The 68,352-nt window shown below is 53.9% G+C and overlaps 4 protein-coding genes across 7 annotated transcripts in view; 2 read left to right on the forward strand and 2 right to left on the reverse strand.

The window, feature by feature from the left end:
• Positions 1–4,423: 4,423 nt before the first annotated feature.
• On the forward strand, positions 4,424–18,832 carry LOC136145829 (SEC14-like protein 4). 3 transcript variants are annotated; one of them, XM_065904512.1, is made up of 12 exons: positions 4,424–4,620; positions 6,705–6,780; positions 10,415–10,458; positions 10,766–10,825; positions 10,952–11,140; positions 12,667–12,762; positions 13,063–13,123; positions 14,024–14,107; positions 14,409–14,515; positions 14,590–14,729; positions 14,825–14,994; positions 16,666–18,831. In XM_065904512.1, exons 1-12 carry the CDS (start codon positions 4,603–4,605, stop codon positions 16,803–16,805), a joined length of 1,185 nt encoding a protein of 394 aa, XP_065760584.1. In that variant the 5' UTR covers positions 4,424–4,602; the 3' UTR covers positions 16,806–18,831. The 3 variants fall into 3 exon arrangements, with proteins under 3 accessions (XP_065760584.1, XP_065760583.1, XP_065760585.1); XM_065904511.1 differs by lacking the exon at positions 4,424–4,620 and adding an exon at positions 4,983–5,089 and having other exon boundaries at positions 16,666–18,830; XM_065904513.1 differs by lacking the exons at positions 4,424–4,620; positions 10,766–10,825 and adding an exon at positions 4,983–5,089 and having other exon boundaries at positions 16,666–18,832.
• An 8,644-nt stretch (positions 18,833–27,476) lies between these two features.
• On the forward strand, positions 27,477–41,878 carry SEC14L3 (SEC14 like lipid binding 3). Its single transcript, XM_065904686.1, has 13 exons — positions 27,477–27,580; positions 28,451–28,526; positions 28,791–28,834; positions 28,941–29,000; positions 30,217–30,405; positions 31,283–31,378; positions 32,224–32,284; positions 33,433–33,516; positions 34,337–34,443; positions 34,833–34,972; positions 35,075–35,244; positions 36,095–36,178; positions 41,721–41,878. Exons 1-13 carry the CDS (start codon positions 27,527–27,529, stop codon positions 41,876–41,878), a joined length of 1,323 nt encoding a protein of 440 aa, XP_065760758.1. The 5' UTR covers positions 27,477–27,526.
• MTFP1 (mitochondrial fission process 1) lies at positions 41,674–44,918 on the reverse strand. 2 transcript variants are annotated; one of them, XM_065904688.1, is made up of 4 exons: positions 44,728–44,918; positions 43,837–43,964; positions 43,249–43,412; positions 41,674–42,288 (listed from the first exon to the last, which is right to left on the reverse strand). In XM_065904688.1, the coding sequence occupies exons 1-4, from the start codon at positions 44,792–44,794 to the stop codon at positions 42,216–42,218; spliced, it is 432 nt and encodes a 143-aa protein (XP_065760760.1). In that variant the 5' UTR covers positions 44,795–44,918; the 3' UTR covers positions 41,674–42,215. The 2 variants fall into 2 exon arrangements, with proteins under 2 accessions (XP_065760760.1, XP_065760759.1); XM_065904687.1 differs by having other exon boundaries at positions 43,249–43,481; positions 44,728–44,917.
• Positions 44,919–46,761: 1,843 nt separating this feature from the next.
• The window catches only part of SEC14L2 (SEC14 like lipid binding 2), a 22,038-nt gene continuing 447 nt past the window's right edge, over positions 46,762–68,352 (reverse strand). Inside the window, exons 2-12 of the mRNA XM_065904036.1 lie at positions 66,452–66,527; positions 61,452–61,495; positions 61,040–61,099; positions 60,314–60,502; positions 58,531–58,626; positions 58,333–58,393; positions 57,871–57,954; positions 54,238–54,344; positions 54,012–54,151; positions 53,697–53,866; positions 46,762–48,314 (exon numbers count right to left, since the gene is read on the reverse strand). Coding sequence (XP_065760108.1) covers positions 48,184–48,314; positions 53,697–53,866; positions 54,012–54,151; positions 54,238–54,344; positions 57,871–57,954; positions 58,333–58,393; positions 58,531–58,626; positions 60,314–60,502; positions 61,040–61,099; positions 61,452–61,495; positions 66,452–66,527 — 1,158 coding nt within the window. The 3' untranslated portion in view covers positions 46,762–48,183. The remainder of the gene's footprint in view (positions 48,315–53,696; positions 53,867–54,011; positions 54,152–54,237; positions 54,345–57,870; positions 57,955–58,332; positions 58,394–58,530; positions 58,627–60,313; positions 60,503–61,039; positions 61,100–61,451; positions 61,496–66,451; positions 66,528–68,352) is intronic.

A 68,352-nucleotide genomic window follows, 5' to 3' on the forward strand; every position in this document is an offset into this window, starting at 1 on the left:
TTTGGTGTTCTACGGCTCATATATAGAAGCATTGCCCTGATCCCCACCTTCATCTTCACGTGGCCTCTTCCCTGTCGGCATGCGTGTATACAAATTTCCCCTTTTCATAAGGACAATAGTCATATTGGATTAGGGGCCCACCCCACTCCACTTTGACCTCATTTTAACTAATTACATCTGTAAGGACCCTGTTTCCAAATAGGCCACGTTCTTAGATGCTGGGAATTAGGATCTCAATGTGTAAATTGGGGGGCAGACACAATACAGTCCATAACACCACAAGTGGGGAGTTCCCTGGCAGTCCAGTGGTTAGGACTTCTCGCTTTCACTGCCATGGGCCCGGGTTCAATCTCTGGCTGGGGGACAAAGACCCTGCAAACCGGGGGACGTGGTCAATAAAACCAAATCAAAACAGACAGGGGCTTGCTTCCCTGGTGGCTCAGTGGTAAAGAATCTGGCTGCCAATGCAGGAGACATGGGTTTGGTCCCCCATCCAGGAAGATCCCATATGCCTCTGAGCAACGAAGCCTGTGTTCTAGAGTCTGGGAACAGCAACAACCGAGCCCACACGCCACAGGCACTGAAGCCTGCACCCTAGAGTCTGCACTCAGCAACCAGAGAAGCCGTCGCAAAGAGAAACCCACGCACTGCAACGAAGAGTAGCCCCACTCGTCGCAACTAGAGAAAAGTCCGCGCAGCAAGGAAGACCTAGCACAGCCAAAAATTAAGAAATAAATAAAAATGTAAAACCAAGCAAACAGAAGAACCCCGAATGTGGCTGGTCCAGCATTTGAAATGAGGCTGGTTGGACTTGAAATGTGCTATCCAAAATGAATGCTGGATTTCAAAGGCTTGATACAAGAAAAAAAAGAAAAGAATGCACGATCAGTTCAGTTCAGTTGCTCAGTCGTGTCTGACTCTTTGCGACCCCATGGACTGCAGCACACCAGGCTTCCCTGTCCATCACCAACTCCCAGAGTTTACTCAAACTCAAGTCCATCGCACCGGTGATGCCATCCAACCATCTCATCCTCTGTCCTCCCCTTCTCCTCCTGTCTTCCATCTTCCCCATCATCAGGGTCTTTTCCAATGAGTCAGTTCTGCACATCAGGTGACCAAAGTATTGGAGTTTCAGCATCAGTCCTTCCAGTGAATAGTCAGGACTGATTTCCTTTAGGATGGACTGGTTGGATCTCCTTGCAGTCCACGGGACTCTCAAGAGTCTTCTCCAACACCACAGTTCAAAGCATCAATTCTTTGGCACTCAGCTTTCTTTATAGTCCAACTCTCACATCCATACATGACTACTGGAAAAACCATAACTTTGACTAGATGGACTTTTGTTGGTAAAGTAATGTCTCTGCCTTTTAATATGCTGTCTAGGTTGGTCATAGTTTTTCTTCCAAGGAGCAAGTGTCTTTAATTTTGTGGCTGCAGTCATCATCTGCAGTGACTTTGGAGCCCCCAAAAATAAAGTCTCTCATTGTTTCCTTTGTTTCCCCATCTATTTGCCATGAAGTGAAGTGATGAGACCCAATGCCATGATGTTAGTTTTCTGAATGTTGAGCATTAAGCCAACTTTTTCACTCTCCTCTTTCACTTTCATCAAGAAGCTCTTTAGTTCTTCTCTGATTTCTCTCACTATTGACTTATTGATGAAATAATGATTTCATTTATTAATCATATTGATTATACACCAAAATGATAATACTTCAGAGGCATTATGTTAAATAAACTATATTATTATAATTAAAATTTTCATGTGTCTAAATTTTAATTTAATGTGTTTAAAATTTAAGTCTTTAAATTTTAAAGAGTTTGAAATTACCAGTGTGGCTCCCATTACCCATTAAACAGCCTGAACTAATATTTACAAAGCCCTTAGAACAGGGCCTGGCCCATAGAAAGCGCTGGGAAAGTGTTAGTTAAATAAAGACGTCTCTTTAGAGGTGACTTGTTACCTGTGGTATTTAAAAAATATGACTTCCCAAGGAGTGAGAAAAGTTGGGGACAAATCTCTTTTCTTGTCTGCCTTTTCTTTGATTTAGAGGATTTTGTTTTACATTCTGGAAGCATAGGGCATAGGGCTTCCCAAATGGCACAGTGGTAAATGATCCGCTGCAATGGAGGAGACGCGGGTTCGATTCCTGGGCTGGGAAGATGCCCTGGAGGAGGAGATGGCAACCTACTCCACTATTCTTGCCTGGAAAATCCCTGGGACAGAGGAGTCTTGTGGGCATCACGACCGAGCACCGAGCACACACAGCACATGGCATGTGTCATATGGCCCTACGTTTTCCAAATTGCTTCATGGTATCTTCTCCATGTTGTTATAAAGTCTTCACCCATCATATTAAGCACAGCAGTTTTCTGAAAAGTTGTTTCCAATTTTCCTATTAACCACAAACAACTTTAAGCTGGAAATATTTTGTTAGTTAGGATTATTATTGGGTAATGTGGTAAACGATTGAAGGATTGTAATAATAGGTATTGTGAGTAGTTTTTAGAAGAGCTGAAATGGATTTGCAGTCCTGCCAGAAACATATGAATGTCTCCGTTTCACCAACTTATGACGAAATTTGTTATCGTTTTTAAAACGATTTTGTGTATGTGTATTTGTGTGTGTTTATTTTGTTTTCTTGCTGATTTATCAGAGGAAAAAGCATGTCTTTGCTTGTATACATATTCCTTTGGTGACCTGGAGGTTGAGTATTGACCACTTGATTATTGCCTCTGTACATTCTCTCTTCTGATAATTGGTGTCTTGCATCCTTTGACCATTCTTATCAATTTGCACGCCTTCTTTATAATGGCGTTTCCCAACCTTTTTTGGAACCAGGGACCAGTTTCGTGGAAGACAGTTTTTCCACGACCCCCAAGGGTGTGGGGGTTGATTTCAGGATGATTCAAGCACATTACATTTATTGTGCACTTGATTTCTACTATTATTACATCAGTTTTACCTCAGATCATCAGGCATTAGATCCCAGAGGTTGGGGACCCCTGCTTTATAAGGATATCAATTTCTGTCCCATTTTATTTTTTCCCAAATTCACATTAGCCAATATTGACTTAATACCTTAATTCCATTTCTTGTTTCATGGATTTTTGTATGTTTATATAGTCAAACCAATTGATTGCCCTTTGCGATTTCTGTCATTGCTTTTAAGTGCAGATCATCCCCTTCTAGAAGCATGGTAAGCGTCACTTTTAGTTTCTTTTAGCCTTTGGTAATTTCTTTCATTCTTTTTCCCTTAAGATTTAAAATCCCTCCAGGACAGTACTGCCTAAATGAAATATAATGCAAGTCACAAATGTGAGCCACACATGTAATCTTAAATTTTCTGGTCATCACATTCTTAAAAAGTAAAAACAGAAAAGGTAGAGAGCTCAGAGGACTTTTAGGGTAGTGAGCTTGTGAACTTACTCTCTATGATACGACAATGGTGACTATGTCATTCCACATTTGACCAACCCATGGCATGCACAACACCAAGAGTGAATCCTAACGTACACTATGGGTGACAGCGTTGTAGATTCATTGATTGTAATAAATGTCCCATCTGGTGGGGGGTGTCCACAGATGGGAGGCTGTGGCGTGAGGGGACAGCGGGTATATGAGAGCTCTCTATACTACTTTCTGCTCAATTTTGCTGTGAATCCAAAACTGCCCTTAAAAATAAGCTTATTAATTTAAAAAATTATAGATTATTAAAAAGTGAAAAAATGGTGCAATTAATGTTAACAATATATTAACCCAATATATCAAAAAATATCATTTCAACATGTAATCTGTACAACAATTAATGAATGAACTATTTCATTTCATTTTGGGGACTGCTGTCTTCAAAATCTGGTGTGCATTTCATAGTGACAGCTCATCTCCATTTGCACTAGTGACAAGCCACGTTCCCAATGCTGGACCACACATGGCTGGTGGTCACCAGCTTGGCTAGCAAAGCGCAGAACGTGGTTTGACCCCAAGTGAGGACAGAGCGTAAAGGTTCCAGTGAACAGACTAACCACCCTCTTCACCTTCACCTCTCACCTGCTCCTCTCCCTCGAAAATTCCTGCCCAGGCAACCTGGCTCACCGTCCCTGGTGACCTCTGCCTGGCTCTCGGATGCTGCCCTGGACACCTGTGTCAGCTGCCCAGCACCTTGGGCTTCCCAACCCCTCCGCCACCCGCCTGGGACTGCCATCTGTCCACTGCCGCCTCCCACTCCCAGCCTTTGGGCTGAGGAGCTCACCCTGGGGAGGGAGGGTGTATTTTTAGCTCTCTATCCCAGCAGGTCATTGCCCTGGTGACAGTCTCAACAGTAATAACTATGATTAGGAACACATCCTGGGTTGCCTTATGTAATCCTTCAGACTATCTCTTTTTTTTTTTTTTTTTTTGGCCAGACCTCAGGGCATGTGGGATCCTAGTTCCCCAACCAGGGATGGAAACTTCAGCTCTGCTGAAGACTTCCCTCTGGGAAGTCTCAACCACTGGACCACCAGGGAAGTCCCTCCTCCAGGCTATCTTGAAGGCTGAAACCATTCTGCATCCCGGCAGTGCCCAGCCTGTGGTCAAGACCAGGCGAAGGTTGGCAGGAAGGCATGGGACCACCTGGAGAGGTGAACTAAATTTATTAAGTTTGTTGGGAAGGAGATCTGGTGTGATCCCTGAAAGCTGCCCACGTGTCTTTGATGCCCCCCTGTCTTGCCTGTCCCTGGGACCCTGTGGGAGCCCCTGGGATGAGGTCGCCAGGAGGTGGGAGAAGCCTGGTGGCCCTCCCCATCCCCTGACCCCCGCCTGGAGTCTGTGCTCTGGGATCCCTCTGGGGCAGGTCACCTCCCTGCCCTGGGTAGGGTGTGCCTTAGCGACTTGGGAAAACTCCCCGAGCCGGGGCGCAAAGCTGGCGGGATGGGGCGGGGAAGGAGGGGTGCTCTCCAGGGCGTGGGGGCGGGACTGACATCCGATGCGCCCGGCAAAAACAGGCCAGGCGGCGGGGCGGGCAGACTAGTCCTGGACACTGGCGCTCAGGGCACCATGAGCGGCCGAGTTGGGGACCTGAGCCCCCAGCAGCAGGAGGCTCTGACCCGGGTGAGGAGCTCCGAGGGCGTCGGGGAGGCTTGGGGAGGGGCCGAGCAGCCCCCGGGGCACAGCCGGGAAAGGGGACCCTGGAGAGCGCGCGTCCAGCCGGTGGCTCCAGCGCTCAGGTTGTCCAGGGAGCTGGGCGTCCACCTGGGCCAGGAGCCCCCATCTCTGGGCCTCTCTGCGACTCAGCCCAGCCCTGCCGGCGCCCGGCCACCGAGCCCTGTCCCTTGAGGAAGGTGGAGGAGGATGGCCCTGCCTTTTGCACTGAGGCAGCCTTGGGCAGACAGCCGCCCAGGTCTCCTGCCCGGATTGCAACCTTCGTTCGGTTTCTCTGTGTGGCTTTCTGAATCCGCAGGCCCCAAGCCTTCTCCCTGTTGTTAATGTTTTCATTTAAGGGAAATGGTGGGGGGAGGGAATTGGTGCCATCCAGACAATCCGATGGGACTCACCTGAAACTGAAAGTGAAAGTGAAGACGCTCAGTCGCCTCCGACTCTGCGACCCCAGGGACTGACTATAGCCTCCCAGCCTCCTCCGTCCATGGGATTTTCCAGGCAAGAATACTGGAGTGGGTTGCCATTTCCTTTTCCAAGAGATCATCCCAACCCTGGTCTCCCGCATTGTAGGCAGACACTTTTATCGTCTGAACCACCAGGGAAGTCTGGGACTCACCTGGTGGTGTCTTAACCATGAGGAGGTCTTAGGTGCTGCAGCATTAATTCTGTTTGCCAGGAATTCCTCAGCAATCCAGTGGCAGGACCCATTGCTGTGGCCGGGGTTCAATCCCTAGTCAGGGAACTAAGATCCCACATCCCCGTGGCATGGCCAAAAAAAAAAATTGGGTTGCAAATGGCCAGAGACTAGAAACTCTGAATTCGGGGTGACAGGGCGGGGAGCATAAGGGTTTCACGACCGTTGTTGTTCAGTCGATCAGTCATGTCTGACCCTTTGTGACCCTATGGACTGCAACCCACCAGGCTCCTCTGTCCATGGGATTCTCCAGGCAAGAATACTGGAGTGGGTTGCCATTTCCTTCTCCAGTCACAACCGTGGCTCCCAACTGCAGCCTATGAAAGGGCAGTTTCAGACTCTGGAGAAGGGTTTCTTTTGAGGCTCCTAGTTTGTGAACCTCACGTGTATCTGGCACCTGCCACAAGCCAGGCCTGAAGCTAAAGGCTTTACCTTCACAAACTCCTTTGACTGGCACATATGTATCATTATCCCCACTTCACAGATGAGGAAACTGAGGCTCAGAGAAGTTAAGCTACTTGCTTCCAAGTCCAGACCCTCATGATGCAATATCCAGGCAACATCTTCAGAATGTTCTGGTGGGCCTGCATCAGATTCACCAGGGATGTTTGTAAAAACAGAGATGGCACAACCCTCCCTCGAACCTACAGAACAAGGGTCTTGTGGGGCAGAGAACCCCTCAGGTTTGAGAAGGATCCAACTCTTCCTGCCTTGGTGGGCTGAGGGCTGGCCCCTTCCCAGGTTGCAACCTGGGCATGTGCTGCTGGCTCTGCAGGGTCCCTGGGCAGGACTGACCAGCAGACTGAGGCTGGGAAGGTCTGGACAGGGTGGGGATTGCGGGAGTGCCTCTGACCATTCTATCCCCTCCCTCAGTTCCGGGACAACCTTCAGGACCTGCTCCCCACACTGCCCAAGGCTGATGACCACTACGTCCTGCGCTGGCTCCGAGGTGAGGCCAGCTGCCGTCAGTGGAGGCTGACAGGGGGCGGGGCTGGGGTGGGAGTGGCTTCAGGAAAGCGGGTGGGAGACTGGGGGACAGCCCTGAAGAGTGAGCTGGAATCTCAGTTCCCACCCAAATCAGCACAGCACAGAAGTCCTACGGAGCCTCAGTTTCTTCATCCATAAAGTGGGCATGAGGCTACCTCCCCAAGGGTTGTTATGAATTAAACATAATTCATAGCATTATGAATTATGACGTAGTGCCTGGGTGTACACTGTAGAGGGTGTACACCCTCTGTAGGGGGTGTAGTGCCTGGCATGGGTGGGCAACAGGGTGAGGTGAGGTTGGAGGTAACACCTGGGAAGTTCTCAGGATGACAGGCCTGGCCAAGGCTTGAGTAAATACCACTGAACTGTCTTCAGGCCTTGCCCTTGGGTCTAATTCCAGTTTCTTGACGACAGGGCTTCAAGTGTCGTTCATTTAGAGATCTGACACCACGTGCCCAATGAACTTTCAGAGAGTGGGTGTAATTAAAGGCAGAGGAGGAATTTCCTCTAGGAATTGCCAAAGTAGTGCAGAATAGTTAGAACGACAGAAACCACCCTAGAACTTAGCGGAAAAAATTCATGTCATCTCAGCCTACCCCATGGCATGGCTTTTGAGCTTGAGCCAAGAGAGAGGTCAGAAGCCAGGCTGGAATCAGACAGAACAGTGATTGCTAGCAGGGTGCCCATACGAGTTGCCTCACTTTCCTGGTCTGTGTAATACTGGCCTCTACCTTCAAGATGCCGTGAGTCAGACCTGAGGTCATGGGCGTACACAGCGCCTGCACAGAGGAAGGCCTCCCTTCTGTTCTATTTTATTTGACTGTGTTTTTTCAAATTATTGGTTTTTTACAAACTTTATTTTTAGAACCATTCTAAAAAGATTTACAGAAAAATTGTGACGATAGTACAGAAAGTTCCCATAGATGCTGCATATTAACACTTCACTTTCATATGATTGTTTATGACGATTAATGGACCATTATTGCTATGTAATTAGTGACTGAAATCTGTGTTTTATTTAGATTTGCTTAGTTTTTTTCCATTCCGGGATCCCATCCAGGACACTACATTCCATTTTCTTGTCTTGTCTCTTTGGGCCCTCTTGGCTGAGGCAGTTTCTATTTCATTTTTAATGTCATTTTAATGTCTTTTCCCCCACCCAAGCTAAAAAAAGGACTTGGAACAGTAGATTTCTTTTCTTTTTTTTTTTTTTTAACTTGGAATATAATTGCTTTACAATGCTGTGTTAGTTTCTGCCGTACAACAAGTGAATCGCTTCTGTGTTACATATGTCCCCTCCCTCCTGACCTTCCCTCCCCCCACCCCCATCCCACCCCTCTAGGTCATCACAGGGCACCGAGCGCCCCACTCGCTGTCTGTTTCAGTGTCTATATGTCAGTGCTGCCCTCTCTCCCCTGTGTCCACACATCCATTCTCTACACCGCTATTCCTGCTCCGCCAATAGGTTCATCTGGATCATTCTGGGGACGGTAGATTTCTTAAAGCCACGTGATAGAGCCTCAGACCCTCCTCCTCCTTTGAATCTTTTTGGGTTTAAAAATCAGCTTTTCAGGTACCTCTTGGGTCTTAGATAAAAGAGTGAAATGTATGCACTGTAGGCGACTGGGTCAGGGGAAGGAAAAGGACCTAAGATAGGAAGAGGGTGCCAGGCATCCGGCGCCTCCCCTTCACAATGCAGATCTGCTGATGCAGCTCTGCCCCCTTCAGCTCAGCTCTCCTCCCAGCATCACAGGCTCCAGACAGGACCAAAGGCCGGGGCTGAGCTCAGTTGGATGCAGAGGAGCCTTCCTGACCCTCTCAGGCCGATTCCTTTGTTTTCCTTTCTCCCCATCCCTCGTCTGGGTCCTTCTCTCCCTCTGGGATGCCAGCTCCTCAAAGGCAGGGACTGTGCCTGCCCCGTACTCCCAGCCTGACATAGAGTAAAAAAGTTCTGAAGACCCAGCAGCAGTGTTCAAACCACTGTCTATAGGACCAGAAGCCATTCTCAGGTTCTCAGTAGAAAAATCTCCTAGAGACATCTCACAGAGATTTTTTTTAAACCAATAAAAGAATATCAGGTATGATTATGCACTAACAAATTTGAAAATCTAAATTAAATGGATACATTCCTGGAAGAAGAAAAAGAAAGCCCTCAGTAGATCAGTAAACATGAAAGACATTTAAATGTTAATAAAAACGTCCCCTCCCCTCCAAACTCAGACCACAAATGGCTTTGCAGGTGAATTTCTCCAGTTTTAAGACCAGCTAATTTCTCAGTATACAAATTGTTTGAGTTGTTTTCAAATATATGAAAGAGTGAGATTTATTGGGTACGTTTGATTCCCAAGCTAGCTAAGGACAATAAAAGGAAATTCTAGGCTCATTTCACTTACTAATGTAGATGTAAAGAAGTCTAAATAAAATATCACATAACAGAATCCAAAAAGGTATTAAAATTATGCAACAGTACCAAGGAAAGTTTATCTTGGGTATGCAAGAAGAGTTCAACATCAGAAAACCCAGGGAATTCCCTGGTGGTCCAGTGGTTAGACTTAGAGATTCCACTTCAAGGGGCGCTGGTTTGATCCCTAATCAGGACGATCCCACAAGTCACACAGCCAAAAAAAAGAAAAGAAAGGAGAACCTATCAGTGTCAACAAACACATTAATGGAGTTAAGGATAGGAAGTTGTATGGCTATCTCAGTGTAGAAAAGGGCATCAGAAAAGGTTCAAACTTTATTTATAAGACAAAAGTCCCTCATGACATCCTTTGAATAACTCTTAAAATGATAGTCCCAGATAAACTAAGGCTCAGAGAATGGAAGTGACTTACTAATGGTTGCAGAGCAAATAAAAGGACAAAACTGGAGTTTAAGCTCAAATCTGACTCCAAAGCCCATGCTCTTACCACTCCTAATACCAGGAGCATCTCTGCTCCCTGGGGGATGTTAAATATTGCAGGCTAGATCAGCTCTAGAGTGAACAAGTTTAAAAGGCCTGGAGGAATTTCTCTGGTGATTCAGTGGCTAAGTCTCTGAGCTCTTTCTTAATGCAGGGGGCCCTGGTCCGATCCCTGATCAGGGAACTAGATCCTACATGCCGCAACTAAGAGTTCGCATGCCACAACTAAATATCCCACGTGCTGCAACAAAGACTGCTACTAAGCCCCGGCACAGCCAAATAAATAAATATCTTCAAAATAAAGGCCTGGGTACTGTATAGCACAGGGAACTATATTCAGTATCCTGTAATAAACCATAATGGAAAAGAATATGAAAAAGAATATATATGTATATATAACTGGATCACTTTGCTGTAGAGCAGAAATTAATACATTACAAATCAACTATACTTCAATCAAGTTTTTTTTTTTTTTTAAGGCCTGGAAAATGAAATCAGGAGCCTTCCACAGTCTTCGAGAGGATTAAAGATCCATGCTTTTTTAAAAAAAAACTTTCCAGACCCCCCAATGTATTCCTGGAGCACTAGGAAAGCTCCTCACCCCCGGAGCTTGTCTCTTTATGAGCTGTCAGAGAATGGCTTATGCTGCATTCTGCCTCCAGCCTCCTCTTACCACACCGCCTTCTTCTTGCAGCCCGGGACTTTGACCTGCAGAAATCAGAGGACATGCTCCGTAAGGTGAGACCCTGTGCTCACGAGCATCCTGTCTCCTGCACGTTGCACCCCAGGAATTATCCCCAGGGATTATCGACAAAGGCCAGGGCCTCTCGCCCAGTCCTGTTCTGTGTTTCTTCTTCCTTCCCCCTCCATCCCTTTCTGCCTCAGACCCGGGTCCCCCACAGCCCTCGTCCTGGCGTTCCCACCCCCAGTCCTGTGTTGGTGGCGCCTGGGGTGGCTCTGGCAGGATGCTGGTGTCCGTGGGCGGAGGGGCGTGGCCTGTGACCCCTGGGGCAGGCGGGCTTCAAGCCCAGCTGTGCCTCCGCAGCACGTGGAGTTCCGCAAGCAGCAAGACCTGGACAACATCCTTGAGTGGAAGCCCTCAGAGGTGAGCCCACGCGGGGTCCCCCAGGCCACTGCCGCCCCCTCAGTTCACCCACCGCGTCCAGCTGCCCGAGGGAGCGGGACCCGGCCTGATGGGCTGCTTCGGGCCGGGCGCTCACCCCACGTCCAGGTGGTCCAGCGGTATGACGCCGGTGGCCTGTGCGGCTACGACTACGAGGGCTGCCCCGTGTGGTTCGACATCATCGGGACCATGGACCCCAAAGGCCTCCTCCTGTCAGCCTCCAAGCAGGAGCTGATCCGGAAGCGCATCAGAGTCTGCGAGTTGCTTTTGCACGAGTGTGAACAGCAGAGTCAGAAGGTATGCGAGCGGGTAGAGGGCACGTGGTGGGGCCAGTCTGTCTAAGGGGTGGTACCAGGACCCACTAGAGAGGCACGCGCTCCTCCCTAGCCTTCAGCACCACTGGGCTCTGCTTCTCTTGCAGTCACCCTTGCACGCGCATCTACCACGCGCGTGCCATTCTCTGCTGGTGTGCACCAAGGCTGGCCAAAGCCCTTGCTGACCTTGGTGCTACGAATCCTCTCGCGCTGTTCCCCCGGATCCCTGGGAACAGTGGGTGATCAGCTTTGCTTACAGAAAGGATGTCCCTTGATTGTGTAACTATGAAACCTGATGGGGGAGCCATTGCCTTGGACATCCCCAAAAGCTGGTGACCCTTGAATCTGGGCACATCCCTGGTGCCCCTATGGAGTTACCGCCAAAAACTGTGGGGCATGGGGCTTCTAAGCCAAGAAGGACCACACCCACCTTTGCAGGTCTTCTCCTGGCCCCTGACTCTGCGTTTCCTGGTCACTAGCCTTCAGAGGGAATCTAATGCCAAGTGTAGCCGGGTTGGTTTTGCGAGTCTCAAGTGTCTAAAGCTGTTATGGCACTGTGGGATATTATGGCTAATACATATGTGTCCTTATGGGACTCCACACGAGGACAGGCCCTGCGTCCCCAGCGTCTGGCACAGAGCAGGATGCAAAATGGAACCCCATCGAGATGTGTGGCAGGCAGGAGAGAATTACCTAATGCTGTGTGTCGTGCCTGGTTTGAACACGTGTGTGTTCAAACACATGTGTGTTCTCTTGTAAGATGGCTCACTTATAGTCTCAAGGCAGTGTCTTCCACTTCACAGATGTTCCCAATCGGAGCCAGCAGTTAAGGTGATGACACTGGTATCTGTTAAGATTTAACAGGCACTGGCCAAGTGCCAGACACTGGCTTTGTTGAATCCTCACAGCAGATCTCTCAGGGCCTGGAATTATCCCCATCTTACAGAGGAAAAAAGTAAGGCTCAGAGGGATTAAAAATCCACCCAAGGCCTGGTGACTCAAATGGTTAAGAATCTGCCTGCAATGCAGGGAGACCCAGGTTCGATCCCTGGGTTGGGAAGACTCCCTGGAGGAGGGAATGGCAACTCACTACAATATTCCTGACTGGAAAATCCCATGGACAGAGAAGACTGGTGGGCTGCAGTCCCTGGACTCAAAGAGTCAGACTCGACTGAGCGACTAACACTTTCAAAGCCACGCAGCCCCCCAGCGGCAGTTCTGGCGTGGACTCAGCTGTGGGGCTGCATCACTGGCTGACAAGTGTACTACTGTGTGTGAAGATGGCCAGTGAACAAATGACGTCTTTAATGGCACTTAACTCATTCCAGGCTACAGTGTTGAGCAGTGTGTGGGGGCCACCACGCCGAGGCTCAGAGGTGGCACCTCCTTAGACCCTGGATGGGCTCTGTCTGTTGGGGAAATGCTGTGGGCAGGGGGCAGGACGGTGGAGGGAGGGTCCTCCTGGCTAGAGCCGTCATCTGATCCGAGTACCCGCTCTGTCCCGTGCAGCTGGGCAGGAGGGTCGACACGGCCGTGATGGTGTTTGACATGGAAGGGCTGAGCCTGAGACACCTGTGGAAGCCAGCGGTGGAGGTTTACCAGCAGGTGAGGTCGGAGCCACACTGCCGCAGCAGCTTCTGGTCCATGGACGAGGGGTCACTTCCCAGGGGCCCCAGACAGCAGCCAGTGACGCTGACCTGGGTATCCACCCTCCAGGGAGAAAGAGTCTGAACAAGAGCTCCACTGAGGATGATGGCCATGCTCCCGGGGAAGACGGGATGGGCTCCTGGGGTGGGGGAAAGGGGCTCTGGGGGGCTCGTGTCTCAGCAGCGTCAGGGGCCGCAGAAATCCAGGGTCTGGAGGTGTTGGAAGCTGGCCTCGCTCAGACTCATCTTGACCCAACAGTTTTTTGCCATTCTGGAAGCAAATTATCCGGAGACGATGAAGAATTTAATTGTTGTTCGAGGTGAGCCCACGATGGGGATGACCTCCTGGGGTGGGAAGGGTGAGGAATGGGGGAGGGGGACAGTGGGGAAGCCACCCAGACCAGGGACTGTCAAACCGTCCTGGGTGGAGAATGGGTCTTTGTTTGTTCAGCTCAGTCCTCCCCTGATTCTTTTGGAATATGCAAATCACGCTCTCGTGTGCTGCAGCAATGTCAAATACGCCATGTCTCTAAATGTTTACTGTTATTTTCTTTACCGACCTGGATGGGGACTGGCATCAGAGAGTCCATGGACGGAGAATCCATGGAGTGGAAACAGTCTGTGCCTGCAATGGCTGTATGACAAAGGGCTCACTGCATGTGTTCTAGGGTCAGATGATCTGGCTTCCCATCAAGTCTGTGGAGCAAATCAAGGTCACCTTACTGAGCCTCAGTTTTCCCATTCTGTAAAATGGGGATACAATGGCACCTTCCCTATAAGATAGCTGTGAGGTTACATGAGATAGTCTCTGGGGAAAGTGTAGCACAGAGCCTGGCCCATAGAAAGCACCCAGTAAGCTTGAGTCATCCTGGTGGAACACGAGTTCGAATGCAGATGCCTCCTCCTTGCACCCAAGAGGGTGCCAAGGCAACGTGGGCAAACCGTGAGTGTGGAAAGGAAGAGGCACCCCGGGGAATCAACACTGCTGATGCCTTACATCAAGGGAAGAAGAGGCAGCCATTTATTGTATCATTCGATCTGCACTTTCCAGTTAGGAGTGCTTAGCCTCAGAGAGGGTGAGTGAGGAGCTGAAGGTCTCACAGCAGGAAATGGCAGCATCTAGGTCTCTCCAACCTCTGTGCCGCCCATGCCCTTGGCTGTGACCCTGTGTATCCAGGTCCTCTCCCGTCCAGCCTCTCAAGGGAGTTTGTGTGTTCCAGCCCCCAAGCTGTTCCCCGTGGCCTTCAACTTGGTCAAGTCGTTCATGGGTGAGGAGACCCGAAGGAAGATAGTGATTATGGGAGGTGAGTGATGCGGCCTCCCAGCTGTGCCACCTTCCCATCTGCCTGGAAGCAGAGGGTAGCTCCTCCTCTTTACTCAGGCCCTGACCTTGGCCCCGACCCTCAGTGATCTTTGCACACTCATTCGAGGCTCCGGGACCTAGACGATGGCCTGGGTGGCCATGCAGAGCGCCTGGGTGTTCTCAGGAGTTGGTGCCCAGGAGAGCCAGCATAGGACACATCAGGTCTCTCCCTGGGCTTGGCCCCACTGCCCTCTCTTGAGCCCCCGACCCCCCCCACAGAGCCCCACTTTTTGTCCCCACAGGCAACTGGAAGCAAGAGTTGCTGAAATTCATCAGCCCCGACCAGCTGCCCGTGGAGTTCGGGGGGACCATGACCGACCCCGACGGCAACCCCAAGTGCCTGACCAAGGTCCGGTGCCCAGAGGACGGGGAGGGAGGGGGGGTGGCCGTGGGGCAGTGCCCGCTCACCACTCTCGCCCACAGATCAACTACGGGGGCGACGTGCCCCAGCGTTACTACCTGCGCAACCACGTGAGGGTGCAGTACGACCACCAGGAGACCGTGGGCCGAGGCTCCTCCCTGCAGGTGGACAACGAGATCCTGTTCCCGGGCTGCGTGCTCAGGTAGGCACGGCGCCCCCCACACACACCCCTGGGCGCGGCCGGGAGGGGCCCGGAGCCCAGGCAGGGGGCGGTCAGTGGGGCCCTGTCCCCTGCAGGTGGCAGTACGCGTCGGACGGAGGGGACATCGGCTTCGGGGTTTTCCTGAAGACTAAGATGGGGGAGCGGCAGCGGGCCGGGGAGATGACGGAGGTGCTGGCCAGCCAGCGCTACAATGCCCACATGGTGCCCGAGGACGGGAGCCTCACCTGCATGGAAGCCGGCGTCTGTAAGAGCTACAGGGTTCACGGGGTTGCTTTCCTCCTCATGGCGGAGTAAATGAGCTGACATCTCTTGCCCGTTTCACCCCTGTTTGCTCCTATTTCCAGCTCTCGGGGTGGGTGTGGGGGTCTGTGCAAGCTCCTAGATACCCCCGAAGCCAGGGGCACCAGCTTCAGGTGTTGGATCTGAGGAGAGGCCCCCAGGCATGGGTGCAGGGACGGAAAGGCATGGTGGAGTGCAGGGTTCGAAGCCCTTGGACTCAGCTCCTGGGAAGACCCCCCAGCCCACTCTACAGGCTAAATGAGAGACAGCTGGAAAACAGCCACGAGCTCGGCGTCAGGGCTCCCAGCCTGCCCACCTGCGTGGACCACCCGAGGAGGTGACCCTTCCAGGCGTTTGTCCCCCATTCCCAGGCCTCTCGGGCTGGTCTGTTTTGGCAGAAGCGGTGTTGCCCAGGGCCATCGCTGACCTCCCACCTCTATGGGAAACAGCACTAGGGGAAGGGAGACCCAAGGTTGATGTTCCCTGGAGAAGAGGAATGAGTTCAATCGGGGCTTCCCAGGTGGCGCTAGTGGTAAAAAATCCGCCTGCCAATGTAGGAGGCATGAGATGGATTTAATCCGTGGGTCAGGAAGATCCCTTGGAGGAGGAAATGGCAACCTACTCCAGTATTCTTGCCTGGAAGAGCCCATGGACAGAGGAGCTTGGCGGTCTACGGTCCATGGAGTCACAAAGAGTCGGACACGACTGAGTGTCTGAGCCGGTCACATCTAGTTCACTTTTGTGGCAAAGCAGGGATTAGAAGGGTGCATACAGAGAAACCTGATGACTCATCAGATCCAGATTCATGCTGGACCTTGGCAGTGAACAAAATGCCTCTAAAAGAGACATAAGAGGGGCCTCCTGGTGGTCCAGTGGTTAGGACTCTGCACTCCCAATGCAGGGGTCACAGCCCACCACCTGCTGGGCTCTGGGCCCCTCCCGACGATGCCCAGGTATGGGAGGGCCGCATGCCTATCTGAGCACACAGCCCAGGAATAGGATCTCATTGTCCACCTGGTTGGCAAACTAGGATCCCACATGCTCACAGCATGACCCAGAAGTTTATTTTTAAGATAATAAAAATTTTAGGGACCTCCCAGGTGGTCCAGTGGCTGAGGCACTGCGTTCCCAGTGCAGGAGACCTGGGTTCAATCCCTGGCCGGGGAACTAGATCCTGCATGCCATAGAAAAGTCTTCTCATGCCACTGCTAAGACTTGGTGCAACCAAATAAGTAAAATAAAAATATTTTTAAAAAATAATAAATTTTTTTAAAGACATGAGAAAGTGACTGATGGGGAAAGTAGGGATCGCCTCTGGATTGGAATATCAGGATAAGGGAATCCCAGTCCCACCCCTCACTTGCTCTGGAATCATCAGAAGGTCTTACCAACCTCCGTAAGCCTGTATCCTTATCCATAACATGGGTATGATCGTACTTCCCCTGGGGCCACTTTGAGGATTCAGGGAGCTGTGAGCAACTTATGTGATGCCCATAGACGGGCTGATGCATGCTGGTGGTTACTATGACTCCTGTTGCGAGCACAAGCATCAGCTAAGGAGACCCCCTGCTCAAGGGCACCTGGGTGGGCCGGTATGCCGGGCTCGCTTTGCCTGCTTCCTCCTCTGTCTTTGCAGACGTCCTGCGCTTCGACAACACCTACAGCATGATACACGCCAAGAAGATCAGCTACACTGTAGAGGTGCTGCTCCCCGACAAGGCCTCCGAGGAGAAGATCCAGGGTCTCGAGGACTCAAGACAGTCCCCAGCACAGTGAAGACCCCGCCGCCCTGGTGCCCGAGCTCTCTGACCCCTCAGCACCCTGCCCTGTCCCTGCCCTTCCAGGCAGAGCGGTGCTGGAGAGGACCACGGACAGCCTCCCACCTCACCTCGCCTCGCCTTGCCGTCTCAGCTCCTCGTGGGCCCACCTTGCTCGGTGGCCCAGCAGGAAGGGGACGCCCGGTGTGGGGCCCACGGGAAGATCCTGGCAGACACCCCATCCCCTGTTCACAGGGAGAACCCTGAGGATAAGCTGGCATCCAGGAGGAAAGGTCCTGCCTGCAGAAGCTGCCCTTATGTCCTTCCCAACAAGGTGGCCCCCATCCCAGGGCGCACCCACGCCTGGCCCTGGTTTGGGGGGGCTGTGCCTGAGTCCCGGCTGCAGGGAGCACTGCTCAGGCCGGAAGAGCAGGGAAGCCCCATTCTCCGCATGTAGGGGCTCTGCAGGGATGTGCAGGGAGGCGGCTGGGGAGAGGGATGGGCAGGGCTGGCAGGGGGGTCTCTGTTCTGACAGAGTGTCAGCTCTCCAGGTTGGCTCTACCGCCTTTGGAGGGAAAATCAGAAATAGAGAGTGAGCCCTGGCAGGGACAGCCATCAGGGGGAAGAGCCATACTCAGGCTTCCGCAGAGCCGAGTCTCCCAGGAATTCAGTGTCCCCCACCCCACCCCCACCCGCTGTGATCCAGTCGACCTTCAGCCTGGTTTTTTTTTTGGCTCTGAGTGGGGCCAGGACCCAAGCAGCACTGGAGGGAGCTGCAACGGGCGTGCTGGGGTACAGAGTGGAGCTGCCATCCTGGACTCGGACTTGCTCCTTAGGAGAACCATCAGGCTTTTCCTTTTCCTCCATCTTTGCGTCTCACCAGGGGGACAGCTGAAGTTCGGCTGCCAACCCTCCTCCTCCCGCGCCCCAAATGCGACTCGGCAGCAGGCCAGTGAAGGCTTTATTCCTCAATGGCTGGCTCTCCCGGGCCCACAGCACACAGTCAGGACCACCGCCTGCTCTGCTGGAAGGACTGCACCCAGCAGGAAGCTGCCAAGCTGACTGTGGTTCTGAGGTTGACTCTAGTTGGCAATGAGGCCATCTACCGGGGCCTGGGTGTGCTTCCCCGCCACCCTGCTCCCTGCCCCCTGCCCTCTGGCTGGGCCAGGCCAGCGGCCCCCAGTTCCTCTGAAGACCCGGCCCCAGGCTCTGGACTCCTGCTGCCATACTGCTATCCCACAGGGTGGGATGCCGGCCACTCGGGTGACATCCCCGGGTGTGAGTGGCCAGACATCCCTGTGAAAGGGGTCCTTGCTGCCAAGCATTAGCATCCTGGCCGCCCAGGCCCTTCCCAGAGACCGGGAGCCTCCTTGAGCCCCACTCTCCAGGTGCTTTGCCAGCAAGAAGCCCGCCTCTGGTCCCTTTCCCACTCTCAAACTCTGTGCTCTCATCTTCCCTGGTTAATAAGAGGTTTCTTGATTTCCCAGAGCCTGTTTTAGGCAAGGACATAATGAGGCTTGGGAAGGTGGGGGTCTTCCGGTGAGCCAGGTGAGGTCCTTTAGGCCCCAGCCCTCCATCCACCATGAACGATGGAGCACAGAGTCTGAGCAGGGGCTCTGCTGCTACGCAAAGCAAACTGACTGAGTGAAACTGAATGAATGCCAGTACTTCCCTGGTGGTCCAGTGGTTAAGACTTCGCCCTCCAATGCAGGGGGTGTGAGTTCACTTCCTGACTGGGGAGTTAAAAATCCCACCTGCCTCAGGGCTAGAAAACCAAAACATAAAGCAGAAGCAATGTTGTAACAAATTCAATAAAGACTCAAAAACATAGTCCACATCAAAAAAATCTTTAAAAAAAGAAAGAAAGAAAGTGAATGTCATAAGCCAATGCTACAAGGCACTCCTAGTCCAAAAGTGTGTTTAATAATTTGGTAAGAAAAAAAAACTGCCTCACCATCACCAAGGGGACAGCCTGGGGCCGTCAGAAAAAAAGTCACACAGCATCTCCTGTCCAAGAGCATTCCCACATCCCGGATGTGGCAGGCTTTCCCATCACCCCAGTTGCACGGGTCACCCTCTGCGCAGCCTCCCAGTTGAAGGGACATCGAGAGCCCTCAGGGTCCTGGCTTCCCAGGGCCGTGTTCCCACCGCCCATGGCAGGCTGTGGGGGGCAAGGGGGCCCTATGCCAGGTTTCACTGGGCCCAGGTGTCATGATGGAGACTCCCAGGGCCCTCCTGCCACCTTCACGTCCCTCGCCGAAAAACAAGGGGTTTGTGGATATGAACACTGACCCTGGCCTTTCTAACCACCCAGAGCCAACGGCCTAACCCTCAGCACTGCCTCACATGGTTTGCTTGCAGGCAACAAAGACTGCTCCGTCCCAAGCACAGAGGTTTTCCGAGGCTCTGACTGCAAAGAATTTACACAGACATGGCTATGACATGCGGGTCAGATGCTGTCACGGCGACTCTGAATCCCAGAGCTGGCCGAGAGCATCTTGTGTTCAGCCGTGAGGGCAGCAGTCAATGCAGAAGTGAGAACAGAATCTCCTTACCTGGAGGGGGCGCTTCAGGAGCTAGAGAAGGAGCGTGTCTTCAGCAACCTCCATCCCTGTGTCTTAACACTTTAAAAATAAAAGGTGGGGGGCAGGATGGGGAGGAATTCCCAGTGGTTAAGACACCACACTCTCAGCCAAAGGCCCAGGTTTAATAAAAAAAAAATTCTTTTTTTTAAATAACAAATTTTTAAAAAAGGAAGTAGCCCAGAGAGGGGCTGGTTTACCCGAAGCTTGTTTTCTTGTTCGTTCACTCATTCATCAATGTTTACTGAGCGCCCGGTGCCAGGCACTGCAGGTCATGGGGATCCTGGGGACACTGGACTGATTTGACTCTGCTAATGGGAAGCCTGCCTACAGTGAGGGAGGCAGAAGCGACTCGTATGATCATCAAGTGGGAGGGCGCCATCACATGGGCTTAGAGGGGCAGGAGCAAAATTCTAGGGGACCCTTGAAGGCACAACTGAGAGATGTGGGGGGGTGGGGGGTGACCAGGTGCCTTCCAGACGGAGGAATGGGGTGAGGGCGGCTGTGGGGTGTTTGAGGCCGGAGGGAAGCCAGAAGGGCTCTTGGGCGACGCTGCTAATGGCTCTCTGATGTTTGTCATTTCTTTGTAAACAACTGTGTGTACACATCTGGTAGTTATAACAAAGCAAAACGATTTTTTAAGGCAGGTTACAAAACGACCCTGTTGTTTGTCAGGAAAGAATGGCAAAATCTTGGCAGGAGGCCACAGATCAGAGCTCTTGCTAAGAAGGAGGGGGTTGGAAATCCCCAGGCCTCACCTGTCCGGAGGAATGGAGCCGGGGCCTGCCCGTCCCAGCTCTTCTGGCTGCAAAGCCGCATGACCTTCCAGGGGGCCAGAGGGAGGGATACAGGCGAGGGGCCTACAGGGCTGTTTTTTTTTAACGTAGTTGGAAAGGCTCTCGTGCCCCTCAGATCTCCACTGCTGTCCAGCTCACCTTCCAAAAGCCCAGGCTGAAGGGAACACATCTGTGAGACAGTCACAGCTTCACCAGCGCTCCATGGCACAGCACTCCACAGTTTGCATAGACCCTTTATATGTGACCCTGAAGCACCCAGGAATTATAGCCCATTTTACGGGTCCAATAACCAACACTCGATGAGGGGGCGAGCCTTGGCCAAGAGCTCCATGTCCAGCGGCAGAGGTGGAGCCAGAACCCTGGTCAGCTCCCAGCAGCGGCCCTGCCCTGCCTCTCAGGGGAAGGGAGGGCCCATGTGGGCAGGTGGGACTCTGCCAAGGAGTGCCAGCCTGCGGCAGGGGGCACACAGCGGGACTGAGTGAACAGCGGGGTTCCTGGGAGTGGGGGTGGAGATGCCCAGGGTCTGGACAAAGCTGCTCGGGCATTTGTGCCTCTCAGCGGGACGTGACTCCACTCCAGCTCCACTCCCACGACTGGGTGCCAGGCCTGGGCTGAAGCTTCACCTTCAGAAGCTGGGGAGAGTGAGGATCAGGGCGGGAAGGGACTTGTCAGGTCGACGAACAACGTGAAGAGGAGGAGGGGACTTCCCTGGTAGCCCAGAGGTTAAGAACCCCACCTGCCAGTGCAGGGGACACGGGCTTGATCCCTGGTCCAGGAAGATCCCACCTGCTGTGGCAAACGAAGCCTCTGCACCACATTACTGAACCCGAGCTCTAGAGTCTGCAAGCTGCAACTGCCGAAGCCCCCACGCCCTAGAGCCCTTGCTCTACAACAAGAGAAGTCACCACTCGCTGCAACTAGAGACAAAGCCTGCATGCAGCACTGAAGCCCTGGTGCAGCCAAAAATAATATTTTTTTAATTTTAAATAATGTGTTTTTTTTTTTTAAAAAGAGGAGATGAGATGTGAACCCAGGGCCATCTGTGCAAACAGCACGGAGCTTGCTGAGCACACTTAGTGGGTGGGCTTTGCATCAGGAGGCTTCAGAGAGCAGGCGGCTGCGACAGGCCTGGGCTGCGGGAGTGATGCGGTGACCATGGCGACCTCGCCTTCGGCCATCAGAGGGCGGTGTTAGGCCAGCAGGGCCTCTGTCCCCGAGGAAGCAGGAACTGGGTCCCTCGGCACACTGCTCAGGAATGCAGCGCCTTTGAGACCCAAGAAGCCAAGCTTACCAGACTCCAGGCTATTTGGGGCCGTCTGCAGAGGCAGAAAGAGGGAGTCCAACCAGGGTTCATATCCTGGTTCTCAGCTTGCTGCCTTGCTCACCACATACGTCTGGACTCACCCCCAGCACCACGGCCACTGCCCTGGTCTGGGCCTCTGTCATCTCTGGCTTGGATGTTTAGAAAGGAGCCCATGGATATCTTTATGCCTCTTCCTGCCCTCTTCCGTCCACACTCCACAGGGCAGCCAGAAAAATATCTGAAATGAAAATCTGATCACATGTTTCCCTGCATAAGCCCGTTCCCCCCAGGAGGGGTCATTCTCTATGGTGGTTGACCAGGCCCTCTGGGACTTGACCACACTGGGCCTTGACTGCATCTCCCCCACCCCAACAACCTGAACTCACCAATTCATCAAGCTCTGTCCTTCCTCCCTGCCTTTGCTCAACCTGGACTTCCTCCCCAGTCTTTTTTTAAAATTTTTGGCCACACCATGCAGCACGCAGGATCTTAGTTCTCTGACCAGGGATCAAACCCACGCCGCCTGCATTGGCAGCGCAGTCTTAACCACTGGACCACCAGGGACGTCCATCCCTCCCTAATCTTGCTCCGTGCACCCTCAAGGCTCCCGGAGCCCTCATCCAGGAGGCCTTCCCTAGGCCTCTTCCCGCCCCCTCCCAGCAGGGTTCAGGTGCCTTCTCCGTGTTCTCGGAGCAACAGGACCAGTGCTCATCACACAATGGAGCTGTCCCCTGCCTCGTATTGATTCCTGTTGACCCCCACCTACTCTATCTTGTGTTGATTTTGAGAAATAAACATAGTCTTCCCTGCTTTACAGGGGAGGAAAGTAAGGCTCAGAGACACGTTCATTTGCTCAGTGATGGTGCCACGCTTGGAATTTGGGACGTCAGGCTCCAGAGCCCTGCGTCCCCCTCACCCATCTACCCCCAGAGGTTGGGTCATACCAGGAGTATGGCTGGAGGAGGGCGGAACCCGGCAGCGTGACTCAGCACTCTGGAGAGGCCCAAGGAGAGGGCTGGGTGGGGCAGCCACAGAACAGAGGACCCAGAAAGGATGGACTCGCCGAGCCATGTCGGTGTCCTGGAGTTGAGGGCAGGGCTGCTTTATAGGGCCGGGGGTGGGGGCGGGGGCGGGGGAGTGGGCGGGGTTTGGCACAGCGGCGCTGCTTCCGGCCTCAGATCGCAGTGCCGGGTGCAGCATCTCTGCACACAGCTCGCTGCTGCCATCTTGAATTGAGTGTCTTGTGCAGAAAGGCCCACTGAGCTGAGGGGTCGCCGCGGCCATTTTGCATTAGGAACTCTGGTCTGAAGAGCCGATGCGAGGTCTCTGCATGCAGCCCCTGTGAGCAATGAAAACTAGACTAAGCACAGAGGAAAAGGGAAAAAAAGGTTAGACTTTGTTTCATTACCTGCATTCTATTTTAATTTCCCGAGAATTGTTCCTGGGCTTTGCCAGTGACACCAGGGGCTTTGAGGAGAGGAAGCAATGGAAAGTCAATGTGTCATGGGTACAGAGTTTCAGTTTGGGAAGATGAAAAAGCTCTGGAGGTGGATGGTGGTGATGGCTGCCCAACAGTGTGAATGTCACTTAATACCATTCAACTGCACTCTTAAAAATGGAAAATTTTATGTTAGGCATATTTTACCACAGTAGAAAAAAATTTTTTTAACAGATACCTAAATATAAGAGCTAAAACTAAATCTTGGGACTTCCCTGGCAGTCCAGTGGTTGGGAATTCATCTTCCAATGTCAGCAATATGGGTGTGATCAGGGAGCTGAGATTCCCATATGCTTTGCAGCCTAAAAACATAAAACAGAAACAATATTGTTACAAGTTCAATAAAGACTTAAAAAACGGTCCATATTTTAAAAAAATTGAACATAGAATTACTACTTGCAATTCCACTCTTAAAGATACACCCAAGAGAAGTGAAAATATGTTTTCACAAAAATTTGTACAAAAAATGTTCATAGCAGCATTATTCATAATATCCAAAAAGTGGAAATAACCCGGATGTCCATCAACTGATGAATGGGTAAGCAAAATGTGGTGTATTCATGCAAAAAAATGTTATTCAGCTATGAAAAGAAATGACATTGATACCGTCTACAATATGGATGAGCCTTGTATATATTATGCTAAGTTAATGAAGCGAGTCAAAAGATCACATACTATATGATTCAATTAATATAAAATATACAGAATAGGAAAATCTGTCGAGATAGAAAATAGATTAGTAGTTGCCAGAGGCAGGAGCAGGGGTACAGGAAATGGGGAGTTACTGATAGAGGGTACAGTGGCTTTTGAGGTGGGGATAATGAACATATTCTGCAATTAGGGACTTGCCTGGTAGTCCCGTGGTTGAGAATCCCACCTTCCAATGCAGGCAATGCGGGATGGGAGAACTAAGATTCCATGTTCCTCGGGGTGACTAAGCCCATGCCTTGAACACTGCAGAGCCCATGTGCCCTGGCAGCCCTGTGTCAAAACTAGAGAAAAGTCTGCCAACTGCAAGAAGATCCCATGTGCCGAAGCTGAGAACCCAACCCAACCAAACAGAAAATAAGTATTTGTAAACAATATTCTGCAATTAGACAGTGATTGCATAAGATTATACAACCTTGTGAATATACTAATTTTACACTTTAAGAATGGTGAACTTGTATGTGAATTCACATTTTAAGAAGGAGGTGAAACTGCCCAGAGGGGAAACAGAGAAAGTAGACCGTCCCAGGGTTCTACCCAGAATACCACTGGGACCGGGGCAAAGCGCCCTTTCCTAACCTCCCTCTCCCACAGTTCCCCTTTCATCTCTCCTTTTTAGGCCACCCCACCTCACCCCGCTATGTTCCGAACCCCACCCTGGCTTCTTCCCCAGCAACGTTCACCGCATGGTGAGGCTCCCTCACCCCCTGGACCCCCTCTGTACTCACCCAACTGGTTCTGATACGATGGCATTTCGCGTTTCCTAGTAACTAGCGTCTGTAAGGAGGGGTCCAGGGTGTGGAGCGGGTGGCCCTGTCTACCCCCTGCGATTGTTTGCTTGTGTCCTGGTTGCTGCCCTGGGCCCCTGAGAGCTTGGCAAACTAGGACTTGGAGAAGACGGGTACTGTGGGTGGGGGTTCAGGGGGTTCTTTTTCACCAAGGTCTTTGTTTTGATGTAGGGAAACCTATTCTCCTGGGCTCAGAATACCCTGCAGCCCGAGGTGAGTGGACCGGGTTTCCTAGCACGCGATGACTATTCACTTTTATCGAACACCTCCTACAATCCGGGTACAACGTTGAGCCCTTTGGGGGAAGGTGCGCCTGGCCAGTGGCTCCATTACAGGTTTCAGAGTCAGACGGGCTTGGGTTCAAATCCTGGCTTCCCGTTTCTGGGCTGTGAGGCTTCAGAAAAGTTTCTTAATCTCTCTGGTCTTTCATATCCTTAACTGTAAAATGAGGATACCCCTACCTGTTTCCAAGCGGTTTGATAAGGATGTAATGTTCTCAGCACAGAAATGGGAGGCTGAGAGCTCCAGGCAGGCAGGGACCCGACCCATCGTGTTTACTGTAAACACGTGTTTACATGGCGTCTGCGTCCCCAGCTCTGCCCTCCCAAGACATCCCAGCCGTGCTTTTCACCCGCCTCGCTCCACGACTCACGCGGTCCCCTCTGCGGGGTCGGGGGGAGTTGCCCTTTCCTCTCCCCCAGTCTCCGCTAACTGACATCCCCCTTTCTCAAGGTCTGGCTCAATGACACCTGTATCCCACTGATCCAGGATTTCCGTGCCTGGATCTTCTCCCTGTTTGCGGTGGAGCCTCCAGAGCTGAGGCTGAGGAGCGGCCTCCAGTGTGACAACAAAGTGATGAACTGCATGGGCTTCTCTCTGGATAAGGTACTAACCTCCTCTCTGCCTCAGTTTGCTTGTCTGTAGGATGTACTTAATGATAGGAGCTACCCAGAAGGGGGCTCTGACGTTTAAATGAGGCGATGCCCTTAGTTTGGGGCCTGGCACGTAAAAAGCCTTCAATAAACGCTGTAGATCTGTGCTAATATGGTAGCCATGTGGGGCAACCTATAATAAAATTAATCAAAAGGTAAGTTAATTAAAACTAACCACATGCTGGGAAAGATTGAGGGCAGGAGGAGGAGGAGGTGACAGAGGGTGACATGGTTGGATGGCATCACCAACTCAATGGACATGAGTCTAAGCAAACTCCGAGAGATAGTGAAGGACAGAGAAGCCTGGCATGCTGCAGTCCATGGGGTTGCAAAGAGTCAAACACGACTTAGTGATTGAACAGTAACAACAACCACATTTCACATGTGACAGCTGGCTACCAGGGATGCCCACTGGGAACCACCCCCAGATACAGGACATTTCCGTTGCTAAAGAAAGTTCCATTGCATAGTGCTGTCAGGCATGATGATGATAATGTGAATTTGCAGTCTGGGTCAGGAAAAGCGCTTAAGGATATCTCTCATACCCCTCAGCTCCTCATAGCTCCTGGGGGGACCCCCAACTTCTTCTCCTGGCCCTGCCTGCCCAGCCTCTGACGTCCCCAGGGGTAACCAGAGACCCTCCCATCAGGAGGATTAGGGCGAGAAAGGAGACTGGTGAGAACCAAGCAGGATTAGGGGCTAATGAGAGCGCAGTGGAGGAACCCAATCTCCACGTGCTGCCCGCCTGGCGGGAAGTAGGTGTGGGTGGCAGCAGAAAGAGCCTGGAATGTGAAGAGGGAGAGGCCGGAGGGTGGAGAATTACCTAACTGCTCCAGAGTGTATGCAGCAGACGCCCTGGACGGAGGGAGATGGCCAAAGACAGTTCCCCTTCTCCTGCACCCGATTCTATCAGGGCCCAGAGCAGAGAGGTTTCACCCACCTCAGTTAAATCGGTCCCAAGATAGCCCAGGCAAGGGGACCCGGGGTGTTCTGAGGGTAAGAGAGCCCTGGGAAGAGGGCCTTGGGCTAGCCCAGCTGTTGGGTACGAGGCTAGACCAGGGGAGAGTTTCAGCCCATGTGGACCCACCTCCCAAGGCCTGGAAGAGGTAGCTGCGTAGCTATACTGTGGTCTCTATAAGATGCACTCCTGGTTTCCTTACAGACAGTCATGGACAATGTGTTCTCTGCCCTCGGAGCTTCCGACAGCTGGAGGATAAATCTCTTAGAGGGGCACAACCCTGGACAGTCTCCATGTCTCAGTCAAAGGACGGGGAACCTTCTGGGTTTCCCTCATCACCTGGCAGAGTGGTGGGGCACCCCTCACTGATCAGATGTTTAAAATCCCAAGGAGCACATACCGCCTCACGGGCATCAGCGTTCCCCTTCTCCCCCTTAGGGCCCAGGGGATGCGGGATCTTGGGCAAGGCCTCCTGTGTCCTCGTGACCTCAGCCACGAGAAGGGAGGTAGGCAGGGCTGGGGGCCCTCAGCCCTTCCCTGTATTGAAGGCACACCCGCCTCCTCTTGAATATGGACACTTGTTGCAAAAAAGCCACGAGCCTCCCACCCCGAAAAAGTGACTGACATATTTGCTAGACTAAGTCCCTGACTGCCAGCCGGCAGGGCTGGGTAAGGGTGATCCTAGCAGGACCGTAGGCGCAGGGTTTCTTCATTAGTGAGAGGGGGAGACCGAGGGTTGGAGAGGAGGGTACCCATTGTTTTATTAGTATTTGCCGAGTATTAGTACTCGGATTAGTACTCTTTCCCCCTGAAGTCCCCCTGTCCCTGGAGAGGCCTGGGAGCACTCGGGGTTCTACAGGCACCCAGGCTGGACACCCACACCTTGGGAGGCCAGCCTCATTCCCTCCCAGCCTCCTCTCCCTGGCAGGGGACCTCTGACACACCCTGCTTTCCCCACCTGCTCCCCACCCCACCCCCTAGAACTGTCCAGAGCCAAGCATGGGACCTCAGTTAATCCCAATTATGTAACGTGCAATCCAACGGTTGGCCAAGGAGGAGGCGCCCTGGAGCCACGCCCAGGAGTGGGGGCAGAAGACCTGGCTTGGTCAGGGCCAGAGAGCAGGCTCGGCCTCTGACTGGAGCGGCCCCCGCCCCTCCAGCCTCACCCAGCACCATGAGCGGCCGAGTGGGAGACCTGAGTCCCAAGCAGGCAGAGACCCTGGCCAAGGTGAGCTGAGGCAAGGGGCAAGGGCTGAGGGGCTGAGGGAGCACGGTGGCCGGAACCCTCCCCCTCTGCTGGGCTCAGCACGTCCTTGACACTGTCTCTGGGCCGTCACGTCACCCGGGGTCAGGTCCTACGGTGCCCGGGGACGTCCGCCCTGTCCAGGGCAGTGGTGGGGGGAACAGCACCGTTTGCAGACGGTGGGGCAGGTGCCAGACCTGGAGAACTTTATCTGACCTGCCACCTCCCCACCTTCCCGTGGGTGGGAGCCAAAGATGCTGGGTCTCTACCCACAGACTCTGTTCCCATTCACTCCCCGGGACCCTGGGAGATGACCTGTCTGTAAAAGCTAAGAGGCGGGGCCGAGTGTGTATGTCATCCCCACGGTCATTGGGGAAGAGGACGCATAACCGCTAACCATGTTTTCACAGAAAATGGGATGGAAAAAAAGAAGCTTTGGGGGGCTAACGAATGAAAAGAGCAAAGAATACATTCACATCTCAACCCAGCGACCCACCAACCCACCCACCCATGTAGCTTTTCCTTCATTCCTCCTCCCACCCCACCCCACCCAATGATCTATCCCTCCTCTGTCCATTCACGCCCCCATCTCTCCTTCTGTCCATTCATTGGTCTCCTCTTCCTTTTTTCCCACCCATTGATTCATCCACCCATCCTTTCTTCTTTCTGTTTACTCACCCATCTAGCCTTCCTTCCATTCACCTTCCCATCCCTCCATCCACCCATCTTCCATCACCGCAGGCCAGACTGCACTGGAGAGAAGGAAAGAAATTGAAAAAAAAAAAGGAATGTATCACCGAGTCTAAGCTCAAGGCTCTGTGTGAACACCTCTTCAACCAGCATCTCTCTTCCCAGTTCCGAGAAAATGTCCAGGACGTGTTGCCCGCCCTGCCCAACCCGGATGACTATTTCCTTCTGCGCTGGCTCCGAGGTGAGGGCGGATGTGGGGGAGGTCAGGGCGAGGGCTGCAGGAGGGATCTGGTACCAAGTGCTCCAGAAGGACCCATGGCTCGCAGGATCCGATCACATCATCTTGCTTCACGTTCAGGTCCCAGAGAGGGGAAGGGACAGGAAAGGAAGTCCCCTCTAAGGCCCCCGGTGCCCTCCATAGCCCCGCCACCTGCTCGGGGCCAGGGCAAGATGACTGCAAGGCAGCCTCTTTCGCACCTCACCCCTTCCTTCCATCTTCCCACAGCTCGGAATTTCGACCTGCAGAAATCAGAGGCCATGCTCCGCAAGGTGAGACCTATCCCCCTCTGAAACTTTGGTGAGGGCCTTTGTCGGGGGCAGTTCCCACCTCCAGGCTCTACTTCCATCCCCTCCTTACCACTCATCTCCCTTTCAGTACATGGAGTTCCGGAAGACCATGGACATTGACCACATCCTTGAATGGCAGCCCCCTGAGGTGAGCCAGCAGCACCCCCCACCACGCTCCCAGTCTCTGACAGACGTGCCATCCAGCCGCCTCGGCATCACTGGGGACCGTGAGTAGAGGGCAGCAAGCCTGAGAGGCCTGTGGAACCCCCAGGAAACTGCAGCCAAATCTCCTGTAACAATTATGAATATCTCCCATTAAGATCCAAGCTTGAGTTAAGACTGTACCTGCATGAACTCATTTACTCCTCACAAACACCTGAGGTGGATCCAGCTGCACCCATTGTACACATGAGGACACTGAGGCTCAGCAGTGGTTACGCAGCCTCCCAGAGTCGCACAGCCCCTAGGTGGAGCTGGGATTTGAGCTCAAGTCTCCAAACACAGGCTCTTCAGCAGCAGTTAGCTTGCGGCTCTGAGCCCTTATCCCCTGGAGCCTTGCTCAAAGCATACTGTTTAGGTGGGAAAGAAACTTCGCCCACGGAGGAGTCAGGGAGAATAGGCCCAGTGTGGTGCCTTAGTTAAACAACAGTCCTAGTTTCATTTGCGGAGCACAAGCTCTGAGTCAGGCAGGCTGCGATGCCAATGGGATCTTGAGGACTTTCCCCAACAGAGGGGGAGGGGAATGGGGCTCAGAGAGGTGGCGTCACTTGTTCATGGGTGCACAGCAGGGAAGCAGCCGCATCTGTTTTTTGAACCAGGTCTGCTCACCTTTAGAATCCATGTTTTTCATCACTAAGCCTAACTCCTCTCCATGGAAAGGGGCATGGGAGACTTTGGGGGCAGAACTCAGGAGCCCAGAGGCCTCCGGCAGGCCTGGCTGAGTCCCGCCTTTGCCCTGTACCTGCCGTGAGCAAGGTCCTCCCCAGCAAACCCCGCAGCTTTCTCGCCTGGACAGTAGGGCCGCCCTCCAGGGAAGGGAAGGTGCTTGGACCAGGGTGTGTGCAGGCTCAGACCGACCACGCAGCCTGGCTTGGGTCTCTGTGCTCAGTCGCTCACTTGTGTCTGTCTCTTTGCGACCCCATGGACTGCAGCCCACCAGGCTCCTCTGTCCATGGGGTTCCCCAGGCAAGAATACTGGAGTGGTTTAGCCATGCCCTCCTTCAGGGGATCTTCCCAGTCCAGGGATCAAACTCGGGTCTCCTGCGTTGCAGGCGGATTCTCTTCCGTCTTTTCCACCAGGGAAGCCCAAGGCGGTCTCTGGGAGGTTGCACACGGCCCAGTTCCATGTGTCTGTCCTCACGCAGGTGATCCAGAAGTACATGCCTGGGGGCCTGTGCGGCTATGACCGAGACGGCTGCCCCGTGTGGTACGACATCATCGGGCCGCTGGACCCCAAGGGCCTGCTTTTCTCCGTCACCAAGCAGGACCTGCTCAAGACCAAGATGAGGGACTGTGAGCGCATCCTGCATGAGTGTGACCTCCAGACGGAGCGGGTGAGGCTGCCCGGGCCCGCGGTCCCAGGGACACACCTGCACCCTCAGCGCCACCGTCAGAGGGCTCTGGGCTCACACCCCAGCTCCGACACTTCCCAGCTGTGCCGCCTTGGAAAGTCACCTCACCCCTCTCCGAGCCTGTCTCCTCACCTCCAAAACCGACATAATAATAATGGTTGCAGAGATGAAGTTAGATAATATGAGTATGTGGCCAGCACCTGGGGCCTCTCAGCAATGCTAGCTACTACGATTCCCTCTGAGTCTTTGCCCCTGCTTTTCCTTCTGTTGGGATAATCCAACCCCCAGCACACACACGTTCCCCCCCAGACCGCCATTGGCTCTGTCCTATCCATCTTTCAAGACTCAGACAGTCACCTTCTCTGAGGCCCCCATCTGGGTTAACGTGCATCCCCACACCTGTGCTGTCCAGTCACGGCTTTCAGCTCAGGACCGTGGTGACCCGGTTGCTGGTCAGTCTCCACAACCAGACTGTGAACTCTTTAAGGACAGGAACACTGGATTATTGAGCTATATGACATACTCTCAGTGACTGGCTCAAAATATGTGTTTAATAAATATTAGCTGGACAAACGGTGGGATGAATGGATAAATGAATGGCAGTATGAAGGGATAGATGTGTGAATTGGTGAATAGGTGGGTCAATTAATGGATGAGTGGGTAGGCGGGTGGAGGGTGGAGGGATGATGAATGGCTGATGGACAGTGGATGGACGGGTGGTAAAGGCAGTCACTGTTTTGTCCGCTCATTCCCCTGGGGACAGAGCAGGGAGCTGGGAGAAGCCCTGGGGGGTCACGTGCTGAGGCACCATCTCCCGGGTTCTGAGCCTGCACCCTGATCCTTGCTCTTGTACTTGCAGCTGGGGAGGAAGATTGAGACCATTGTGATGATATTCGACTGCGAGGGGCTGGGGCTGAAGCACTTCTGGAAACCCCTGGTAGAAGTGTACCAGGAGGTGAGCAAAGGCCCCGGGCGCCCCTGCTTGCTTTAACCACCAGCTTGCCCAGCTGTGACCTGGCTGCTCGCTCAGAGCCGGGATCTAGTAACAGGTGGCGGCCTTTCCTGGACCCCACCACTGCAGCCTGGGCTCCATCACTGTGTTTCCCGAAGACCACATACTGACCCCACAGGGGCCGGCTTCCAACAGACCCTCCCCTGCCCCCTGCCACCTCCGCCCTGTGACGCGGGCAAGTCACTCTATCCGTCCACGCTGCGTTGTCCTCACCTACAAAACGGGGGTACTGGTTGTCTGCACTCCAAAGGGACCTAGCCACACTTCTGTGAGTTGGAACATAAAAGGCACACACCATGCTTGGCAAACGTGCATGTATTCTCACATACTCCGTCGTGACCAACTCTTTTTGACCCCATGGACTGTAGCCCGCCAGGCTCCTCAGTCCTTGGGATTCTCTAGACAAGAATACTGGAATGGGTTGCCATTTCCTATTACAGGGGACCTCCTCGACCCAGGGATCGAGCCTGCATCTCCTGCATCTGCTGCATAGGCAGACAAATTCTTTACCACTGTACCACCTGTGAAGCCCCAGTAGTGAACATTCCATGAACAGTAGCCATCATTATCACTGTACTGCTGTTGCTATAAGGTTTATTCTAAAGATGGTTAATATTATGTAATTATTATGAGAGTGTGCTCACAATGGCCTGTGGAGAGGTTTCCTCCAGGGACCATGGACGTGATAGAAAGAGGGGAAACCCTCCGCAGCCTTCTGAAGGCTGCAGAGGACGGGGGTAGGAGAAGAGGAGGTGTGAGCTCTGACGGGGTCTTTCTTGGTTCCGCAGTTCTTCAGCCTCCTTGAAGAGAATTACCCAGAGACCCTGAAGTTCATGCTCATCGTGAAAGGTGTGTGTCAGGTGACTGCACCCTTCTGTGCTCTGGCCCCTTATCTGAACTCTGAGGACAATAATAGTGCCTTCTTTCCTGGAAGCAGACAGGCAGGTTGGTTGCTTGGCTGCGTGCAAATCAGAGTGCCTGGAACAGAGTAAGTGCTCCATAAACAGCAAATTCTATGGTTGGTTTTCCTGCAAGAAAAGGCAGCTCCAACCCCAGCTTGTTTGGGAATCCCCCCTCACCTCGCCTACCCACATCTGTCTCTCCCTCCTCAAACTGCCTCTGCCATTGGCAGCCCGTGCAGCCCAGTCTGGCCTTTGCTGCCTACTGCCTTCTGAGCCTGCAGTTATCTTTATGCATTCATCCTGCTGTCCTTGAGTTGTCTACTCCTTGAAGGCAAAGCCTTTGATTCTTCACTTCTCTTGTATCCCTCACAGGCCTGGGGCCAGGTGGTAACTCAATAGTATTTGGGTACTTATTGTTTGGGTGGGTGGATTGATGGAAAGATGGCTGTATGTTGATGGTTGACTGGTTGATTCATTGCTTGATTTGTTGTCTGTTTAACCAGCCAGTTGGTTAGCTGACTAGTTGACTGTCTGGTGGTTGATTGCATATCTGATTGGCTGATTGGATAGTTGTTAGTTTGGTAGATTGATTGAGTGACTAGTTAGCATTTTGATTGGCTATGAGGGTGAGTGTCTAGTTGGCAGACTGGTTAGTTGGTTTGACTGGATTGTGGATAGTGGACTGCTGGTTGGTTATTTGAATGGTTGACTGACTAGAAAAGGCAGTTGGTTGGGCAGTTAGCTGGTTGTTTAACTGGCTGATTGGTTTTCTGCTTGACTGATATGTCAGTTGGTTTGGTAGGGTTTGGTTATTTGGTAGGGTGGCTAGCTGATTGGTAGGCTGGTTGATGGGTTGGTGAGTATTGCTTGGCTGTCTCTTGGCTGGTCTGCTGGCTGTCTGGTGCACTGGATGATGGGATGGTTGGGTAGTTGGCTGCTTGTTGTCTTGGTTGTTTGGATGGTTTATCAGGTGCAGGGCATTGAGACTTGCCAAGGTCATTCATGATTCCGCCACGCTGTTGGCTCTGACTGTTATGGAGAAAGTGGCCTGATGGAATTATTTTTTCCCCATTATACTTGCTTATATCTCTCCAGCTACAAAACTGTTCCCTGTGGGATACAACCTCATGAAGCCCTTCTTGAGTGAGGACACTCGCAGGAAAATTGTAGTGTTGGGAAGTAAGTAGTTCCAGCTCCATCCCCTGAACTCTATTCATGAACTTTGGAGTAAGTTGGCCCCTCCCCCCCATCCAGAGGTCCACACATCACCTAGAGTCAGAGGCTCCTCCTTCTCAAAGGTGTAGCGGGTCTTACACTATGGAGTCTCTCCGGTTACCTCTGTCTTACTCCCCGCCATACCTCTCTGATAATAAGGCCTCCACAGCTTCCTCCTTATCAGTTTCAGTTTGGTTGCTGGTCAACCTCTGGGCTACGGGCCTCAGTTTCTTTATATTAGCCTTCTGTGGCTACGCAGGGGGGATAACTTGGATTGGTTATGGGGTGGGGCCACGTGACACCTGAGCATCCAGAACACAGAGCTTTGCACAGGCCGTGAAGAACAGTAATGGGCTTTATGATTGTGATGATGAAGCAGCAGAGAGGGGGAGGTCCTTTCAAAGACCCCAGGCTGCCCCTCTTCCACCCAGAGGTCTGACTTGGGTGGGCCATTTGCACATTGCAAGGCCCCCAACATGGTCCTTGACCTCATTGGGGTTTAAAGTCTCCTTAAGGCAAGTAGACAACATTAATCTTGACTACTCATCACTGGGAGACCATCAGGGCAAACCGATCAGTCAGGGAAAACATGTTTCCATAGCAACACAATGCCGGAAAACTCTTCTACAACCCAAGGCCTGAAAGGCTGGGGGATCAGCCCTGGCAGCTCAGCTCCTATAGGGCTTCCCCCACCCACCAAGCTCAGGCCCTCCTGGTAGGAATAGGGGGCACTGACAGGACCCCTCCATGCTAAATAGTCACCCTTCAACCCCTCTGCCCACAGGCAACTGGAAGGAAGGATTGCTAAAACTCATTAGTCCTGAGCAACTGCCTGCCCAGTTTGGGGGGACCCTGACCGACCCAGATGGGAACCCCAAATGTTTAACCAAGGTATGAAGAGCCCAGAACAGGGGAGGGTAGAGGAGTCAAGCTGGGTTCCTTTCTCATCCACTCATTCGTTGCACCAGTGTCTATGGAGAGACACCTGTGAGCCAGGTATTGAGTGAGTCCCAGCCCTGCCCTAACAGAGCTCTCAGCAGCTGTTCAGACAAATGAGAAATGGGAGAATTTTGACCCAGAGGGATGAGCTGGGAGAGGAAGTTCCTAGAAGAGGCCCTGACCGAGGCTGGTGGGACACAGAAGTCTTCCTGGCGGGTGGGGAAGGACAGGATGAGCAGAATACTTCCAGAAGCTAGGGAAGCGTCTTGGGCAGGAGACGCAGCCTGAATGATGCAATGGCTGGGAGCGGGGAGCAAGCCCATCCTGCTCTGTGTCCACAGATCAACTACGGTGGGGAGATCCCCAAGTCCATGTACGTGCGGGACCAGGTGAAGACTCAGTACGAGCACTCGGCGCAGATCAGCCGCGGCTCCTCCCACCAGGTGGAATACGAGATCCTGTTCCCAGGCTGTGTTCTCAGGTAGGCCTCAGGCTACCGCCCACACCCCAGCTGGACCCCCGCCCCTCGGGGATATCTCGGACTCGGCAGCAACCCGTGCTCCTTCCCCTCCCCCCAACACAGGTGGCAGTTCGCGTCGGATGGGGGTGACATCGGCTTCGGGGTTTTCCTGAAGACCAAGATGGGGGAGCGGCAGCGGGCCGCAGAGATGACAGAGGTGCTGGCCAGCCAGCGCTACAACGCCCACATGGTGCCCGAGGACGGGAGCCTCACCTGCACGGAAGCCGGCGTCTGTAAGTCTGCCCTGGTCGGGCCCCAGCTCTGGAAGGATGGAGCCACCTGTGCCATGGTTTACAGGAAGACACGGAGAGGCTGTGACCCCCTCTCCCAGAGACACACAGCCTAGATCAGTGCCATTCATCCACAGAGTCATTCATTCCGTCCACACTCAAGCGCACCCGAGGTGTGCAGGGAGCCAGAGGCAGACAGGCCTTGAAGGGGTTGAGAGCATTGCAGGTCACAGGCAAGAGACAGTAGGGGCGATGACTTTCCCCAGGAGGAAACTGAGGCTCTGAGAAGTAAATCGGCTTGTCCAGAGCCACACAGCTGAATGTGGCACCAGAGTCTAGCTCAGCCTGGTGGTAGCAGCATAACCCTGGGCAAAAGTCCTGAAAGTCTTACCAATCTGGAGCCTCGGCTTGCTCAGCTGTGGAGCAGAGGTTACAACTCCTACCTCTCAGGGTGCTTGCAAGGAGGCAGGAGGCATGTGCAGGCCTAGGCCAGCACCCCACTTCATCCAAGGGGGCTGGTAGGCCTCTGATATTCCCAGCTGCCCCCCGAGGACACCCCGTCATGTGACTGTCCAGGTGTGGAGACAGTGGGATGCAGTGGCCATTGTTCTTGTTGCCAGTTGGTGCAACTAAAGCCAGGCTGGGCACGTGCCAGGGGGAGGTCAGGGTCTGTTTACAGGCCCTGCTCAGGAGGGGCAGTTCCCATGGGGAAGAGAACAAGAGTGCGGGGAGCTTGGCCCAGCTTGGCAAACACAACAGGTGGGAACACGACCTGTTCTCCCCCATGGCTGGGGCAGGGCGCGGGGAGTATGGAGTCAGGCCCAACTACCCATCTTTTCATCTGTCCCCCCAGACGTCCTGCGCTTTGACAACACGTATAGCTTTGTCCATGCCAAGAAGGTCAGCTTCACAGTGGAGGTGCTGCTCCCGGATGAGGGCATGCAGAAATACGACAAAGAGCTCACCGCTGTCTAGGCAGCTCCCTCACTTCCCAGAGATCCTGACCCTTTGCTTTCTGTCTCTATATCCTTCTGTCCACCTCCCTCCAAAAGTTGCTCAGTAGTCCTCTTGACTCTGATATTAGTCAGAAGAGAAAGGGCTGCCTTGGGGAAAACACATGTGCTGTGGTCAGATCAGGAAAAACAGGGGAGGCACCGCTTTGGAGGATGTTGAGGTTGCAGAAGAGGAAGAAGCAAGGGTAGAAACAAGAGGTGGACGTCCCTGCAACCCGAGAAATAGAAAAATGAATCTCCTAGCCTTTGTTCTCACTTCTGAGGCATTTGTGAGCTTGAATTTCTTCCCCATGGGTTATCAGCAACTCGGGTCAGAGATGTATCTAAATTCTTTTTACTTCTACCTCTTATGTAAGTAAATGCTCAACTAATGTGAAGTTGAATGGAGGTAGGGAGCAAATGGGTGTGCAAGATAAAAAGAAGTCTACAAGGGGAGATTTCAGCACCTCGGACAGGGGCTGTGGCGGTGGGGGTGGGGTGGTGGTCTCTCCTGAGACTCACATGACCCAGCCCCCAGATTTCTGGCAGTGGCTGCCCCCTGGGGCAGGTAGGAGCTGTCTACAGAAGGCTTTGTCTGGCTCAAGACACACAGCTCTCCCAACCCCTCACCTTGGAACCTTACCCTTACCACCTCCCCTTGGAACTCACAGCTTATGTTTCAAGAAATTAAACGCACTTCCTTAAAAGCAAAGGAAGTCACATCTGGCTCTAGCTGCTGCCTGGCAACAAAAAAAAAAAAAAAAAATCACAGCCGTCATTCAGTGAGTTCTCTGGGTGTACCATAGACGGTGCCAAGTGCTATATGAGTTTAGCTCATTTCACTCTCACGCCTGCCCTGGGGTTACACATCACAGCCACATATGCAGAAGGAAACTAAGGCTGAGAGAGGTGAAGTCACTCTCCCAACACTGCACAGCATCCAGGACTCAGGTGTTTGTTTGTTTTAACTCCAAAGACATGGCTCTTAATTGCTGCATAATACCACCACCTAAGACTCTACTTTTACAGAGAAGAAGGAATATCTTAGATTGTCCAGCCGAAACGTCTTGGATGTCACCCTCTCCAATCCCAGTTTGTGGACAGAAGAGGATTATGCCCGTTGAGCAGTTGGAACAATGGAGACCCAGATGCTGATTAAGCAGGTCACCCCAGGAAACTCACAGCAGAGCAGGCAGGGCCTGTGCTTCAAAGCCCAGCATCCAGTCCACTGCTCACATGGCCGCTGAGAAGTGGCCTCTTGCCACCCACCATGACCCTGGGTGATGCAGGGAGACACCACGGCCCCAGGAGCTTCCTGCTCCAGGAGCTTCCTGCCCCATGGGGCTTCCTGCTTGAGCCCCAGGTCCTGATACATGTCTTGACAGGAGGAGAGGAGTTCCACAGAGAATGTGGGTGGGTGGGGACCGAAGGACTTGAGGTTCCTTGGGAATGAGCTGAGAGCCCAGCCTGCTGGGGCAAGCCCCGCCATGGGCAGAAGAGGCCTGAGTCCGAGACCATTCACGCTAAGCGCGGCAGCAGCTAGTACTTTTCATCTGCACTTAGGGATGCATTTTATAGATCAGAAACAGCGCTGGCCTCGTTTCCTTCAGCCCATGGGTGGCAGAAATAGGACTGGAGCCAAAGCCTCCCTCCTCCCACCTGCTGCCTCCCACCCTCCCACCACTAATTCCTGTTACTGCAGCAACTTGCCAGAATGGGACAAGACCGCCAACTCTCTGAGCAGGGGGCTGGGGAGAGGAGTGGATAGGAAGGAGGAAGAGAAGAAAGGGTTGTCAGATTTAGAAGAAGAAAAAAAAGCAATACTTGGGACATGCTATTTATCGCAAACTAAAATTTAACTGGGTGTCCTATATTTTATCTGGCCACCCTACAAATAAGGGATGGAGAGGTGGGCAGAGAAAAGGTGGATGGATCCATGCTCTTGGAAGACGGTGGCAGCGCCTGCCGGTGGGGCAAGGATGTGGTGGGGGAGGATGGCTCAGCATCGGGTCTCACCCTTGCCCCCTGAGGGAAAGGTCCCACCCCTAGGCTGCAGCGGGGGTGCAGAGGAAGAAGGGGTGGACCGTTTCCACCCTTGGGGCTGAGGCTGCTGTGAGCTCTGCTGTTGGATTATCTGCATCTGTCCCAGCTCCTCAACTGCAGTTCATAGACCCCAATGTGGACAGAGGTGGGGACTTGCTACCAGGAGGCAGGGGCAGGGGTAGCACAGAGAGCCTAGGCTAGGGCTGCAGCCAAGAGCCAAAAGGTGCCCCTTGGCATCCGCTGATGCCCAGCCATGGCAAATGCACAGCCACAGTTGACGAGCAGGACCCCTCCTGCTCCCTGCCTCCAGGCGCCGACTCTCGCTCAGGGGCCAGGCGCTTTGTTCTGAGCGTCCAGGAGGTGACATGGGGAGGGAAAGAGACCCTGCTTAGCCTTCGCCAATGGGCCCCGCCAGTCTAGCAGTGGTCAGTGAGCAGCATAGCAGCAGGAAGGCGGAGGCCTGCAGGCTGCCCCCTGTGTGTGAAGGGGGACACCCAGACTTTGCGGAGAAGCAAGACCTGAGCAACCCGCAGAAGCCTCCTGGGGGCAGCCGTAATGAGAAGAGACATTGCCCCCCTCCCCAACCTCCTCAAATTGGCCCAGAGGAGGCTGAGGAAGGAACGCGCCTCACCTGGAGCCCACACGGGAGCCCAGGGCCCGGCCGAGCTGGTCCAGGCTGAGCGCGTCCACGTTCCCCCACCCCAGGCGCCCCCCATCCACCAGCCTGCAATGCCTCCTGATTTTAGAAAAGGCTCTGAAGCCTTCTCACTCACGTGGGATTTAGTGAGAGTTAACTGCTGACGGAAGGCTCACCGCACGTGGACTTCAGCTTCTCATCTGTAGGATGATAATGGTGGCACCAGGTACTGAAAAGGCCATGACAGTTTCCATAACAGCACCTGGCACGCTCCAGCCGTGTTCTCCATGGGTGTTGTTTGATGATTCTTGTCCAAAGAGAGGGAGCTGCATGATGATGGGGGGGGTGGGGGGAAGGTGGCAGGAGGGTTCAAGGAGCAGGTGCCATTAGAGATGGACCCCGAAGGCTGAGAACAGAGGGAAGTGGGGGTGGGGAGGGCATTCCCAGCAGGCGGCATGACCTGAGCAAAGCCTGAGACTGGAGGGGTCGGGGGGAGGCAAGGTCAGAGGTGCAGGGTGTGTCACGGTGAGAGATGAGACTGCCTCGGCAGGGAGGCTCTGAAATCTGGCCTGGGATGTTCAGGCTGGGTCCCGGGGACTTCCAGGAGTTATAGAAGATATCAAGACACAGAAAGGGCTTGAGGAGACTCAGTAACAAGCAGGGTCAGATCAGAAGAATGCTCCTTTACACACTGGGGCTTTAAGGAGTGCCCAAGACTTTCTCGTATAAAAATAAAACCATGGCGATCACCCTCAGATGCACATCTTCGAATCACCATCCAATTATTTCCTCTGGATAAGTTCTTAGGACTGGAGTTCCTGAACCGTATAATTGGCATACTTGCTCTCTAAATTACTCTTCTGATGACACAGTCTCCAGTTGTTTGTCCTTGAAGTGGATGTGTCTTGCCCATTATAGTCATAATAGTGATTAAATAGCCTCCTCGGTGAGACCCACTCTGGCCGAATTTGCAAGCCCTTTCTCCTATAACCCTCTCAGCAGCTTCAGAGGGTCGTTACGGAGTATTGTACAGTGAGGGAACCAAGACTCAGAGGGGTTAGGTAACTAAAGTCACACGGCCTGTGAGTCAGCTCTACGTCTGAGTCTGTAGAGAGCCACCCGCTGGAAGGCAGTAGGAAAGGGGGATGGGGGAGGTGGGAGGGTTCAAGGGACTCCAACTCCAGGAAACAGAGACCCAAACACAATGTGGGTGTAGAGTAAATAAGCCACATCACAGGAAACACTTAGCTTGGAATCAGGCCTACTAGGAGTAATTGAATAACATGCATGCTTCTCGATAATCTTGAAAGAGGTTTGAACCCGCCAAGGTGGGCGGGTTGGAAGGTGCTGCCTCCTCGTGGTGGCCCTGAGCATTGCATGAAGCGGCCACTGGGGGACCTAACTCCCAGCATGCCCCAGGTCAAAGGCCACCAGGCCCCCGGGGTGGGAAAAGACATCTCCCCCAACCCCACCCGGGGTCTGCCTTATCCTCTCAGGCCCCAGGAAAGCAATTTCCTGTTACACCCAGCATCTGCCACTTCCAGTCCGGTTGACCTCTCTGCCTGTTTCCCATCAAATGAGGTAACACAAGTTAGTCCAGTCACTAAGAACTGTCCCCTGTCCCCTGTCCGGGAAAGAGGCAGTTGGAGACAGTGTCTCCCACCTCGTGAGGGCTGGGGTGCTTGGGAGAGGTGTTCCAGCTCCATGGATGTCCGCCACCCCAGAGCAGAGTTGCAGATAAATACAGGATGCCTCGTTAAATTTGAATTTCAGATAAACAAGGAAGAATTTTTCAGTGCATATACATTCCATGCAATATTAGGGACATACTTGTACTAAAGTCTTATTTGTTGTTTAAACCAAACAAAACTTAATGGCGCATCCTGTTACTTTGTTATATTCAGCAGCCCTACCTTGCAGCATTCAGAGCAGAACTGGGAGGGGCAACGTCCCACTCTGTGCCTGGTGCTCTGGACCTCCCAGGTCAGCTCTCACAAACTGCTAGGAGTCTGCTAGTCCTACCTCACCAAGGGGGGCTTCCCTGGTGGCTCAGCTGGTAGAGAGCCCATCTGCCAGTGCCGGAGACTCAGGAGACTCAGGCTCAATCCCCGGGTCAGGAAGATCCCCTGGAGAAGGAGATGGCAACCTGCTCCAGTATTCTGGACTGGAAAATCCAATGGACAGAGGAGCCTGGTGGGCTAGCCCATGGGGTCGCAGAGTCGGACACAACTGAGCACGCATGCACGCGCGCACACTGAGGGGCCACTGAAACTCCCGCTGGCTCAAAGGCACAGAGCGGATGTGTGCGGGGACCTAGGGGAGCCCTGGGGCTGCAGCTTCTGGGACGGATGGAGGCCCTAGCCCTAGGGGCTCACATGGGGTGGACTGGGGCTACTAGCACAGCAGTGGGGGGAGCCCGGAGGAGGCTCTGGAGACAGAGGCTATCTTGGGGTGAACCAAGGGAAGACTGGGCTGAAGTCAGGTTTAGGTGGTATCTGCCCAACAGACTCCCCTCCTAGTGTGTATTTTAGGAGACTCGCAGAAAAAGGACAATGCCCATCCCAGAGGAGGCTGGCAGCACCAAGGTGGAATTCCAGGCACGTGCAGAGGACCACTGGTGGGCAGGGAGGTACCAGACGGGCCCAGTGCTGGCCGCTGTGAGCAGTGCGTTCCCAGAGACACCAGCCTCCACCTCTGAGGCCCCCAGCCCTGCTCCCCCCCACCACGTCCCTGCTCATCCCCAACAGAAAAAGAGAAAACTCAGCTTCTTGAGGATTTATTGGACTGAGAGCTGTCATGCCTTCCAGCCAGGCCCCAGCAGGCCTTGCACCAGGAAGGGGCAGAGAATCCGTCCTCAGGGTCCCCGCAGGTGTACTCCCGTGTTTCTCCGAGTGCCTTGCTGCTCCACCATCAGGGTGACCTGGCTGAGCCTTTGGGAGTCCTGGGTCCCCATCTTGCTAAGTGATCTTGGCCATGTTCCTTGCCTTGTCTGGGCCTCAGGTGCTTTACCCTCCATGGGAGGATGTTATTGTCCTGTCAAGGGACAGGCTGGGGCCACTCAGAGTCCAGGCCGGCTCAGTATCACAGATTCCGTGGAAGCGGACGGGGTTCAAGTCCTGTGTGTGAGTCACTGCAGCTGCTGCGCTGAGGTCTTTGTCTTTCGGGTTCCGACCAGCTTAAACCCACTCAGGTGCCAGGGCTTCGGACCCCAGAGAGCGAGGCATCCGTATCCCCTGGCAGGAGGAGGGAGTGGGAACAGAGCAGGGAATGGGCCGACCCGCAGGCCAGGATGGCGGGGCAGGTCAGGAGGAGCTGGGCTTCTCCACTGAGGGGTAGAGCTTGCGCAGGCTGGAGTCCAGGAGGAAGTCCACCGACCTGTGGGGAAGTGCAGGGTCATGACCCAAGTTGACCAAGGGACACTCACGGGGGAACAGGAGGCAGGAGACCAGGGCTAGGAAACGGACCCCTGGACACGGGACACAAGTGCCATCCAGGTGGCAGCCATCACCCTCTTGCTTATCCAGTTAGGAAAACTGAGGCTCAAAAGGTAAAAGATTCATGCAGGGCCTCCGGGTCAGCTCTGTTCCCATGGAGAAAGACGCTTCCTCTCACTCCATGTTGGTCTGATTGGGCTGGTCCCATCTCTGGTTCTAAGGGCGGGCACATGACCCAAGCCTGGCCCATCAGAAAATGGAAACTGGCTCAGGGGTGGGCACTCAGTCCAAGATGGACCAATGACAGCCTTCCTTGGGATTTTTGCTATCACTATTAAGATGCTTCCTATGGGCTTGCTAAGCTGGTGGGAGGGGAGCTAGGGGTTGCTAGGAGCCATCTTTACTCCTAGGAAGGGAAAGTGACTAGAGCCAACATGGGATACGGTGGGGAGAAGGCCAGCTGAGAGACCTACACACCTAAGAGCATCAGTTGGTTTCTTGGTCCCAAGTAGCTGAACTTTTCAGTTACACGAAACAATCAATTCCTATTTTACTTAACCCAAATTTCAGCTGGTCTTCTGCCACCAAAACTTCTCAAAACCCATCCTTCCCAGGGTGCCCCTGTTCCTGCCTACCTCTGGTTGTTTTCTAACACTGAGTTTTCTTTCTGGGAACTGACTTGTCCTCTGTCCCATACTCTCAAGGCACCTCCTACCTTTACTGCCGATGCACCTGCCAGATCATATGACGAGGCCCTAGACTGTCCTTTCCATCTCAGGAGCCCCAAGTGCAGCGCTGCCTCTGCCGCAGGTGTTCTGTGAAAAGTAGGTACACTCCACCCCTCTCAGAGCTCAGCTCTGCCTGTACAGTGGGCGATCCCTGAGGCCGGGGGCGCACCCACCTGTCGATGGGGTGGATGATGACGGGGATGGCGAGCAGCCCCAGTGCGGTGGTGGTCCACTTGCGGACAGCCAGAGGCCAGCGGGTGGCAGTGCTCAGGATGTAGAGGGAGGCTGCGCACAGGCGGTTGATAGTGAAGCCTGGGATGGCCACAGAGGCCAGGGCCTGCCACACAAAGGTGTCCATCACAGCCACGGTCACCCTGCTGCTGCGGCCTGCCTCAGGGCCCGGCACCTGGTAGGCACACGAGACGCTTAACCCAGCAGGGGCAGAGGCGGAAACCCCTCTGGACAGGGGGCAGGAGACTGGCCCAGGGAGAGGGAAGGGAAGCGGGGTGGGGACAGAGCCACGTAAGTGCTGGGTTCTGGACTCTACCAATTCAGGGCTGAGTGTGGACTCACATCCAGGACCAGGGTATAGACTATGTCACCCGCAGGACTGGGGGCGGGGTCACCACCCTACAAAGGAGAGGGTACAGGGTGTACCAGGCCGGAGTGTGGGCACTGGACTGTCCTACAAGGGACTTACCCATGTGCAAGGCTGTGGACTGACCACAAGGGGAGGGGTTGAGGGGCAGGTTAACACTCACATCTCTGGCTTTCTTGCCCTTGTCAATGGCATCGGCCAGCACGTAGGAGCTGGACACGCCATAGCTCAGCCACACCACAGCTGCAGGCACCAGGGAGCGGAAGGCCTCCCCCACCTCATTGGCGTAGCCTGTGGGGAGAGGATAGTCAGTTCCTGAGCCCTCGGGTTGTTCCACAAGGGGGCACTGGAGACAGCTGGTTCTTACCTCAGCCTGCTGGGAGCAGCTGGGTGAGGGTAGACAGGGAGCGTACCCCTCTGAGCCTCCGCGTCCCAGCCTACAAAATGGCACCCAGGAGGGCCACCCCAGCCGTCCTCTCGTGGGAGAGCTGAGCACACACACCTTTCTCATCACTCACCTGCCCTCACAGCCTGGGTTCTAGAAGCATTTGGCTGGCGGGCAGAGGCAGTGAGAGAGACGGACTGAGGGCAGCCCCACTGACGAGGCACTGACCACATGCCCGGGTTCTCTGTACCTTATCTCATTCTGCCCTTACAACCACCAGGCGGTGAGAGAGACCCAGCGTTCCTCCCTCTGCCCTGAGCAGGAAACAGGCTCAGACGCAGCCAGTGAGGAGCCACGACGGGAGTCCTAATGCCCTGACTCCGCAGCCCGCGGGGGGCATGCCGGAGAGGGGAGCCCGCTCACCCGGTCCTCCGAGCTGGACTGCAGCTATCACCTGGGAGGCTGACCAGCAGAAACCCCAAGGGCAGGGCTGGGCAAGCCAGAGCTGTGTGACCTGAGCAAGTTCAGAACGCTCTCTGTGCCGTCTCTGCCCCGGCTGAGAGAGAACCAAGATGCTCCCACCATCTCCAGGCCCCCACCGGCCTCTGGCAATTCCTGCTTTCCTAGCCACGTGCTGTGGGGTCGCTGTGCCCCTGGCCCGGAGCTCACCCAGGTACCGCACCCACGTGTCCCGGAAAAGGTCGCGCTCGGGCCCCCGCGAGGGCGGCTCGGCCATGGCGCCTCCGCCAGGGTCTCAGCCGCTGCTGCAGGTCCTACCGCCTCGGCTTCCACCAGCACTCCCGTTCGCCGCGGCGGGACCGGCCGAAGGTCCCGGACTGAAGGACAGGTCGTGCCGTCCCCGCCAGCAGGGAGCGTCTGCAAATTCCCCCGCACACCGGAGCCCCTCTCCCTGGCTTGGGTTTTACAGATTAATTTTCTTCACGGTTTTCTCTGGGGTTGAGAGATTGGCGCCATCCTCTTCTAGCACTGACTGTGGTGGTGCAGCCAAACAAAGGCGATTCAAATACGGGATGCTGCGCTGCACAGCTATGTGACCTCGGACAAGAGCCTGTAACCTCTCTGAGCCTCACTTTATTCAATTGTTACAGGAGGAACGGGACAGGTTTACTCCTGGAACGATTTCCAGGATTAATTACATGTCATCGCTGATTGAATTTACTACCGGCCAGACCGTTGGCTAAAGACTAGATGAATTGCTTCTTTTAAACCTTCCCACCAGCCTCCGCCCCATCCCACTCCATTTTACAGGTGAGGAATAGAGACAGAAAAAATAGATCACTTCCCTAGAACAAAAAACTGAATAGTGAAGCTGGCATTTGATTCCAGGCAGCGCAGGTCCAGTTTCCATGCTCCTAAGGTGAGCTGAGCACCTAAGGCAGCGGGGGTGAACGGTGAGAGCCCCACTGAGGTGGATGTTTGGACATTTTTTCCCGTCTGTACTGGGGAATGTGGGATCTTAGTTGCACAACCAGGAATGGGACCCACGCCCCTACACTGGAAGTGTGGCAGAGTTTTAACCACTGGACCCCCAGCGAAGTCGCTGCTTGAACTCTACTGGAGACCCTTCTCCCTAGGGGCCCGTGCTCTCAAGCACTGGGGGGGTCTCACTAGACTGCCCTTCTTCCCAGCAGGACCTCGAGTGAACAATAAAGGAACGAGGCCAGGGAAACAGACTTGGGGTACAAGACTTAAGGGAAATGGGCAGAACAGAATGACAAGACATGGGGTTATTGATCACTAAAGAGGAAACTCTTTGCCACCTGGACTTCGGTTTACCCACGTGAGGAATAAATGCACTTCACTAAAGCTCTGTGAATCCCTGGGGAAGGGGGGTTGGGTATCAGCAAACGAAGGCAAAGCCTTTAAGCACAGGCAGTCCTAGGTTCAAATCCCAGTTGTGCCACCGGCCGTCAGCCAGGTCTGTAAGAAATGAAAAGTAGCCGACATTTACTGAGCGCACACTTGTATCAGGCTTTCTAAGCGTTCTGCATGTATTACTGTTTCCTTGAATCCTTGCAGTAACGCTAGAGGTAAGCACCGGGCTGTCGCCTGGTGCCCAGGAAATGCTCATTAAAGAATTAGCCTTATTATCATCAAATAAAGATCACAGCCTCCCATCGAGAGCCCTGTTAGGCTTTATCATTGTAGGATCGTGTTGGGCAGCCAGGTCAGCGGGATCTTGCAGGAAACTGGGTTCGGGACCCAAAGGCGATCCCCGACCCCGGAAACACTGGCAGTGCCTGCGCGGAATTAGGAGACGGTCCCTAATGCCACGTGATCGTCGCTTCTCCGCCACCCTCCCAAACCAGGCCCACCACAAGCTCTGCGCGCGCTCGCCGGACCCGCACTAGTTAGCTGCAGAAGCCGGGGCGGAGCGAGGCGGGGCCTCCGCCCTGACTGTGAAGGCAGTCAGGACCATTAGTGCCCTTAGCAAAGATGGCGGAAGACAGCCCACCGGCCGGGCCAATCTGGGGACGAGCTGGCCGTGAGGGGCGCTCACACGAGGTTAGCGGGTAGCTCCTGCGCATGCGCCCCGCTTATTGGCAGGTAGACGCTGGGTGCTGAGGCGGAAGTTGGCCTGAGTGAGGAAGTGTGAGGAGCGAGACAGAGGGCACAGAGTTCCACGCTCTGCGCGCTGAACGGTCTTTATTCATTGGTTACTTTTCCTAACAGAGCGTTGTAAACAAAGGTCACGATGTCCTCCGGAGGGGTCTGGCTGGAGCCTGTGCGGCCTCGGGGCCTCCTGTCAGCGCCAGCCTCCCCCCTGCTCCAGCTCCTTCAGCTTGGCCAGACCACCCCCCAGGCTGGGCCAGGGCCTGGGTTTCCGAGGGGAAGGAGTGCCCCAGGCAGTGAGGGCCGGGGCAGGGCGCCTTCCCCAGCTCTGTGCAGGGCCTGGTGTTCGTTTGGAAGACTTGGGGCTGGGTTAAGGGTCGTGAATGCCCGCGGGGTCTGTGACCGGCGGCCCGGGGTCGCCGACCCGCCACTCCTAACCGCCCCCCACCCCCCACCGTGGCCATCCCTGCTTGTCACCGCAGACGGAGCGGGTGGGGGCCTGCGAGGCTATCTCTGGCTGCCCTGAGCCCCTGCCGTGGAAGCCTCCCCAACAGGCACCAGGAACCCGCAGCACCCACCATGTGCCCCCCAGAAACGGGACTGCTAAGGCCTCGCTCAGGTCAGTCAGGAAGTGGGCTGTCGGGCACCCTGGGAGATCCAGCGCCCTCACTGCCTTGATCCCATCTGTCACTTTGGGGTGGGGTGCTCAAATGGAGAGTTACTTAATGAAAGGCTGGCAGCACTAAAAATAGGGGTGGAAGCCCCAGAACTCGCACCCACCAGCCTCTCTGGCCCTTCCCAGAGCTGGGATCTCGGGAGGTACCGTCCCTGTGCTCTGTTTGCATCGGAGGACGATGGCTGGGTACCAAAGCTCACTGTCCCAGGAAGCTCTGAGTCATTGACAATCATCAGTAATTAAAGAGGCAGCCAGCGGACCCAGGGGTCACTGAATTCCTCGAGGTGAGGGAGAGGCCTGCCTCTCACCCTTAAAGGGGAAGATCTGTGCTGATTCACGCCACTTTCCAAGACCTGGGAAAAGCCAAAAGATCCCAGCCTTGGAGACAAAGGGCAGAAGAGCCTCTGAACCCCCACCATAACTCTAGGAACTGGCTACCTTACTATTCCTCATTATGATCTAGATTTACATGTTCATTTGGAAGCAAGTTCCCACCCCCAGCAGCTGGCTTCCCTGAAGTGTTAGGTCTCAATCTCTCCCCTTTTTCCAAATTTCTTCCCTTCCACCCCATGGTACCTGCCTTCCTGTCTCAGCCGACACTGGACAGGTGAAGTTGGCACAGTTTACAAGGCAGATACTATCTCAGTGCCCAACCCCCGGGACTCCTTAGTAATGTGAGAGGCAAGGAGACCCACTCCAGCCACCCTCCCAGTCTTTCTTATTCTCAAATGAAGGCTCCCCAGATCCAGCCCCAAGGTCCTTCTCCTAGCCCAGTTTTTCTGGGTGTCTGAGTGCTGGGGAAATGACCATTATTACAAGGGGCAGAAACTGATGGGGAGACACTGAGGGAGCCAGGCCTGCTGTGGGGGGAGGCATTACTTTGGGGTGACTGCCCCCAACTGTTTCATCTTCTCTTCTGAGGCTTTGTCTGGAAGCAGGACCTCCACGGTGAAACTGACCTTCTTTGCATGAATGAAACTGTAGGTGTTGTCAAACCGCAGGACATCTGAGGGGAGGCAAAGAGACAGACATTCAGGCGGTCCCCACAGAGCTTAGAGACAGCGAGTTCTGTTGACTAAGCAAGTCAGTGTGGTAGGTAATGAGGATGAAGGTGGCATAAGCAATGGTCCTTCACCTTCTGAAACCCAGTCTAGGTGGGTTACAAGATATTCATGAAGAGGGAAAAAAAAAAGAACATGCCAAGTGCCAAATAAGCGGCAGAGACAAGTCACATCTGTTAACAGCTTGGAAGGAGGGAGCCCTATAGACTGAAATCATGAGCAAGGCTTTTTAAAGGAGTTAGACCTTGAACTGGGTCTTGAAAGGGGGAAACGGAGTTAGCAGCAGCAGTACTTGTTAAAATAACAATAGTAATGGTAACAACGGCTATTCCTGCAACTCAGGAGAGGGTTGGCAATCTATATTATTCATGATAACTCTTGAGTTCAACATTAGTCTTGTTTTATAGAAAAAGGAAGTCACTGTGTCACACAGTGAAAAAGGGATGGAGCTGGAATTTCCCTCTGGTCTGCACTGCTGCCTGACTTGGGCCCTGGAAAGCCCAATCCTGTTCAGTTTCTGAAAAAAGTAAAACAGGCAACCTTTTTTTTAGGCAAACTTTTTGAACCAGAAGTTTATCCCACAGAAAGATAAATGGACAAAGATGCTCAATGCACCCCTATTTGTAACCATAAAAGATGAGGAAAACTAAAATGTTCAAAAGAGAACTACTTTAAAAGTTTTTATTGAAATATACTATACTGGATAAAAAGGAGGTGGTGAGCTTCATGAGAATTAACCAGGGAAACTGTTGACAATATATCCTTAGGCCAAAAAAGCAAACTGCAGAACAGTCTGTAGACTGTTTACAACATTTCTGTTAATATCAGTGAGTGCTTAGCCGCTTAGACATATCCAACTCTGCGACCCTATGAACTGTAGCCCACCAGGTTCCTCAGTCCATGGGATTCTCCAGGCAGGATTACTGGAGTGGATTCCCATGCCCTCCTCCTGGGGATCTTCCCGACCCAGGGATTGAACCCACGTCTCCTGCATTGCAGGTGGATTTGTTACTGCTGAGCCACTGGGGAAGTCCCTTTTGTTAATATATATTTTTTTAAAAAAATTCTTTTTGGCTTTGTTACTTGGCCCACCTACACTGACAAGTTTTAGAGTGTCAAAATTCCTTCAAATATACACTGAATGACAGATGCTAATTCCTATGAATGTGTATGTGTGGGTGGGCACATGTCCTGTATATTGTGAAGACATGTAATGCTCCTAAAGGGCTGGAAAATATTTAGGATAATTCACAAGACCTGTTAGTGATTTCCTAGGGAGAGAAAATGGGCATGCAGTTGGCAGAGAAGGCTTCCAAGCCTTGGCCAATGAACAGACTGCTTTTAATCTAACCCTTCTTTTTTTGAGTTGTTCCATTGCAGTCAAACACCCCTTCCAAAGAACAGGGTGGGAAAACAAAAACACTAGCTCTGCTCTTTCTGCATCCTTGTCTTCTAACTTTTCCCAGCCGAAAAATACCCTGTGTATTTAATCCTGAGATGTGATCTTCCATTTTTCTGCCCCTGGATAAAATGCATAGTTTAGAGCAAGGGTAGACATACCACCCACCCTTTTCTTCATGGTATGGAGTGAGTAATAATAGCCATCAATTTTCTCTCTGTGCCAGAGTTCTTCAGGACCAATGGTGCCTCTGGAAAGAAGGAAACTTCCTCTCTGCCCTGGATGACAGAGCCTTAGCAACCAGAGTCAGTCATGCTAGAGGAGAAGTCTTTGAGCTCCTTGGACCAAGCACCAGGGCTGAGATGACTCTGCCTAGCATGACATTCTGTCCTCAGAAACAAGGAAGGCGCTGTTCTTAGGCCCAGGCCTGAGGGAAGCGGAGGTCATGAATTGGAGTGGTTCATTTTGACACTAATCATGTACTCACGACTCATAGAGGCCCCAGAGATTCTCCGGGCTAGGGCTTCTTCACTTTTGTAGGGGAACTGATCTCCTTGAGACTCTGACAGCATACAATTTCAGATCCCACAGAGCCCATCATGGACCCTCTGGGGCACTGGTTCCCAGTAGGAAAGTTACCATTCTGAAGAGAGGTGCTGGAGGTAACTGTGCCCTCTCATTCGTGAAAGATTCTCAATTAGTGTCCTTCAATTTCTCTTTTATATTCCAGATTAAAGTGAAAGTGTTAGTTGCTCAGTCATGTCCAATTCTATGCAACCCCATAGACTGTAGCCCACTAGGCTCCTCTGCCCATAGAATTATCCAGGCAAGAATACTGGAGTGGGTATCCATTCCCTTCTCCAGGGGATCTTTGCAACCCAGGGATTGAACCCAGGTCTACTGCATTGCAGACCGTCTCTTTTTAACATCTGGGCCACTAGGGAAGCCCTATATTCCTAATAGGGTGTATTAAATTTTTAGTTATATATGTAGGTGGGTTATAGTATGTATGAATTTCATTTCAGGATAGTAGAGAGGACATTAGACACTATTATAAAAGGGAGATGGTTGGTCTTTAAGATTTAAAAGCACTGCTCTGAGGAGCCACAGACCCCAGATTACGATCTCCCGCTCTAGCCTACTCCCCTCATTTTAAGGAAAAAAAGAGCAAAATCTAATTACTTAGAGGCAGTTGCTCAAAACACTTGGAGGGTTACTTGCAAACCTGGACTCAGAAACCAGGTCTCCTGGTGCCCGGCTGGGCTGTTTAACCTCCCTACATGTTTCAGCTCTCTGACCACACCACACACTCCCAGCAAACGGAGTTCAGATCTTTTTTTTCCTGAATCTTTTTCTTTCCTAGACAAGTACTCTACACTCAGGGCCTGAGGATATATTAGTTGGGAGAAAAACAAAGTGGAATTAGTTCAGATTTTGAGTATGCTTGGGAAATGACCGGCACAGCCCAGGGAGGGTTCGTGGGCTCCTACCATTGGACTCAGAGCTGTAATTTTTCCACTGGGTGGTTACGCTCTACTTTTCAGAGTGTTGCCTGGTTCCCCCAAGGCATCAGCTCCCACAGGTGAGCTTGTAACCTAACACCGGCTTCTCACAGGCTCAGCTGTAACCTCGGCCATGACCCAGGCAACAGCCGACCCCACCTCGCTGTCTTTAAACCTGGGCCGGGGGCGTGGATGCTGGGGCTCTGTGCCTCCCCAGAACGGACAATAAAAAGCTCCCAGTCAAGGCCCCCGCAGGCAGGTAAACACTTCCTAGTATCCACGAGTAACTAAAATCTGGGATTTGCAAACCTAAGCCTGATTATGTTAAAGAGTTCATGGTCCTACGTGGTACTACAGAGAAGCAGTGGGCAGTGATGGAAAACGGGCTGGGCTCTGCTCCTGGGCTCGGGCTAATTACTTCCCGGGTCTGGGACCCCGCTCTCTCCTCTGTCACATGACCATCTCTAGGGTAGTCTGTGGTCACGAGATCCTGCCTCACTTCTTGCCTATATCTGTCTCTTGGTGTCTATGCACGCTACACTGCGGGAGAGTATACCTCTCTATACCTCAGCTTCCCTGTTGTTTAAAATAAAGAAACTCAGGCTTGCCTGGACGAAGTGCTTTATGCTCTGAGGATGACAGTGTCTGGGCTGGCGCTACACCTGATGCCTGATGCAGCACAAGGCATACCGCCTTCTCCCTGAGGACCCAGCAGCTTGCTAACAAGCATAGCTCTCCTCCCCAGGGAGCCAGACCACAGAGCATCTGTGAGGAGGGGGCGGCAGAGGCTGAGGTTGCCTGAGCTGCGGGGGAGGACACAGGATCTGAGGTTTGGGGCGGTGGTGTGGACAAGTACAGAGACAGACATCTGTGGGACTAGCTCAGAACTGGTGGTGCTGCCATGGAAACGGTGCAGGGCTTCTCCCCTCTCCGGCACTATCTCCTCCGGGTCTCGCCCTAATAAATAATAATGGTGGCCACGGTGTGCTGAGTGCTGTAGGGCAGGCGCGATGCTAAGTGCTGCACAGACCTGATCACATTTCATTATCAGGTGTCCCCATGAGGTACAGAACTTCATCCCCACTGTCGCAATCAGGGGACTGAAGCTCCGGGAGGCCAAGTCACTGGCCTACGGACCAGTCTGTGGTCAAGTCTATCACAGCTTGATGACAAAGCCCTTACTGTTACTGATGTTCCATGCCTGGCCCCTCGGCTCAGACAGAGAGGAAACTGGAGATTTGAGGGGCATTTTCTGTGTGTGTATGTGTGATTTTTCTGCCTAGAAATATAGTACGTGTTCTTTGTAACATAAACTGTATTTGCAGAACCAGTATAGAAAAAACAGAAGCCCTCTGTAAGCTTCCTTAAGTTCCCAGAGATAACCACCACGAGCGTTAGTATAGAATTCCCAGAATCCTTTTGACTTCTTTTTTAGTCAAAGTGAGGATATACCATATATGGTATATCTCATGCCTTATTTTTTTTTAACATGTTAAGAGTCTGCCTGCAATGCAGGAGACCTGGGTTCGATCCCGAGGTCGGGAAGATCCCCTGGAGAAGGAAATGGCAACCCACTCTTGCCTGGAAAATCCCATGGACAGAGAAGCCTGGTGGGCTACAGGCTCCCATGGGGTCGCAAAGAGTCGGACACGACTGAGCAACTTCACTTTCAGTTTCAGATATCTTATATGTCACTTTATTCTCTTTAATGTGATGTTGTATTCTACTGTATAGACAGACCATAATTTATTTAATAAAGCCATTTAACTTATTGTCAGTTTCCCAAACTTCTAAGAACATCTGTGCACTTATATCTTTGTGTCCTTGTATAAATATCTCTGTAGGATAAATTTTCAGATGTAGAATTGCTGAGTCAAAGGGAATTTGATCGATATTGGAAAGCTAAGTGAGGTTAAGCACCTTTTCCAATGCCTATTTGCCATTTTTATTCCTCTTGAGTAAACTTCCTGTTCATGCTCTGTGGTCACTTTTTGATCAAGCTGGAGATGAGTGAAGCTCAGCAGAGTCAAAGCTGGGTTCTGCTCACCCTGTGATCCCTGCACCTGCCCAAGCTGTTCTGCCTCTCTCTAATGTCTGGGGAAGGGGCATCCCCCGGAAACGTCTGATAGCGGCAGTCACAGCCCCAGGGAAACCCGGAACCAGAACGCAGGCGTTCTGAACTCTTGGGAGTCACCTAGCACTGTGACTGTCCTTTACCTGGGAGCATCAGGTCAGAGTCCTACCCCGCTGTTAACCAGCTGGGTCCCCTTGAGCCTGCCCTCTCACCCCTCCATCCTAGGCTTCCTCACCTATGCAAGACAGGGTGGAACTGATGGAGTTCTGTTTCTAGTGCTAGCCGTCTGGGAGCTTAAACCCAGGGAGAAAGAGGGCGCTCACAGGCAGAGCGGGGGCTTTCAGAGACTTACAGATGCCAGGGTCGCTGCAGGTGAGGGTCCCGTCCTCGGGCACCAGGTGAGCGTTGTACCTCTGGCTGGCCAGCACCTCCCTCATCTCCCCGGCCCGCTGCCGCTCCCCCATCTTGGTCTTCAGGAAAATCCCAAAACCGATGTCCGAGCCATCCGACATGAACTGCCACCTGCAGGGGACAGCCACCCACTCAGACGTGACTGTCTGCACGTGCCCTCTCTAGGGTCCTGTCGCCAAGGCTTCTCCCGCCTCAGCCCGCCGGCCGGCACCAGGGGCGGCAGGCCCCGGGCTCCTGGGAGGGCCCGGGACCCTACCTGAGGACGCAGCCGGGGAAGAGGATCTCATACTCCACTTGGTGGGAGGAGCCCCGGGAAATCTGCACGCTGTGTTCGTACTGCTGCTTCACCTGGTCCCGCACGTAGTACTTCTTGGGGATGTCACCCCCGTAGTTGATCTAGAAGCAGGGCACGGGGTGAGCTGGAACAAGCGCCGGGGCCAGGCGTTCCCCAGTCACCTTCAGCCCCCTGGGGACGCCCGTACCTTGGATTTACATTTGGGGTTCCCATCAGGGTCAGTCATGGTGCCCCCGTACTCCTCAGGCAACTGGTCGGGGCTGATATATTTCAGCAAAACCTCCTTCCAGTTTGCTGGCAGGAGAGGGAAGGAAGGAGAAAAAAAGAAAAAAAAAAGGATCGGCACTAGGCAGGATTTCATCACAGCCCTGGCAGTCTACACACAAGAAGGCAGAACAAAACCCGTCCGCCCCCGCATACCAAACACGGGCCTTGGGAGCACAGGACGTGCACACAGCTCTGCAGGGGGCGTCGAGAGGGGCTGTCACCCAGGGGACTGCCCTACGCTGTACCAGGAAACAAGAGCAGAGTCATGGCCCCATGGCCTCTGGCCAGCTGGTCAACCTGAGGCAAGCCACTCCGCTCTGAGCCTAGGTTCTCCTGCTGCCTTGCAAGATCATGGTGGGAGGGAAGTGAACTAAGCACTCGAGGAGGTGTTTGTCCTAAACTGTAAACTGCCCTATCCTTAGGAGAGTGTATTATCACTCCCAGGAAAGGGATACAGATGTCTGAAGTGCAAGCAGGAAGGAACAGAGGGCACAGCATCTGCGTCAGGCAGGCGGGCCCGAGTCAACATGATCCGCCCTGGTTAGACCGACGTGAGGGCCCGACCGGGGGTCTCGGCGCCCATCGCCCTCTGCTCAATCATGACTGAATGAATGCATCACTGTAGACTAACCTCTTAAGAGAGCTCCCTTGGCTTTACCCCTGGCACACTTTCACTCCTGCTCTTGTTTAGGCTGTCTGGCAACCGGTGATTTGGTTTTTCTTTTTTTTGGCTTATTTTAGTAATCATACCGTTTCCTGGCTAGGAGAGTTGGCCTCAGGTGCAACCAAGGCTGAGATCCACTCCTCTGCCATTTCAGACTCCTAACCGAGTGTCAGCCGAAGGACAATACTGTGACCCTGGGAACCTCTCCGTGCTGACTGCAGACACGACAGAGGCAGCAGCCCCGAGTCACAGGGAGCTGGCTGCACCCTGTGAGGCCGGTGCTGCCTGGAAACCCACGAGCACGCTCTGGGGCTCCCAGCCCACAGGCGTCTAGAGACCTGCGACCAGGCAGCCACAGGGACATGTGCCCGGTCTCGGGCTGCTTCCATCCGTGCTGAGCTGCAGCCCAGGGTGCATTTCTGCCCCCTCTCTGTTGAAGATCTGTGCCTCCCCAGCCCAAGGTGGATTCGGTTGAAAGGGTTTCAGGTGTGGGTGGGAAACATACTGAACCTCCTCCGCGGCCCCGCTGCCAGGAAACCAAACTGGGCTCACGCGCGTGGTGGGCGGCAGCCACAGAAAAGCCAAAACTCATCAAGAGCCTTTCGCTCAGACTTTTTCTTCCCCCAGCTCAGCTGGAGGGTTGGAATCCGGCCAGGACGATGCTTCCCATCTTACAGACAGGAGCTGAGGCGACAAGGACAGAACTCATTGCGCCAGAGCCAGGACCGATAGCCAGGGGTCCTGCGCCCTCCAGACCGCTTCTCGCCACACCCAGCCTCAGCACTCTTCTGCAAAACCTCCGCATTGAACGCGGCGCCTGAAGGCGAACATTCAGAAGCCTTCAGAACTCCCTGTTCCCCAAGTTCAGCACCGCAGGTGGCCTCAAGCCATCCATGAAGCCGATCCACTAGTCTAGGCTTTCCTCCCACCACTCCACGTCACACTCCAGCCAGACTCGCCCCCTGCCTGTCCCTGGCTGCCTTGATTCCCGAGCATCTTCCCTCTTGGCTCCTGACGTCCACCTGCTTCCCCGCCAACCACTTCTCCGCCTCCCTGGCGGGCTCCTCTTTCTCTGCCTGCCCTCGAGCCTGGATATCCCCCAAGCTTCAGCCTCTGCTCTGTGGGCAGTCTCATTTCCTTCTCAAGGTCTTAGCTTAGCCACTGCCTGTTGTTGTTCCGTCGCTAAGTCGTGTCCGACTCTTTGCGACCCCATGGACTGCCACACACCCAGCTTCCCTGTCCTCCACCATCTCCCAGAGTTTGTTCAGATTCATGTCCATTGAGTCGGTGATGCTATTTAACCATCTCATCATCTGTCACCACCCCACCCCCCTCTCCTTTTGACTTCAATCCTTCCCAGCATCAGGGTCTTTTCCAATGAGTCAGCTCTTTGGATCAGATGGCCAGAGTACTGGAGCTTCAGCACCAGTCCTTCCAGTGAATATTCTGGGTTGATTTCCTTCAGGGTTGACCCTCTTTCTGAAAAGTCCCAGAACTCCGGACCAGAGTCTGCCGCTAAGATTCAGGCCCAGGCCTCCCCAACTTCTGTACATCTCACAGTCTCCTCGAATTCAACTTGGAGCTTTTCCTTCCGGTCGTATTACTCCCCAGTGGAAGTGACTGCAATGCTCAGTCACTTGTGCCAGACCCCAGGGAGTCATTCTAGATTTAAGTTCCTCCCTTCCTACTTCCAGGCAATTGAGTTCCACCTCCTACAGAAGTCTGAGATCCACCCTCTCCTCTCCGTCCCTACCGCCCCCGCCCCCACTCAGCCTTTCAGCTCCAGGCATGTGGACTGTGGCCACGGTGTGCAAAAATGGTATCTCGTCCCTCACGACCCACAGAGAATCAGATCTCGGCACCCACTCTGCCACCCAATCGGAGCTCCTCTCCAGTGCCCAGGAGCCTGCAGAGTCACACCCAGCTTCCCAGCACAGGCCCTGGGCTCTCTGCCACCCGGCTCCCTCCTCATGTCATCTCTCGCCACACCCTGCGGTGCACGCTACAGCCACACTGTGCAAAGTCTTCGCTAAGTGCCCTTCTCGCTGCCCAACGGCTTGCTGCCTCGCTCCATTCAGCCGCCCGACTCACTCCACAGCTCGCAGCCGAGGGAGGCGCCGCCCCCTACCCAGGCTGGGTGGGCTAAGCGCCCCACTCAGTGTTCCTATGGACGCCTCCCTTTTACATGTAACATCGCACACCGCTGCGGTTTTACCCCGGTGGCTCGGTGGTAAAGAATCCACCTGCCAACACAGGAGACGTGGGTTAGATCCCTGGGTCGGGAAGATCCCCTGGTCCAGGAAGTGGCAACCCACTCCAGTGTTCTTGCCTGGAGAATCCCACGGACAGAGGAGCCTGGTGGGCTGTGGTCACGGGGTCTCAGAGTCGGACGCGACTGAGCACACATGCACGCTCACGCCGATACACCTGTTGGTGTCTCCCTTTCCGAGAGGCCACCAGCTCTTTAAGGGACTCTGTCCTCCCTCTGTGGCCTTGACACCTACCTAGTCCAGGGCCGGGCACACAGCAGGTGCCCGTTCAACGAGGCCAGCTGTGCTCCTGTGACCCCCCTGCTCGGCCGCGTCCAGGGCCTCTTCTAGCTTGTGTCCCAGCTTTCTCTTCAAGGGCCCTCTCCTGTTTCATTGCAAGCTCACCGAGAATGAGGGCTGGCATCTCATTCACCTTTGATTTTCCCCAGTGTTACAGGAAGAGTTCTCATGAAATCAGAGAGGAAGAAGCCCCTTGCCGGGGCCCAGCCTGCTCCCGGGGTCCCGCTGCGCCCCAACCAGAAGAGGGAGCCTTGGCCCTGGGCTCGGGCCTTCCCTGTGACGCCATCCCCGGAGGGGCTGCCGCCACGCAGCCCTGGTTCAGAGAGTCTAGGCTACTCACCTCCCAGAACCTGGATCTTCTTACGAGTGTCCTCGCTCAGGAACGGTTTGACGAGATTATAGGCCACAGGGAACAGCTTGGGGGCTGCAACAGACCGGGCCACGTGAGCCCCGGAGCAGAACCCCCTGTGTCCCTAAGCACGTCTATCACGGCCGCCGGCGTCGGGCCAGACGCTCCCGGGGCCGTGGAACCCACGTAGGCAGCCTGTGTGAGGTTCGGCTGTCCCATCTGTACAGAGGGGGATGCTCCAACTTCCTTACCAGGCTCGAAGGAGGTACATACTAAAAGCCATGCGAATTATGACGCCGTCTGCGTAGCCACAGGTCAGTCTTCAGAATGTGTCCTAAGACCGCCACCCCAACCTTTGGCTCATTCTAATTTTATTCTCCCCCGAATCTGTTCCAGAAACATTTCCGGCCCCTCCTTCCCATTTGGCTTCATCACAGGTAGTTCTCAACTTACCTTTAACAATAAAAAGACGCTTCAGCGTTTCGGGGTAATTTTCCTCAAACATGCAAAGAAACTGTGAAAAGAATTCAGCGGGCTCGGAACTCTGTGCCAAGAAGAGAGGCTCTGCTTCCTCCAGCCTCCCCCACCCCACAGGGCCTCCGAGCACCCCCATCTCTCACCCTCCCACCCCACCCCAGCCCTGGCCCTCACCTCTCCATAGGCCTCCACGGCTGGCTTCCAGAGATGCTTGAGACCCAGGCCCTCGCAGTCATAGATCAGGGTGGTGGTCTCTATCTTCTTCCCCATCTGCAGGGGCACAAGAGCAGAAAGTCACATCATGCGGCTCCACCCCCATAAACACACACCAAAGGCCACCCCGGTTCAGGGGAAACACTGATTGTACTTTGTACCCATACTGCAACCAGATCCGGGCAGGGCCAGACCTAAGGTTTTCCAAATCAAGATAATTACCCCCAGGCCGGAACTGTGGCCTAGACAAGTCCCCCTTCCCGTCTAGATCGCCCTCTTCTCGTTCAGTAAACAACTGGGTAGGCCGAGATGACATCTGAGGCCCCTTCTGTTCTGCAGTTTGACCTGGTGTCCGTCCCCTTTCCTCTGCGCTCCATGTGGCCACGTATCTCGCAGGCACGCATGCTCTCGGGCCAATGGGAGCCCTAAAGGGGCATCCCCATCTAACACTTCTCTCCACGCGCAGCCCTGCAGGGCCTCGGCACACGCTAGGTGCTCAGCGACTGTGGGTGACGCTGTTAAAATGTCCCCAAACCTATCACATTGTTTCACTGCATGTTTACGACGGCTGAGGAGGAGGGAAGGAGAGGGGACTGTGGCGGCTCCAGCTTGCTCTTCAGTCTTTCTCCTGTAAGAGAGTCAGCTGTCCTTCTCTCTGTCTGAATTGAGTTAGACAAGCACGGAACCTGAGCTGACACCAGCGGCACCCAAATAACCGTCCAGGGATAGGGTGGGCCTGACAAAGCCTCCACTGGTGCCCAGGCAACAGGAGAAAAGGAACGATAACATAGTATGTTTTTACGAAGCCGAACTTGACTCAATCTAAAGGACTGCCTCTTCTTTCAATGGCTGAGTCAAAGATCTCTCGTGATGAAAGTCACACTGCACTTGAGAATATGTGGGTTATTTTGAAATCTCTTGATATTGATTTCTAACATGATTCCAGTGTTAAGAGAACAGACTCCGTACGATTTCAATACCTTGAGACCATGAACTATTTGCACCTTGTTTTATGTCCCTTTATATCTTCCAGTGTCTCCTGGTTTATAATCTACGGGAACTTGAACAGAATCCGTATCCTGCTGTTGTGTGAAAGCTGTATAAATCTTAACTATGTTGAATTGGTTCACAGTGCTTTTTAGGTCTACTATATCCTTCTACTTTTCTGTTCATTCTATTAATTTTTGAAGAGTCTGTTACTGAAATTCCAACTAAAAATCTCAATTTATCTACTTAAAACAATAATTGTAATATATAGTGAAACTGTATGTAACCTTGTTTCGTACTCTCCAAGTCTCCTGTAAATGTATCATCATACTCTCATAATTTAAAAAATAAGAAAGAAAAAAAAATAAATAAAAGGACTGTCTTTATTTTTTTTCTGACTGCACCATGTTGAACTTTCCTGACCAAGGACCAAACCCCCACCCCCCTGAAGTGGAAGCAAGGAGTCTTAACCACTGGACTGCCAGGCAAATCCTGAAGTTCTACCCTTTGTTCTGAGACGACACTCTCCCTATAGTTTGGGGGTTAATTATGGCAATAATAGCTGGTAAGTGTTTTCTCAGTCCTTACTTAGGAAAAAAATGAAATCTGGCAACACAGGTCAGCCCCTAAAACTCTGTAATCTCACTGGCAATGAAATCCACGCATCAGGGCCTGAGCCCTGAGGCTGCGCTTCAAGCCACGTGTGACATCCACGCGCCGGCGCGGCCGACTCCACCAGCCGTGCGGGCCTCCTCACCTTTTCGCTCTGGCGGACACATTCCTGCAGCAGCAGCTCGCAGTCCCGCATCTTGGTCTTGAGCAAGTCCTGCTTGCTGGCCGAGAGGAGCAGACCCTTGGCGTCCAGGGGACCAATGATGTCGTACCAGATGGGGGAGCCTTCCAAGTCGTAGCCGCACATGCCCCCTGACAGGTACTGCTGGACCACCTGGGCCAAGACAGAGGGGGGCGCCTGGTCAGCAGGCCCGGGGCAGCCACCCCTTTCCCCGTGTCCAGGGCCCTCCTCTGGGTGGATCCTCCCCCGGGTGCCAATGGATACTCATTCAGTGACTCGGCATCGTCAGACCTTGCCCCTGAAGGCCCAGGCCCAGAGTCCCAGGACGGTGGCCCTAACAGACCTCACATGGGGTACTGTACTGCACTACGCAGTCCCTCGGGCATGTCTGACTCTGCGACCCCATGGACTGTAGCCCACCAGGGTCCTCCGTCCATGGCATTCTCCAGGCAAGAGTACTGGAGTGGGTGGCCATTTCCTCCTCCAGGGCATCTTCCCCACTCAGGGACAGAACCCGAGTCTCCTCTGTCGCCTGCACTGCAGGCAGATTCTTTACACGCTGAGCCATCGGTCAACTTTCGGCCTTGTCAGACCTTTCGTCTGAGGGTCCCAGTCCCGTGGACGCAGGATACAGGCTGTGGCTGTAACAGACCTCCTCACGTGGGATGGGGCGGGATAATCTGTCCTCACCTCTGGAGGCTGCCAGCTCGTGATGTTGTCAATGTCCTTTTGCTTCCGGAACTCCACATGCTGCAAACACATAATCGGGACTTTAAAAGAGCAGGGCAGGGGAGGGGGCCGCCCTTAACAGGCATCTAGCAACGGGTGACAGCAGGAATGGACCACTGACCACAGGTAAGTCACGAGAAAGCCACTGGCAGGAAGAGAAGAGAAGGCAGTGCCTGTTTCCAAGGTCTCAGCAGCACAGATTATAATTCTTGGTTGGCCCAGAACTGTGAAAGCTCTGTTTCCCGGGAAGGGAATGCACTCTGTTGCCCAGGATAAGGCAGTACAGGCTGTGATCAGGGTGGGAGGACTGGGCAGAAGTCCGGGCACGGTGCGATTCCCGTGGGCAGGAATGGAAGCAACCAATGGGTCTCACCTTCCGGAGCATGGCCTCGGATTTCTGCAGGTCGAAGTTTCTTGCTGTAACAGGGAAACACGGACAACAGTTAGGCCAGTAGCCTGGGCACTGAGGACTGAGAGCCTGTCCTGCTCCTGCGCTGGGGCCCTAGGGACTCTCAGATCACCCCGCATGCGGAGGTGGGGTGAGGACATTCACTGACGGTTTGGGGAGCACCTCGACCCCCAAGGCTCAGGGCAGGTGGGAGCAGCCCTGCAAGTTCAGGGTCAAAAGAGTTCTCTCCTAGTAGATGCAATCAAGTCAAGGATCTTATCTCCTCTCAGGAAAAGCAAACCCTGGACTCCCTTATCATTTAGCCTTCTCCTTCCACAGAGCTAATCTCCTGCAGGGTCTAACACCCAGTGCTGACAACTTGACCTTGGGTTCAAAGATGAACACAGCTGCCCCGTAATCTGGGGCAGGACTGGCAGTACATGCCAGTAGGATGGGGGTGGCGGTGATGAGCCTCCAGTCATCAAAGGACCCACGCATACCCCAGGGGGACAGAGGGCCCTTCTCCTCCCAGGATTCCCAGGAAGTTTCAGAATCAGAGTTCCCCTGGTCAACAGTTCAGCGCCGAAGAACTGATGCTTTTGAACTGTGGTGTTGGAGAAGACTCTTGAGAGTCCCTTGGACTGCAAGGAGATCCAACCAGTCCATCCTAGAGGCAATCAGTCCTGAATATTCATTAGAAGGACTGCTGCTGAAGCTGAAGCTCCAATACTTTGGCCACCTGATGAGAAGAACTGACTCATTAGAAAAGACCCTGATGCTGGGAAAGATTGAGGGCAGGAGGAGAAGGGGATGACAGAGGATGAGATGGTTGGATGGCATCACTGACTCAATGGACATGAGCTTGAGCAAGCTCGGGGAGTTGGTGATGGACAGGGAAGCCTGATGTGCTGCAGACCATGGATTGCAAAGAGTTGGACACGACTGAGCGACTTAGCAGCAGCAGCAGAGCGACTGAACTGAACTGAACTGAAATGGGTCAACTGAATCTCAAGCACAAACCTCGACACACTGTCCTGCTCAAAGTTCAAAAGAAAGACCTCTCTGCCCGCCAAGGCCACCTGCTCCCAGACAATCCAGGCGGCCATATGCACTTGGCCCTCACTGTTCTGAGCAGAGACCCTTCTGCAGAGACCCTCAGAGAGGAAGGGGTGCTTCCTCAGCCACGTGACAACCCCTCCAAGCAAACTCTGTGCTGCCACCCTGAGTTCCCGCCTGCCAACATGCTGCCCATCCGTCGATCCTTTAACCATCCTGCACAGCCTGGTGTCAAGTCCATCCACTTTCCTTTGGAGGTTTTCCAGTTTCCCAGCGCCCCTCCTGAAGTGTGTGGGCCAGAGCACAGGTGTTATCTACCCTTCTCCAATTAAACCTAAGAACTTTCTCGGCCAGAGGCCAGGTCCTTAACTTGAGCAAAGCTTCCCAAACACTGAAACCCCCAAATCCTTTTCACCTGGGCTACTGAGAAGCCTCTATCCCATAGGCTGAGAGGCGGTTTTCTGGATCTCTCCCTATCAGATTTCATCTTGTTATAGTCAGCCACATTGCATTTCTTAAAGAGCTTCTGAGATCCACATTCTGAGCAATTTTGCCATGCAGCCTATGAACTGCCCCTCCCAGCCCGATGTCCCCTGTGGGTCACATCGACACTCAGATCTGCTGACAGCCCCGGGACCTGGGCCAGACAGGCTGCCCTCTGGACCGCCACCGGCCCCTTAATCGCGGCTCTCCGGGAGCGGCTGGGCACATTCCCTGACTCTGCTGCCCTGAAACGCAGTCCACTCTCCTGCACCCAAAGGATGCAACAAGAGATATGCCCTGCCCTGAAACGCAGTTCACTCTCCTGCACCCAAAGGATGCAACAAGAGATATGCCCAAAGCCACGCTCGTCACTCAGGCCAGACACACGCCTGCAGAAATGAGCAGCCTTGGCTCTGGGGAAGCCCCCTCTCGTGGTCCCCCTCCACGTGCCGTCATGGCAGTGGGGGGTGGGCAGCTATCAGAGGAATATAATCTGGGTTTGCATCTCAGCCGTTCCGCCTTCTTCCTGTTTGACCTTGGACAAGATATTGCAGCATCTCTGGCCAAATCGCCCATTGAGCTAAAAAACACTTGGAAGGCACAAGGCACCATGCTGTCATGCCGGGGGAGCCCAGCCGGACCTGAAACTGGGAGTCCTCCAGGCAAGGGAGGGAACCCCCAACTGTGACGTCATCCTCCCGGGGAACAGGAGTGGTGGTGAATCGTGAGCCCCTTATCTCAGTGAAGCTCTCCAGTGAACCCTTAGCGGCTCAGGCCCAATATTCAGGGTCTTCGTGGGCCCTCCCCAAGCTGCCACTGCCCCTGGCAGTACAGGCCTGAGGCCTCCCCGGGCCTGTTCGTTCAGGCCTCTCCAGGGCTTCTGCATCCTGGTCAGGGGGCAGCTCGGGGCATGGCTTAGGGCACTGCCAGAGAGATGGGCCTGGGAGCCGGAGTCCTGGGTTCTTATTTCATCCCTTCCTAGTCCTGGGAAACGACGAGGCTAAGCGCTGCCCTGCCAGGCTCACAGATTTCCTCCATTTCCTGGTTTTATCTTGCCATCTGACCCTCCTCCTCACTAGCATGCCCAGAACTGGGGAGGGGAGAGGGGGGTGGTCGGGGGAAAGTGATGTGTGAGGGCCTGAGGGCCAGCGGAAAGCTGAGCCCATGTCGGGGAAAAGAGAACAGAGGAACCCAGAGCTCACTCACACCTAGGCTAGAGAAAGACATCTGGCTGGCAGGTGCCTTGCAAATGTTTTCTTTAGAATGAAAAGGAGAAAGAAAAAAAGGTTTCTTTTAAAAAGGTGGGTGGGAGGGGGGCAGAATTCCCTGGCAGTCCAGTGATTAGGACTCTGAGCTTTCACTGCCGAGGGCTCGGGTTTGATTCCCGGTCAGGGAACTAAGATCCTTGCATGCTACACAGCACAGCCAAAAAGGAAAAGAAAAGCAAGGGGACAAAAAACCCTAATTGAAATTCACAGTACAGTCTAACCAGGCCTGAGCTCCTGCCCAGGAAAATGTGGGGCACAAATAAAGTGCAGAGGAGATATGTCCTCAGTTTGAAGAGGCAGAGCCTGCCTTGGCAGAGAGGGGACTGGACAGCTGTGGCTGACTCGAGAGGATGCTGGCTTGGGAACCAGGGGCCCGAGGTTTCTGCCCTGATTCCGTTTCGCATTTGCTGTGTGCCCTCAGGTAAGCGCCCTCCCCTTTCTGAGCCTCCATTTTCTCATCTGGCAAATGAGGATGACTGCACTCCTCTATTCCTGCAAAGAGAAGAACAGGAGCTGTCCTAGGACTGGGGGGTTGGGGTGCCTGGGAAACCAGCTGCCGGCTTCTCTTAGGTAAAAGACAGCTGCAACGCTGTTCACCCCAACAGCGCTCTGAAACCACAATCCCCCCACCTCAAGGGAGCTGGGAGGTGTGTCTGATCCTCCGGCAGCTGGCCCTTCAGTAAAGGCTGTCGGCTCACTCTCCCCACCCGCCCCCTGCTAGCTGCAGCCCTTCAGTAAAGGCTGAGCCAGAATATCCTCCCACTCTGCACTGACTCCACCGCCGTCCCTCCTCGCTGCCCCCCACCCTTTCTGAGTGGGTGGAGGTAGGGGGCAGTTCACAGCTTTTTTTTGGGGGGGTAGAGCAAGTGGCACTTTCTGAGGCACGTAGAGCCCCAGGGGGCTCTCCTGACGGCACGTGTCCTGGGGTGGGGGGAGGCCTGCTAGCAGCCTCTCCAGAGTGCCCCAGCTCTTCAGTCCCTGGGCTGAAACAGAAAAACGTGTCTCTCTGCCTATCCCAAGACTCGGAGGGGACGTATGTGTGTGTCTGTATCTATGAACAACTAATCGGCTGGGACTTAACTTTAATACTGGGGGCTACGACTCTGTATTTCCACTCCAGTATTCTTGCCTGGAGAATCCCATGGACAGAGGAGCCTGGCGGGCTGCAGTCCGTGGGGGTCACAAGAGTCGGACATGACTTAGTGACTAAACCACCACGATTCTGGGTCCCGATTTAATCTCTGCTAAAATAACACAGAGAAATGTTCTCGATTATTTCTATGTCTGGCGGTAAAGTTTCTACAATGGAAGAAAAAGAAAACTATGTCACAAGAATTGAGAAAGAGGGTGGCACCTGACTTGAATCACAGAAGAAGAGAAGAAAGAAAAAAGATTCCAGGAGTTGCAGCGTGGGGTTGAGTTGGACCCCGATGCTGGCAGAAACGTGTACATTTCACCACCACGGGCGCAGCACCGCTATGTCCACCCTGCAGCAGGCAGGACACCCTATCTCGTCCTGCTCTCCCACACAGGGGCCGAGGACAGAGGTTCACCCCTGGCCCAGGTACAGGCCAGGCAGAGCTGGAAGAGATCTCAGGGCTCTGGAGCCAGACGGTGGCTTGAGGGGAGTTGTTGAAACCTAGACTGGGCTGAATCCCACCCACGGTATTCCCCTACGCACTCTGCCCCTCCCTGACGACACATGAACCTCTGGCAGCAGGCACCCTGCTGTTCCCACAGAAGGGGCCAGCCTCTCCCAGGGCCAAGACTCTGGTTCTGAACTTGGCTCTGCCTCCAACTTCCCACCAGCGTGGGGCCTTTCCCGGCGTTTCCTCAACCTGCTTCCGCACATCCATCAGCAGAGTGTGTTCACCCAGTGGACGGCCAGGGCACGGGGCTGGGAGCCAGCCCACCTGGGCTCCGGTCCTCCCCTGCAGCGCAACGCTGTGCGCCTCGGGGCAAGTGACCTCACCTCTCTGAGCCTCAGCGTCACTGTCTACCCAACACGATCCAACAGGAGGGCTGAAATTATCTAAGAGCCAAGAACCCTTTTGGTTCTAGAGGTTGACTCCTCCAGATTCTGAGCGCGCCAGGGGCAGGGTTCCCAGAGGTTGCCATTTCTGTGACCCAGAGCAAGCCTCTGGCCCAGCCTCCCTCCTGCAGCCCCTCTCCCCTCACCTCGGAGCCAGCGCAGGAGAAAATAGTCGTCTGGATTCGGCAGGGCGGGCAGCACATCCTGGACATTCTCCCGAAACTGCGGTGAGAGGCAGCTGGGTGAGCGGCAGGTCCCACCCTGGCCGCCCTCCGCCCGGGGCTCTCCGCAGAGGCTTTCGCTGGACCCCTGCTCAGTAGGGGGAACTCTGCAGACACAGGCTGAGCACCTGGGCGGCACGGGGCCCTGTGTGGGTCGTGCTGGTGGGAGCTGGGCAGCGGGAGGAGGTGGGCAGGAAGTACAACACCGCCCCGGCCTGGCTGCGGGCCCTTACACACTCTTCCGTGGCCGACGGGCAGACATGTCCCAGGATAACTGTCACAGGAGACCACCTGGGGCGTGCCACTGGAAGGGCATCTGTTTACCAAGCATTTCTGGTGCGCCCAGCACTGAACTTGGCACTGATTCACTCTTCACTCAGAGTCCCTAGAGGTATGACTGCTCCCACTTTACAGATGAAGGAATCAGAGCTCAGAGAAGTGAAGTCACAGCCCCAAGGTCAACAATTAGTAATCAGCAGAGCTGGTAAGCAAACCTCGTTCTGTCCCAGGCCAGAGCAGGCACGCTTTCCACCACGGTCTCCCCCTTTAGTGATGGAATGCTGAGCAACGCGCTGGGGGGCAGAGGGAAGAGTTAGATTCTAACTGGGGCCAGGAAGAGGCGGGATCTTACGTGACTTCATATAATAATGGCATTTGAGCTTGAAGGACTCCAAAGGCAGCAATCCGGGTGGAGGGAACAGTTCCAGGAGGAAGCCACAGAGGGGGAAAGGGCGGCGAGTGCCAAACAAGAGCTGGACGGTGACCCCAAGGATGGCCACGCCCACATCCCACCGCTCTCGACCCTGGTCCTGAGCACGCCCCCACGTGCTGTGCTGTCCCCAAGCCTCCTGCCCCCAGTCACTGACCTGCGGGGCAACCACAGAGGAACCAATGAGGACCCACCACCTCTGCCCTTGCTGGGGTCAGCCAGGGACTGAAACCATCCCAGCCCCCAGAGAGCTCCCGGAACCCCAGGGACTCTGGCGTGCCGCCACCCCTTACCAAGGACCCTCCCCAGCCCCCGATTCCTAGTTTAATCACCACCTAATCCCTTCTCTGCCTGGTGTCCCCTGCAGGTCAGCAGTAATATCTGAAACCTCCCTACCCCCCAGCCTCCTGGGATGGGGAGGCCCGGCCTGGGGCAACAATTTCATGGGGCTGGTGCCTCGGCCCCACTATTCCTGGCAGGAGGCACCTGCCAACCCTCCTCCCCGTTTCTCAGCAGTGGGAAACTGCCCGGTTGTGGAGCCTCCAGACCTTAAGGCTGGACCCAGTCGGTTCCAAGAAGGGTCACTCTCTCCTCTCCCCAAGGGCAGGTGGTGGGAGAGGGTGGGGCTCGGAAACTGCTGTCCCCTTCCTCTGCCCAGGCACCAAGGCAAAGCCAGGCTTCCCTCCTTGCCTCCTGAAAAGCATCAGCCCGAGTCCCCAGCCAGGGAAGTTGGGGCGGGGGCGGCGGCTGGGTGGCAGGACAGGGGAGTTAGGGTGGAGGGTGAGGAGCTGGTGTCAGCTCAAACTAACCCCAAGTCAGCCTGGCCCCGGTAGGATCCCAGGCTTTGCACCAGCAGGTGCTCCCCCTCCACCACCTCGTCCAAACTCCTCAATTTCTTCCCTCAAGGAGCGAGCGGAGAAGGACCGCTTGTGCCCAAGGCCGCAGACAGACTCGGGGCCAGAGCAGAAGCCATCCAAGGCTCCCAAGGAGCCCTCGGGAGGAGGCCCCTTCCATATGCCACTCGCTGCCCCTCGGCCAGAGGAAAACCTCCCGGAAATGGGAGGGAACCTGGGGCCCTGCCCCTGCCCCGGGGCCCGGCTGCCAGTGCCCGGGAACC

This window comes from Muntiacus reevesi, chromosome 13, assembly GCF_963930625.1.
Source record: "Muntiacus reevesi chromosome 13, mMunRee1.1, whole genome shotgun sequence".
NCBI lineage: Eukaryota > Metazoa > Chordata > Mammalia > Artiodactyla > Cervidae > Muntiacus > Muntiacus reevesi.

Bases quoted from the DNA above. Each gene is read 5' to 3' on its own strand.
- LOC136145829 (XM_065904511.1), top strand. From the start codon at position 5,036: ATGAGCGGCCGAGTTGGGGACCTGAGCCCCCAGCAGCAGGAGGCTCTG. The intron at 6,781-10,414 runs GTGAGGCCAGCT...TTCTTCTTGCAG, and splicing joins CGTCCTGCGCTGGCTCCGAG to CCCGGGACTTTGACCTGCAG. The intron at 12,763-13,062 runs GTGAGGTCGGAG...TTGACCCAACAG, and splicing joins CGGTGGAGGTTTACCAGCAG to TTTTTTGCCATTCTGGAAGC.
- SEC14L3 (XM_065904686.1), top strand. From the start codon at position 27,527: ATGAGCGGCCGAGTGGGAGACCTGAGTCCCAAGCAGGCAGAGACCCTG. The intron at 29,001-30,216 runs GTGAGCCAGCAG...GTCCTCACGCAG, and splicing joins TTGAATGGCAGCCCCCTGAG to GTGATCCAGAAGTACATGCC. The intron at 34,444-34,832 runs GTATGAAGAGCC...CTGTGTCCACAG, and splicing joins ACCCCAAATGTTTAACCAAG to ATCAACTACGGTGGGGAGAT.
- MTFP1 (XM_065904687.1), bottom strand. From the start codon at position 44,794: ATGGCCGAGCCGCCCTCGCGGGGGCCCGAGCGCGACCTTTTCCGGGAC. The intron at 43,965-44,727 runs GTGAGCTCCGGG...CTCTCCCCACAG, and splicing joins CACGTGGGTGCGGTACCTGG to GCTACGCCAATGAGGTGGGG. The intron at 42,289-43,248 runs GTGGGTGCGCCC...ACTTCCCCACAG, and splicing joins ATCATCCACCCCATCGACAG to GTCGGTGGACTTCCTCCTGG.